Source organism: Sorghum bicolor, chromosome 5 (genome assembly GCF_000003195.3).
Source record: "Sorghum bicolor cultivar BTx623 chromosome 5, Sorghum_bicolor_NCBIv3, whole genome shotgun sequence".
Lineage (NCBI taxonomy): Eukaryota > Viridiplantae > Streptophyta > Magnoliopsida > Poales > Poaceae > Sorghum > Sorghum bicolor.
The window spans coordinates 18,736,716-18,808,804 of NC_012874.2; the positions used below are offsets into that span (position 1 = coordinate 18,736,716).

Consider the following 72,089-nt stretch of genomic DNA (forward strand, 5'->3'; position numbering starts at 1 on the left):
TGTTGGTTGTCCCTACCTTTGAGACATGCTCAATTTGTTAAATACTAATCACACTACTTCATCTCCACTTGAGTAGAACTCTATAAATGCTCTCATGCTACCTTTATTTGCTTTAGTATATGTCTAGGTTTGGAGTAGTTTCATTTATCTCTTAATTAAGCATGGTGCTTAGTTCAGGAATGATGATCTTACTTCCAAAGGATTTTAAATTAAGCATGGTGCTTAGGTTAAAATGCCCTCCTAAATCAAATTAGACATGGTGTCTAGGTTGATTTTTGAGCCGATAGTATGCTATAGTAGATATTGGATATTTTGTTGGACTAACCCCTGCAGGAAAACTTTCAATATCGACCTGGGAGGTCCTGAGATAAACTCACATTGGAGACAAAGAGAGAGACACGTGAAATTTAACAATTTACACAAGGAAGGCATAGCTCACAAGAGATGATCCATGGAGGGTGCCACAAACACGATGCACAACTGCTAAGAAAGGAAAGCTTCCACAAGGTGATACTGTACCATCACTCTTCAAGTAAGGTAACATCTTGAGGTACTTGACTATCACTTTTTATAAGCTTCTCCTTGGTTCTGGCGTTCACATGAATAAAAGAGAGAAACATGTATGATTTACAACTCTAGATTAACCAACCCAATCGATTCAACAAGTTTAGTCCTTCCACCTTTGTGATCCCATACTCCTAATATGAGCTAAAATGTTGCACACGCAATCTTTGGAAGATATATAAAAAAAGATAAGTATAGATAGATTATCTTTCCATTAGGTTGAGCAATCTGATCTGACAAATGTTTTAAATGCTACACTCATGATCTTATTACCCATCAGAACAAATACACTTTTGGTTCTGTTGGTGTTTTCCACCAACAGGTCCCATGCACTTGATCTCTGCCTTGTCTCTATGAGCAGGTACACTTCGAGCAAAATATGAAGGAGTTTTACAACTCCCAGACTCCACCAAATGAAGAACCTAGATCTACGAGCACAAACACACTGGAGATACTGGACACTCAGGCAATCAATGCCCTGAGATGCTTGAGGACGTAACTACTGGAGTAACCCCGTTGTGGAAGTAATTACTGACCTTCTGCCGGTCAAGAGAGACAATCCAGGACGCCCCGTCATCCCGATCTCCATCGGCATGAAGGACTTCCTAGAAGCACTCTGCGACTTTGGCTCCAGCGTCAACATTATGCCCAGGGTACTCTATGAAAAATTCTTTACACATCCTTTACTAGAAACAACCATGTGTTTGTAGCCTGCAGATCAGACACTAAGTTTCCCAAAGGGGATATTGAAGAACCTCTGCGTCCGAGTTGGTACCTTGTTTGCCCCAGTAGACTTCGTGGTGATAGGGACTGGTACTGATGAGAGGGCACCCATCATCCTAGGGAGGCCATTCCTGAACACCTCAGGAGCTGTCATCTACGCTAGTGCTGCCAAGATCAGTTTCTACATCAAGGGGAGGAAGCAGACGTTTTCCTTCAAGAACAAGAATACACAAATCTCAGCGCAATCCCGACATGAACCAAGGAAGATGACCAACAGGAGGAACAGGAACAAGCAAGTGTGGACCGAGTCAGCTAAGATGGTCACTGCAGTTTAAGGAGGTCAAGATCGTCGACTTAAGTCACCATTCCTAACCAAAAAGGACTACCCAGCTCCAGATGGCAGATCAGACACTCCGAAAGGTTAAAGGTTATTGACATGGGAGAAGACGAATACGATCCACCCGTCATCCTTGGAAGACCGTTTCTCAGCACCGTTAAAGCAATCATCTGCATTGAAACCGGAGAAGTCCACATGCACTTCCCCTCTGAGAAGGTACGCTGCTATTTTACTGACCCTAACCATATAGTTGAAGACTCTAAGCAGGTCAGGACAAGAAGAAGACGACGCAACCGCAGTCAGAGAAGGTAAATCATCAAGGATGGATGGGCAGACTACAAAGGAGAAGTGGTAATATCTGAAGGCATACTGCTTGAACAGAACTGTCCTGAGGAGACCGTAGCACCGAGTCAGGTGTGGAGAGAGAAGATAGTTATACACGAAGAAGAAACGCCGCCGGAACCACCGACTACGCCATCCAGCGAATCTCAGGACGACCGAGAAAATGGAAAGTCCCGTTCGGAGGACTTAAAAACACCGAACGCCTTGCCAAGAGGTAAACTTGATAGTTATCCTTTTCCTTTCAATTATTTTAAAATAGTTTGCTTAGTTAATCAGGTTCATATCATCTTGAAAAGAAAATAAAAATGTTAAAAATAGTAAGCCCCATGTAAGTATGCTCATGGCATAAAAACCATAAGTACATTCACTATGGTGGCATAAAAATAAAATTAATATATTTCTGTCCTATAAAAATGAAAATATAAAAATAAATTTATGATCCTACCGAAGAAAGTAATATTTATTAGAGGAAGTTCAACATGATAACGGCTAAGAGATTTTATGCTAACACTTAACTAGTTCCACAAAGCTTTGTTGTCTATTTGAGCTCCACAGAATTCAAGGATCAAAGAAGACTAGCAGACTGAGGACATCCTAATCGCTGTCAGGGTGTTGCCGACATTCAAATACACCTCCACCATCTGCTAGCTACACCGAAAGAAATTACGTCAAAATCCAGCTTGGAGGAGAGCACCCCCATTTATCCAGCTAAGCGTTCCACTTATGTTTATATTTTACTCAAATAATAAAAAGATGCATAATCATAAAAACCCAAATAAAGATTTTGTGCTTATATATATATCTTTGCTTAGTTTGCTAAATAAATAAATAACTAAATAAAGTTTGCTATGAACCCTCATGATAAGCTCTCACATGGAAATGATGAATAGTTACTCTGCCATGACTAGTTCTCAAAATTGAAATCTCTCTCAAGTTTAGGCATGACTGTTATTAATTAAGAATTGCTCTAAATCTGAACTTGTGGGAAGAGTACTTGATCTAAAGTCTAAGTCGTTAACGGATACGATATGTGAAGGTTGAGCTGTTGTTTATCTGTTCTTAGAGATGCTAGAATTCTGGAGAATTTTATCTTTAAAAATCTTTAAAATAACACATGATGAGTTCCTGTATGATGAGAGTTTAAAATCCTACCACAGCCATATATACATACTTGTCAGACTATGAACCATACATATTTACTTTTTACTGCTTATGAGCATTGAGTGTGGTCAAGCTGTGTAGACCCTTAGGAGCTTGTCATGTGGTTAAATCAAGATTCACTTGCACGTTCACTCACACATGCTGCTTCTACTCTGGAAGTACGCATCCACATATATCCACCCATTTCCATCTCCAGAACCATCCAAAAATATTCTACTCCTAATCCGGGACAGAATAGCCAAAAACATTCTCCTATTTCTGTTTTCCCCTATGAAATAAATGCTCAAGTTATTTTGGTTACTACCACTTGCTACATTATTCTAGGAGGGTGAGTGCTCTGAAAAAAAGGAAAAATACGAGGAAATAAAATGGGGCAAGTGCCCGGAACCTCGAAGAAAAGAAAAAGTGAGACGAGAGGTAAAAATAGACAAGTGTCCGATAGTAGAATTAGAGGTACAAGATACCCACCTGAGAGAAAAGAAAAATAAAATATAGAGTATCTCATTCTCCTCAACAAGTTTCAAAAGAGCAAGAAAGGTATGTATCCCCTCAAAAGAGCACAAGTAGAATTAGACTTTCACCATTGTTATCACCATCATCACCATACATCATTCATTCGCCACACATGCACATCTTGATTTGACTTATTGACTTGTTTCTTTGGATTCACGGTTTAACTATGCAATAAATGTCTTGTAAGTATGTATTAGCTGTCTCCCACCTATGAGCTCCAGATATCAAAACCTTATTAGAGTAGGGTGAGAGAGAAGGCAATGCCACTATGCCTCATACCAAAAATACCACATACTTTGAGAGAAGGCAGACACCATTACTGCCTTGGTAAGGATCCAGAAATACCACAAAAGAGAGACTAGAGAGAGTCATACAAGGAATCTCTGAGTTTTATTTGAAAATCTGCAAAAACTCCAGAGCTATAGTTAATCGAAGAACAAGAGACATGGCGCTTGATTAGACCGTTCTATCTTTTAACTGCTCAAGACACAAGTGACGGTTGCAAGCCCCATGGTGGAAGGTAAAATGAGTAAGTTTAAATCTTAACAGTTTACCCTAACCCAAAGATGAGATCTTGTTTGAACGCATATGTACCTTTAAGGCATGAAACCACTGTAGAATTCTTGAGTTCATCTTTGCTCAGGGACGAGCAAAGGTTAAGCTTGGGGGAGCTTGTTGACGGTCCTTAATGCTCACATTTAACCGTCAACTAATCATGGAAAAGGATCCAAATGCAACCAACAACCAGACTTAGGGTTTTATCTGACAGGATTCCACGAGTTTTGGTGTTTGTCTATTTCTGCAGGGGTTATCAGGAAATATGAAAGAAAGGCCCACATGTCAGGTTTACATAGAGATATTAACGTGCCGTGCAATTTTCTATCATCTAGAGGACTCCAGAAGCCATGGGAACGAACGGGAAGCCGAGAGGGCTCAGGGACAGGGCGCCCGCCCTACTCCTTAGGGCGCCTGCCCACCTTTTTCCACTAATCACGATCAACTTTGCGGATCGTGCTCCACCGACCTAAGGGATCAAGGAAAACCGTGCGATTGATGTCGGTTTGATCCGACGGCCCAGATTCATCTGAAAAGACTATATAAGCAAGGCCCCCTGGCCTCTGGAGATCATACCTCTTCTACAGAATCAAAGCTAGGGTTTCAATTATTCATCCAAGTAGAGAGGATCCCTTTAGTTCATCTAGTTCTAGCTCTAGTTCATCTAGTTCTAGTTCTAGTTCATCTAGTTCTAGTTCTAGTTCCTCTAGTTCTAGTTCTAGTTAGTTCTAGTTGTAATCTAGAAAATAGGGAGAGAGAAGAGGAGAGCAGAGGAGGAGCCGGATCTGTTGGATCTTCCTCAACATTATACTTTTGCTGTAACTGGTTCGTTCTTCATCGTTCTCCAAGTTCTTCAATTCATAATTCATGAGTTATTTAATTACTTTTATTTACATTCAAGTTATTTATTGTATTCCCGCTTGCATCAAGTGCTCTAGTCTTTATAACGCTAGAGTAGTAATTAATAGATTAGACGTGGTGTTTAGTCTTGCAGTTACCTGAAATTGCACCCAATCCTGCGGATTGTTGTGGTAGCCCTAGGGTAGTGACAGCCCTAACGGTCGACGTATTCCACCTCGTTCGGATCGGTGTTTGTAGGACCGTAGTTAGAGCTTCCTAGCCCCCTTCTCATCTCTTTCTGTGGTTAGTGTTCTGATGTCCCGAAATAAATAATCTTTGAAGTAATTCTTGATTCTTAGATCAACTAGAGAACTCTTAGGAAACTTCCTCTCTTCCTACCAAAAATAATTATATAGTTATCCTTGGGAGATCTTGAATCTTAATTAGTACACTCACGTTCCCTGTGGAAAATCGATACTCTGGAATACTCCCGGGTGAAAGCTACATCGGTATCCGTGCGCTTGCAGATTTTTCTGTTTGCATTTAAAATACCCAACAGTACGTTATTCAAGGTAAATGGTCAACGCCTTAAATTATTTTTAGAGCCCAACAATGAATTAGAGGAAGTAGACATAATCACTTTCTTTCTCAATTAGAATATTTGGGACCAACCATTTTATTTTTGAATTATCAAGGAAAATCAACTTTTTCTGCATAAAAAATTAATTAATAAAGTATACAAAAAAGTGGAGGCAGAGGAGGCTCAAAGGGCGGGCGGTCGCCCAAAACCCTTGGGGTGCCCGCCCCTCCCCTTAGGGCATTCGCCGCCTCCTTTCTCCATTTACATCCTGAGACCTTCCTTGTTTATAAAAAGTATATCTTTGGAAATTTTTCCCATCTTTTGTCTGGATACCTTCCAAAAATACTTTTCCAGACCCCTATATAAGCAACCCATGCCTATGGTCTAATCTCATCCCATCATAGCTTTTCTCTCCTCTTGCTTAGAAGCTAGCTACGCCTCTCTACTCAATAATGGCTAAAGAAAATTCAGAGAAGAGAATGATTTCCTATGGGATCGATCTCAACACCATCCCCATAGAAGAACCTGAGTGCAAAGCTATCATTCCTATAGATGAACCTATCCCGCTAGCCACCATTCCACCACAACCGCACTGCTATGAACGTCTTATTATGCTCAGCCATTCGCACCAAGCCTCTCCTCTTGGAAGGAGCTCCGCCGAAGGGGCCCGTCGTTGCTTTACTGGTAGAGACTAACATCCTACCACCAAAGCACAATGAAGAGCTATTAGGAGTGAAGACCAACAGGAAGGGGGAGGTTGTCTACGCCAAATACACAATCAGAGATCGTACCTACTTTGAGGGGGTTCGTGCTCATCCGACGAAGGTCAAATTTATCCCCCCAAAGGAAGCCCCAAAGTCCACCATGGTTGCATCCAAGACTCCATGAAAACGCTGCAAGACGATGGCAGACTTGGAAAAGGAGTTAGCTGAACAACGCGAAATAATAGCCTCACTAGAAGCCTAACAGCATGTCCAAAGTAGATGCATCGCCCACAATGATAAGCGGGTGCTAGCACTGGAGCATAACTCCACCGCTATGATTTAGAGAGTGAAAGCTTTAGAACACCCTAAGAAGTAGGGTCGATTCATCTTCGCATCTGATAGAGCAAGTGTGAGTTATATTAAAGTTTGTTTAATTTTAAGTTTGAAGTTGTAATAATAAGCCCTACATGAGGACGATTAAAATGATTATTATTAGATATGGCTTATCTCTCTTTTGTCTCTCTCTTTTGTCTCCACCATGTTGTGAATGAAGAATAACAGGAAACCAGTGGGGGGGAGACACCCGACGATCAAAACGAACGAATTCTCGCGAAACGATAAAAATATTGGAGAAGACATGACACGAAGACCGCACTCGATGAAGCTGACCTTGAAGGGCCACTAGCTAGGGGCGGCCACCCAACCCCCTTTGGGCGCCCGCCCAAGGGGTGGGGCCATCTTGTTCTCGCTTCAAACCATGGTCAGGTATGATTTCTTTATGTTATAAATTGTTATTATCACTGTTATTTTGATTCAGAATAAAATATCTCTAGTTAAACCACCCTATACATAAATATTTAGAAGATATTTTTATTCATGACCACAAGATAGACTTACACCATGATAATTCTTGGAAATTCCAGTTGTTGTTGGGAACTTTAATATAGGGACACCATATCACTTAAGTTGTTGTGGAAAGAGAGATAGTATAAATATGAGAACTTGATTTCTGATGCCTAGTCATTTAGTGAATTTTACTTTCAAAACTCTTAAAACTACTAGCTATACTTCTCCTCTATAGCAAGAATTAATATCCTAATAGAGCCATGCATGATAGATATAAACTAGCTCATAAGTTAATTGCTTTGTATTGAGTTTTGTCAAACCTTGTTGACCTGTGTCGAGAGTATTATCATGCTCCTAAGATCAAGATCACATAAACCCACATATATCTGTTGTTCCTACACTGGGAATGTGCACAAACATGCCTTTCCATCCACAAAAATATTTTACTCCTACACTAGGAGAAAACACAAACAAAATCTTGGTAGGAATAATTGCTCTAAGTTCTTTAAAGTCTTTCTCAATATTTCCTGGTTACAGAAGGGAGGAATGTGGCTATGCAAATTAAAAAGTATTAAAAAAAGAGAGAAAGAGGAAAAAGGACAAGTGTCCTAGAAAGAAAGAGAATAAAAGATAGCCCATACCATCCTGTGCAAAGACCATCAATGCTTTAGAGAAAGAAAGACATTTTGAAAAGAGCAATGTAGAATTAGGATTAGCCATTATATATATTCCACACAAATGCACTTCTTGATCTAAGAGTATGTTATTCCCCTCCATGGATCTGAGTTTTGACTTAGCAATATATGCAAGGTAAGTATGCTATTTCCTTGAATTACCTTCAACTCCATATAAGCCTGTATAGAGTAGGATACATATGAGGCATATATCATACATGCCTTGGTGAGTTCTACAAATACCACCTACAATGAGTGATTCGAGTATGCTACATGATGGATGTTGACGGTCCTTAAGTATCAAATTTAATTATTAAAATAATAAAGAAAAGGATCCAAATGAAATCAAGATCCAGACTTAGGGTTTTATCTGACAGAATTCCACGAGTTTTGGTGTTTGTCTATTTCTGCAGGGGGTTATCAGGAAATATGGAAGAAAGGCCCACATGTCAGGATTACGTAAAGATATTAACGTGCTGCGCAATTATCTTACATCTAGAAGACTCCAGAAGCCACGAGACCGAAGCGGAGGCGAAACGGGGCCTGACCCTGGGCGGCCGCCCAGTTGGTCAGGGCGCCCGCCCTGCCCCTGAGTCCAATTAGGACTCTGCTTTGCGGGAGATCTCCACCGAACTAAAGGATGAATCTAAACCATACAATCTATGTCGGTTTGATCCAAGGGCCCATATTCACTTGGAGGGACTATAAAACCAGACCCCCTGGCCCCTGGAGGAGAGAGCCTCTCAACCCTAATTCATTGTTCCATCAAGGGAGAAGAAGCCTCTGATCAAGATTAGAGCCACCACATCAATTAGATATCTAGATTAGCATAGCTACATAGGATTAGAACTAGAAGGAGTCAATCTTCGATTGGTTTCCGGATCTGTCAGGAGGATTCTTGGTAATTCTCTAATTGTGTTTCTAATTACTTTCTAATTATCTTTGTTCTTCAATATTATGAATATGACTTTGTTCTACTTCAATATATTGCTTATGACTTTGCTCTACTTGCTTATATTCAAGATTATATTGTTCTTAGTTTATCATAGTTATGTACTTGGCTTAGTTAGATTTGATCTATATACATGCTTAGGATCGTATAGTGTTTATCCATCGGATCCATGGGTAAATGACAGATATTGTGTAGGCGTGGTGCTTATACCGTATTTATCTGCGATTGTACCCAATATGCCAGATCGTGGGGTGGTTCGTGATAGTGACAGCTTCATTGATTCTTATATAGTCCCCCTCTCGTGTATTGGGCTGGCAGAGCAACATTATTACAGGGGAGTGATTGCTATGTTTCTCATATTCCTTGCTAATATCACTATGCATGGGCGTAGTCTTGTCTCGCAATGATTGCTAAGTATGCTTGCACTAACTATGATAATGCTAAACTATATAGTTGAGAATAACTTAGGGAATATTCTTGTAGTTCGTTCTAATACCATGCTAATGACTTTCTAGAGTATCTAATTGAGGTGCTTATCATATTTATTATGTGGCTAGATCAGATTAGTTATCCTTGTCACTATTATTATTTCATATATCTTTTATGTGACACTTATCACTGTATGAAGAGTTAGATATAATGTTCTCAATTATACATGCAATGATAGATGCTCAATCTTATATTCTATTCTGTAATCATTAGTGATGATTTCTAATCCCTTCCCAGTGGTAAAAATATAAATAACGATACCTGGAATACTTCCCGGTTAAAATGCTACATCGGTATTAATCTGTGCGCTTGCAGATCCCATTCATTATTTATTTAGAAGAGCAATTGCATATTTCAATACCGCGTCTCTCATGTCATGCTGGGGATGACAACTTGGCTTAAGTGGTGTGAGGGATAGGTTTGGCATTTTTGGCACCGTTACTAGATTTAGAGAACTTAGTCTACTTTTGGTAATGATGTTAAGAATACCCAACAATGGAGAAGGGTAAGCTAAATTTTTCTTTGTAAAAATATTATAAAACTCTATGTGACAGGGCTGAAGGAAAAGAGAATTCTATTTTGTACTGTTCCATCCTCAACTTCTCAAAGTTTTGTGGTAGACACTTTGAATCCCGTAGTATAGGTATGACTTGGAATAAATCTATTGGTGATGTCTTGGTTTGAGGTTATTTTTAAAATGATCTATCCTTTTTCCTTGAGGACGAGTAAAAGACAAGTGTAGGGGAGTTTGTTGATGGTAGATAACTCCTAATTTTAACCGTCAACTAAACATGAAAATGGACCTATTTGCAAGCACTTAGTAGATATAGGGTTATCACTAATAGAATTCCACGAGTTCTGGTGAATGTCTATTTCTGCAGGGGGTTATTGAAATAATAACAAAAGGAGGTCCACATGTCAGATTTACATAGAGAGAAGACTCGAACGTCAACTCTAGAATACTCTAGAAGACTCAGGAAGACACCACCTAAAAGGTAGGGCCCACTTGCCATAGGGCAGGGGCGCTGTAAGGGGTGGCCGCCCGGGGGCAAGAGCCAATCATCTTCCACCTTGCGGATCCTGCCTCCACCACCTTTGAGGAGTAATCTTGAGCGCACATTTAAGTCGGTTTGATCCGAGGGCTGTGGTGCTTCCTAGGGGGCTATAAATATGACCCTGACCCCACCTCTAGAAATCAATTCTGAAACCCTAATTCATATTTTCTAGAGAGAATTAGATAGAGAGGGGTCCTGGAATGGATCTGTCTCTATAGGGTTATAGCAACAAGAGAAATTGAGAGAGTATAGGGTGAAGATAGAAGTTGAGGAAGCTCGGCCTGTCGGTGTCTTCTTCTTTGTATCTTCGGGACCAAGTCTCCTAACCTGAGGCTTGGTTCTAGAATCGTTCAACAATTTGACTTCTAATACTCGTAAGTTATTGTTCTTTGGTTTACGAGTTTACTTTATTCGCTTCGCGTAGGGAATAGAGTAATTATTCGTAGCGTAAGCATGGTGCTTGGGCTAGGAATACTCGTAGATACTCCATGTTTGGCCGGATTTGTGGTAGCATTGGAGGGAAGTGACAATCCTTTTGTGTCTCTGTAATCCACGTCCCGTTAGGAGATATATGGTGCTAGAGTTAAGCACTTTATGAGGTGTCTCTTTTCTCTAGGTACTTCCCTTAGAACAATATTTACACACTTATCATAGGTTAGAGGAACACTGAAGAAAGAGTTCTCTCTATATCACTCATATCTCACTATCTTGTCTTGCAGCCCATGGGTAGTAGGTAAGATAAGGTTAGTCTTTTGCACGCTTTCTCCTAGTGGTAAAAAAAATTAATGTGATACTCTGGACTTATCTCCCGGGTAAAGTACTCACCGATATCCGTACGCTTACGAATTATTTCTGTTTGATTCTTTCGTGTGTGTAACTAATATCAACAGCAAGGTGTCCTAAATTTGTTTTGCCACATCAACATTCATCACTCTATTGTACTCATTTTCATCTAGAGCACTAAGAAAAATACTTGTGGCTTGCCTGTTGAGATGGACAACAGCTAGCTCTTCATTTGTTGGCTCTTCAGGGTTCTCCGGTAGTTGAAATCTACTGCACACAATTTCCCCAAGACCACAGTGAAGACCATTAAGATAAGCCCTCATCAAGTGCTTCCACTTGGCAAAGTTTGTCCCATAGAAATGAGGTAATTTGCCCACGGGCACATTGATAAAAGACTTTTAGTCATGGTTAGTCAAGTAAGAATAATTAAAGGATACGGCTGCATGTTTCTTTTTGGTGCTGCTGCCTTTGTCCTTGCTTCCCTTCTTCTCCTTCTCTTGCTCTTCTCATTTCCCTTGGAAACATAATATGATGCATCATCATCATCATCATCCGAGCTGCTAGATAGCTCACTAGATGAAGCATCATATGCCTTCTTTTCTTCTTGCTTTGTTCTTGCTGCCCTTCTCTTGGCTCTTTCTTCACGTATGTGTCTTCTTTCTTCTTTTCTTTTTAGCTTCTCATCATGCTTTTGTTGTTCTTCTTTTGCTTTTCTTTTTGTCTCTCTTCTCGCTCTTCTTTCCTTCTTTATTTCCACATCGGTGGTCTTGTCATTCTTGAGAGTGGTGTTGCTTGCTGTCGAGAGTGACATATCATTGTTGCTGCTAGCATCTTTGAAAAGCACACCACCATCTTTTGGCTCACGAGTGATTCTTGAATCTCCTTCGACTTTCATACTTCACGCGGTGAAGCGTATCTGAAGTAACCAGGCTTTGATACCACTTCTAGGATCTCCTGGAAGGTAAAGGAGGCCTAGAGGGGAGGGGTGAATAGGAAAAATTTAACTCGAAGCTCTGTTAGAATAGAGGGCGGCACTATCGGCCTTCAACAAAACCGCAGAAAGTAAAGAGACTTTGCGGAAAGTAAGCTGATATTGTAAATTCCACAATCCTGCAAAATGAATCCAAGATCTAGTGTGAAGACTGGATACCACAGAAATGTCTCACAAAACTAGATTGAGCCACCAAACCCTAGAAAGGGTGAAACACAAGAGATAATCTACAATAAGCACACAAGACTCAGTGATTTATATCGTGGTTCAGCTCACCACCAAGGTTTGCCTATGTCCACGTTGTTGAGAAAGCCACCAAAGGCTTAGGCTTGCCACAAAGGCTTACCCTACCCTCGTTCTCAAATCAAGAGAGTCAACTCTTGAGGTGAGGGATAATTTCTTAGCTGCAAGACTAAGGTTACAAACCTCCCAAGGCTGCTACACAAGGGGGCAAGCTCAAGGGCGACGCCTAGCCGGCTAGGAGCAAGCTCCAAGAGTAACAAACCTTAAAACCGTCGGCCAAACGTGAACCAAATACTCTTAGACTTTGGGAATCAATGGATCTACTCTCCAATCAAGTTTTGCTGTTGTTGGGTATTCTTAACATCATTACCAAAAGTAGACTTAGTTTTCTAATTCTGATAACGGTGCCAAAAATGCCAAACCTATCCCTCACACCACTTAAGCCAAGTTGTCATCCCCAGCATGACATGAGAGACGCGATATTGAAATATGCAATTGCCCTTCTAAATAAATAATGAATGGGATCTGCAAGCGTACAGATTAATACCGATGTAGCATTTTAACCAGGAAGTATTCCAGGTATCGTTATTTATATTTTTACCACTGGGAAGGGATTAGCAACCATCAATATTGATTATAGAATGGAATATAAGATTGAGCATCTATCATTGCATGTATAATTGAGAACATTTATCTAACTCTTTCATACAGGGATAAGTGTCACATGAAAGATATATGAAGTAATGAATAGTAACAAAGATAATTAATCTGATCAGCATAACTTAGCCACATATAAATATGATAAGCACCTCAATTAGATATTCTAGAAAGTCATTAGCATGGTATTAGAACGAACTAGAAGAATATTTCCTAAGTTATTCTCAACTATATAGTCTAGCATTATCATAGTTAGTGCAAGCATACTTAGCAATCATTGTGAGACAAGACTACGCCCATGCATAGTGATATTAGCAAGGTAAATGAGAAACATAGCAATCACTCCCCTGTAATAATGTTGCTCTGCCAGCCCAATACACGAGAGGGAGACTATATAAGAATCAATGAAGCTGTCACTATCACGAACTACCCCACGATCTGGCATATTGGGTACAATCGCAGATAAATACGGTATAAGCACCACGCCTACACAATATCTATCATTTACCCATAGATCCGATGGATAAACGCTATATGATCCTAAACATGTATATAGATCCAATCTAACTAAGCCAAGTATATAACTATGATAGACTAAGAACAATATAATCTTGAATATAAACAAGTAGAGCAAAGTCATAAGCAATATATTGAAGTAGAACAAAGTCATATTCATAATATCGAAGAACAAATATGATTAGAAGAACAATTAGAAGAACAATTAGAGAATTACCAAGAATCCTCTTGACAGATTCGGAAACCAATCGAAGATTGACTCCTTCTAGTTCTAATCTATGTAGCTATGCTAATCTAGATGTCTAATTGATGTGGTGGCTCTAATCTTGATCAGAGGCTTCTTCTCCCTTAAGGAATAATGAATTAGGGTTGAGAGGCTCTCTCCTCTAGGGGCCAGGGGGTCTAGTTTTATAGTCCCTTCAAGTGAATATGGGCCATTGGATCAAACCGACATTGATTGAACGGTTATCCTTGATCCTTTAGGTCGGTGGAGATTGATCCCGAAAGAGAGTCCTGATCCAACTCTGCAGGGGGGCGGGCGCCCAGGTCAACTGGGCGGGCGCCCAGTGCTTGGCCCCTTCGGCCTCCGCTTCCTTCCCGTGGCTTCTGGAGTCTTCTAGATGTAAGATAATTGCGCGGCACGTTGATATCTCTATGTAATCCCGACGTGTGGGCCTTTCTTCCGTATTTCCTGATAACCCCCTGCAGAAATAGACAAACACCAAAACTCGTGGAATTCTGTCAGATAAAACCCTAAGTCTGGATGTTGATTTCATTTGGATCCTTTTCTTTGTTTATTTGATAATTAAATTTGATACTTAAGGACTGTCAACAGCTGCCTTTTCTCTCAAGGATTGATGGTGGGAATCCAAGATTTGCTTGAGGGGTGAAGGAGCAACAATGGAGGGAGAGAGAGAGCTCTGGCTATCTGAACTCGATATGTGTCGACTGAGGTAGATGATGACCATTGTGGGATAAGTCTAGAGGTATAGGTACCCCCTGGGTCCCAACGGCCAGAAATGGGCGGCATTGCAGCCCTGGTCAAACCATGTATTATGTCAAACTGTTTTGCAGGCTGCTTTGGGTGTGAAAGGGGATGTTGATCTAGGAAGATGAGCATCTAGTTGCACAGTTGACCAACTATTCTATAATTCTCTTTATAGTACGAATTTTGCTAAACTCAATAATAAAAATTAATATAAACAAATAGCTTCCTTCAGTTTGGATCAACTCACATTCACACTTTTGGATACCTACAACCTGTTCATCATTCTCAATATTGATTCCCTGCTTATTATCTCGATAAATCTCATTAGCCCTCTAATTTGATGGTCATTAACACCAAAACCCACAATAGGGCTTGATTGCACTTACAATAGCAACATTAGTATTCATATAATTCATGTTCTTGATTATAAGATTCAATATCTACTTTACTGATATATATAGTAGAATGATTTTATTATTGTATTTATGCATAAGATTGTAAAACACTTACCTTAAAGTACACGAGGTAAGTGGTATGCATTATGTAAGCGTGGTGCTTAGATATTATGTATCTGCAGATGCACTCTATATATCGGGTTCTGAGGTAGTTTATAGGTGTGACGGACCTATTGAGTCCTCTATAGTCCTTTCCCCTTATATAGAACAAGTAGGGCTCGTGTCGCAATGGTTGTGCGGACTCTATTTCTAAACTTATTGTTGATGTTCCTTATGTGTAGATGGGATAGTAAATCTTAACAATGATTACTATATGTTCTTGCACTAATTGAAGTATGTATTGATAGTAGTTATAGAATGACTTATGAGTTATTCTTTTAATAGTCTAGTTGGACTAAGGCTATTGCTATAGATAGAGTGCTATCCGTTATGATGCTTGATCCGTACTTATTATTTATATATATCTTTTATCATGTGACTTACCACTGTTATGAGTAGTGTATAATATTAATTAAATCTCTCATACATAAAGTACAATTATCAATATTATATATTCATGCATAGTTATAGCTTCAAAGTGGTAAAACTATAAATCAACAACTGGTAATAAACTAAATAAAATTCAATGGTATACTTATCTATACGTATTTATAGTACGGATAGTAATCTTTGTGAGTAGATAGATAATTGCTTTAAAATCCTTTTAGGTGTAGAAATTCTATTAAAAAATTAGGTTTGGAAGTACCAAAGAAAATTACTCTATCAAAAAGTCAGGTTTGGAAGTACCGAAGAATCTACGGTTGAGGAAGATGTGTGCCTATGAGTTCGGCTGCATATGTTGGCTGTCTCGATGACGCAGCACAAATATGACCACAGAGTGGCTGCCACGGTGGATCCCGAGACCCGCGGCCATCACCGCCCCCACCTGCTCCGCGTCCTCCGATTCCCACCCGCACCCCACCACCACCACGCCGGAGAAGAAACCCGTAAGAAACGGGGGAAAAATAATTAGGAAAATAAATTTCAAATCAAAGTCTCCTACACCCAGCGACGAAAACTCTGCGACAATTCAAATCAAATCCATCCGTGTCGAATCGTGCCAGCGCAAACCCCGCGGCCGATCCCCTGTGCTCTCGCCGCCCGCCTCCCCCGATTCTGCAGCCTCTCGCTGCGAATCTGGGCGCGATTTCGAGGCTAGGGTTTGGGAGGCTCCGGATCGCAGGGCCGTGCGGAGGCAAGGGTTTGGATTCGGAGGTTGCTGCTGCGGGTCGGGGGTGCTGGATTGAGCTACTCCGCGCCGGCTTGTGATGGTGGTGAGCGGCGGTGGAAGACGAGTTGACGTCGGCGGCGGTGGCGGCGGTGGTGAGTAGGGTTTGTTGATTGAGTTGGGGCCGAGGGCGCGCCGGCCATGGTGCGGCTTCTCGGGCTGCGGAGCCTGAGCTTCGGGCCGGAGGAGTCGCCGCGGGAGATCCCCTCCACCGCCGACGCGGCCCCGCCTGTTGGCAGCAGTGGCTGGCTCGTGCGCTTCTTCGACTCCGCCTTCTTCTGCGAGTGGATCGCCGTCAGCTACCTCTACAAGCACGACCATGCCGGAGTGCGGGACTACCTCTGCAACCGCATGTACACGCTCCCTCTGCCGGGGCTCGAGGCCTACCTCTTCCAGGTCTGCTACATGCTCGTCCACAAGCCCAGCCCTTCCCTTGACCGCTTCGTCATCGACACCTGCGCCAAGTCGCTCCGCATCGCGCTCAAGGTGCACTGGCTCCTTGCTGCAGAGCTTGAGCTGGAGGATGCTGACGATCTGGATGGGATCGACAAGGTGCAGGAGCAGTGCCAGGTTGCAGCGACCGTGCAGGGCGAGTGGCCACCTCTGGTCCGGCCTGCTCCTCCATCCCCTGCTGCCAGTCCGCGAGGTAACCCCATGCTCAGCAGAATACGATCGTCCAAGCAGCGGCTATTGTCCCTCGCATCATCGCCGTCACTTGGACTGAGCCCCCCTGCTGGTGGTGGGGTCAATGTTGCCGAGGATGCTATGGGTACTGGAGGGAAGCAGCCAGCCACACCCTCATCAGAGGATAACAAGTTGCTTAAGAGACTGAGCATTGGTCCAAAAATGCGCGATGCATTGCTCTTCAGACGATCAGGAGAGAAGGATGAAGAACAAGACCGGGATGGGTTTTTTAAGAGGCTTCTTAGGGACAGCAGAGACAAGGATGATGATGATGGGGACAGAGAAGGATTTTTCAAAAGGTTACTTAAGGATAGCAGGGAGAAGGATAATGAGGAGGAAGAAGGTGATAGAGATGGTTTCTTCCGCAGATTGCTCAGGGATAGCAAGGAGGAGGACATGGAACTGACACCAAGCTCAGATGGTCTGTTGAAGAGACTCTTCCGTGATAAGGAGGACAAGCAAGGTGAGGATGATGAGAAGGAAGGGTTTTTTCGCAGGATGTTCAAGGATAAGAATGAGGAGAGGAGAGATAGCATCCATGCAAGACATGGGGATGAGGAAAGAGTGGGCAAGAGTGTGGAAGATGATGACAAAGAAGGTTTCTTCCGCAAAATTTTCAAAGATAAGAATGAGGAGAGGAAAGATGAAGGGCATCAAAAGCCGGATGAGAGGGAAAAGGTTGGTGCGAATATAGAAGAGGATAAGAGAGATGGGTTTTTCAGGCAACTCTTTAAGGATAAAAATGATGAGAAAAAGGAAGGCAGCACACCAAGCAAGAAAGAGGAAGATGATAGAGGCCATAGAAATGCTGATGATGATAATTTCTTCCGCAGGCTTTTCAAGGATAAGAATGAAGAAAAGAAAGGGATCGCTCATGACAGGAATGAAGATGACAAGTGTGAGGAAGGTGATAAAGAAAACTTCTTCCGCAAATTTTTTAAGGATAAGAATGAGGAGAGGAGAACTGAGGGGCCTGATAAAAATGATGATGATGGTAAGGGTACTAGTGGTATCGAAGAGGAGGATAATCCAGAGTTTTTGTCATTCCGTAGGTTGTTTAGAGTGCACCCAGAAGATTCTAAGAGTGGGGTCATAGAAAGCAGTCAATCTAACAATCTTTCTGAGGGGAGCCCAGGATCAGAAAGCTTTTTTAAGAGGCTATTCCGTGATAGAGACCGCTCACTTGAAGACTCTGAGATTTTCGGCTCAAAAATAGCAAAAGAGGCAAGGATCTGGTCTCATATTATTTTTCAGCTTGATAGCTCCTGTGTTCATGTTATAGTAGTATATTATGCCAGTTTTTATATCTTGTTTTATTTACAGTGGTTTCCTTTTGCATCTGTACTCATCCTCCTAATTGTGGTGATATGCGTTGCAGAAACACCCTGGTAGCACAGGAATCAATGAGAAGCAAAGTGGAAAACCACCATTACCAATTAATGCAGTAGCAGAGCTTCGAAAAGGTTCTTACTATGCTTCGTTGGAACTTGTTCAGGCTTTATGTGATACATCTTATGGCCTGGTAGATATATTTCCTATTGAGGATCGTAAGATTGCCCTCCGGGAGGTAGGTCAAACACATACCATGTAACTACATGGCTATTCATTTCACAACCTTTCAGTGATCCTGTGCCAGTTATTGTAATCTCTTTGGACTTTGCACATTCTAACTTGTACCCTGCAATGATATCTTCTTTTATGTGGCAGTCTCTTACAGAGATCAATAGTCAGATTGCTTCTGCCGAAAAAAATGGAGGTTATTTCTGCTATCTTATTCAGGATATCTCCTGAGTTCTTTGCATTTTGTTCACTGTATACACTTTTGTTAAGCCTTTGGATATTTGAATTTTTTTGGATTGCATTACTGGTAATATTACATTAGCATCTTCCATTGTAAGTTACAGGATGTACATTTATATTTTTTTGCCTTGTCCATTTGTGTCTGAGGTTTGTATAGTTCTGTTTATTATATGTGAAATGTTTTTGATGGGCAGTCTTTAAAAAATAGTTTCAGTAATCTGCATACAGATTACTTGAATAGCCTTTTTGATAGAACTTGGTCTGTTATATTTTTTTTCGTGCATCAGTTGCCATTACCATTTTAAGCACAGTATTTAGTTTTTTTGGGTCTGCTGAACAGTGAGCACCTAGCTAATTTACAGATTGTGGCGGTACTGAATAAAATGCATAAGGCATCAGAGCAATATGCCTAGCCATTGCTTTGTGTTAAAGAACAGCACTCTCTTCTTGTGACTCGAAGCTCTGAGCCAATTTGTTCTTTTTTAGGTTTATTTACATACCATAGCATTGGGCTAATGCTCCATTAATATCTACATATTGCAAAGCACCAGCTAGAATAACCTCATAATATTTTCTTTATTCTTCTGTGTGTAGGAGTATGCTTTCCGATGGGAAAGGGCATATATCGAGTGGTTCATATACCTGAAGATGAGTCTGTTCTTCTGAATTCTAGGGAGAAAGCTCCTTACCTTATATGTGTTGAAGTTTTAAAAGCAGAAGCTCCTAGGTATGCTGGTTTTTTGGATGTTCAATGAAAATGATGAGTCTTTCATAAACCTGGTCAGGCTTGTTGTTATACTAATTTTTATTTGTATATATGAGGCTAAAGATACATAGCTCACAACTGGAGTTTCTGTTGAAAATTTTGTATTTGATAAACAATGAAATGGTGGTCTTTGTCACTTTGTTACTGGAAGGGATCCTCTGATGCATCTGCAACCTGACATGGTCACAGACATGCGGGCCAGCTGGGCGTAGGACCCACCTGCCAGTGACCATGTTATGATGTGGAGTTATGTCAGGGGTACCGTTTCCCCAATCAGATGTCATTCTGGTAACACCTCTCATTTTCTGTCCAGCCACTCTAAAGGATCATCCGATGGGCACAAATTATCAAAAGGTGGGATACCATTGGCTAATGGAGATGTGCAACTACCAAAACCACCACCATGGGCTTATCCTTTGTGGAGCAGGCACGACACACAAAACTATGAAACAGACAGAATGCTGAAGTCTACTTCTCAGGTTATTGACCAAGCAATGGCTCAACTCTGGGAGACAAAAGTAAAATTTGTAAATGTTAGTTTCTCTATTGAGAAACTTGGTCGCTCAAGGAGCATTGCACTTTCTGAAACGGGGCGTAGGCTGCGACATGATGCTATAGATTCTCATGAGCCACCTGGAGATTCGCAAACAGTTGCTGATCAGCCTATTGAATGGGTGAAGGTTACATTGTCTGCAGTTCCAGGAGTTAACATGGAAGATGTAGATGATAATGAACCAACACGAAAGAAGGACCATCGCCGCATTCCTAGTACAATTGCCATTGAGGAAGTAAAGGTGAGACAGACATTTGAATTTCTTTCATTAGTGTTAAGTCTTACACTTCTTGTACTGCTAATTTTGTTTTCCTGTTTCTTCTCTAACAAATACTTCCACGTCCACAACTTGCACTTGTCCTAACATTCTCCTTTGATGAGTTACCTTATTTGCACCCCACTGGTTGTGTTATTGCTTTTAGAAACAAGCAACCTTGGAGCATAATGAGATTGCATGCAGCGATGGCACCCAACTTACTGTTTGGTTACCTTTTATGCTAATATTTGTTTTTGCTGGGTTAGGCTGCAGCATTAAAAGGAGAAGCTCCACCTGGTCTTCCTCTAAAAGGAGTTGGGCAGAGCACCCAAAATTTAGATCCTAAGGTGAATCCCTTGTATTCTACTCCCTCTGTTCCAAATTATAAGTTGCTTTGACTTTTTTGTACATAGATTTTGCTATGTATCTAGATATACGTTATATCTAGATACATAGTGAAATTGATGTACTAAAAAAGTCAAAGTGACATAATTTGGAACAAAGGGAGTAGTTTCTTTTTGACCAAGACAAGAAGTCAATAGCTCACAATTTCCTTTTCCTGAAGGCTACTGATGGTGGGGATCCAAAACCAACCGATGCTTTGGCTGGTGAGCTTTGGGCTGTCAAACGAGAGAGAATTCGACGGTCTTCGGTTCATGGAAAATCACCTGGCTGGGACTTGCGCTCTGTAAGTCAAATTTTGTTTTATTATTAGATTTACTTTATTACTATTCTTATAGACCCTTTACATTCGTGGATAGACCCATGGAGGCTATTTATGTACACGATTATTACTTCGTTTGTTGGGCTTCTAAACAAATGTTTGCCTCCAATATGGCAAATGCTGTTTGCTAATCTTCATTAGATATAGACGCTGTACAAAATTGTATCATATTATAGTTGATTTTGTAAGTTTAACCAAATAAATTTTGCTGTACTTTTATTTTGAGGTGAAATATTGCTGTAACCTCTTAGGTAGAACATATAATTTAGATTGACTGAAATATCGTTTTGTGAGGCAAACTTTAGAAGAGGGACACCTGTGGCATTTAGCGGGGGCTAGAGGTTAGTGCAGTTGGATGTTGGATCTCTTGAGGCTGCTTGGTAGTTTGGTTCAGGTTGTGTTTTTGCCCGGTGTGATTTCTTAAAGGGGATCTTATAATTTTGCTGTAGAGTTATGGGTATGTGTATGTTTTGGGTGTGTCGTGAATATTGTGTTTTGGTGAGTGGGTGTGTGTGTTGTAAGAGCTCTTTCCCATTTTTTTTCCTTCTTGATATAATGATATGCAGCTTTCCTGTTCGAGATTTTTTTTTTGTTTGCAATGCAATGTTCAGTTCTCCTTTGTCTTCAAGGAAAAAAAAGTTTCATATAAACTCAATGAATAATATTGTGTCTTTCTAGGGATGGAAATGATCAGAAATGGTTGGTTATGATAGTTACTATATGGAAACTATTCCTGGTCAGTCAGAAACTCACCATATTTTCATTTTAACTATTTAGTGACAGCATCAATACGGTACATGAAATTAGAAATCAAAAGTTAAAATATGAATATACGATAATGGTCTGAAACGGTCATAAATGATATCATCATTATTACAGAAATGTCCCATGATAAATGGGATATTCCATTCTCGCTTTCATCCCTATGTCCGTCCATCTCTGGAGGACTGGCTAACTCTATCTGACTGTTGAAGAATTTAAATACTGAGAAGTAAAGCGACAGCTAAATCTCAAGTGTTTCACGAATGGTTGATTCTGTGATCCTTTTTATGTACTAAAAACATAGGACCAATTCATGTAAGCTGTTAGCATTGTGGTTTTGTGCCTTTTCATTCCAGACTCCAGAGTTATACAGCCTGTCCATTCCCATTGCTTTTGGTTCTGAAACATCTTCAATTACTGCCATGCTTCTGAAACATTTATTCCAACTGTAGATTATTGTCAAGAGTGGTGATGACTGCCGTCAAGAACACTTGGCCGTACAGCTTGTTGCACATTTCTATGGTGAAAGCTGATTCTCATTCCTATAATGATTTGTCATTTTTGCATTTGCATTCGCATTGTGCCTTTCTCCATCAGATAAATATGCTATTTCCTTCAGAAAATGGCCTTTTGGACTTTCATTTCGTCATGCTCTAGTTTGTTGTTTCTATCGGATATCTGAATCTTAAGCATTTAACTTGCTGTTTTGACATCTCCTATATATGCAAATGTTTCAAAATTCAAACAGATGCAACCATGGATTAAGTATATATATTTTCTTCCTAGGTAAAGCCATGATTACTAAATGACTTGTCTGTAAATGTTTTTGACTTTTGTACTGTTGTACATAGATATAGCACCAGTTTCTTGCACACAGAAATAGCACCACTCCTATTGGTTGTAATATTTGTGTTTGGAACAGAATTAATATATTGCAGTCTCAAATTTTTGAATGCTTGTATGCACTATATTAGACGACAGAGGGTGTATTTTTTTTCATTGGTATGTTAATTTTCTGTTTCTGCTCTTATTTAAACTCCTGATGTCAGACATATATCAAGAAGCTGGTTTACCACTATGGCTGCGGCCTTATGAAGTGATTGTTACTTCTGCTTATACAGCACTAATTGAGACTATCCCTGATACGGTAGGTACCTTACCTTCTTAACTACTACCATCATTATTACTATATGTTTGGTACTACAAGTTTATTTCTTGTTACTGCAGGCATCAATCCATTCCGTCAAAAGTAGGTTTCCCAATATTTCAAGTCTCCGAGACTACTATGTAGCCAAGTATGAAGAGAATTCTCCAAATTTCAAACTTGCACAGGTGAGATGCTACCTTTCGGGGTAGAAGCAAATTATATCCTTGTGACTGGAGTTGGGTCTGTTAGCCTCTCCTTCGTACCTTTACTCGCACAGGTGACATGCAGCGCTCATGCTTGCATTGTCTGAGAAAATCAAGATATGTATATTTATTCATTTGCTTCTTGAATGCAAAGTTTAGGTTTATTTCAGTAATCATTATACCAACTTGTCAATCCCTTATGCTATGCATGTCTATGCAAAAAATGTGTTTAGCTGCATTTGCTTCTTAATTGTCATTTATAAGAATAATTTTCATGCATTATTCTACCATGTTTTTTGTGATACTTGATAAACAACAGCAAGAAAACTGTACAGTGGGATCTTCATGTGGTCAATCTATTGTCAGCCTAGGAGGGTTAATATGAAATCTAGTATTGTTGAAACTCAGAAAGTCAGAACTGTTTTTCTTTTTTACAGAGAAACTTTGTTGAAAGTATGGCTGGATATTCAATTCTGTGCTACCTACTTCAGGTGCTGAAATGCAACATATCTGGTAACTGATTGATGTCATTGTTGATACAAATTCTAAGCCCATAGCTGGTGTTCCTTTTTTTTTGTGAATTTACAGGTGAAAGATCGCCACAATGGGAATCTTCTAATAGATGAGGAAGGACATATTATTCATATTGATTTTGGTTTCATACTATCTAACTCTCCTGGAGGGGTAAACTTCGAGAGTGCACCATTTAAACTAACAAGGGAACTCCTTGAAGTATGATGGAAGCTTGAAATTTGTTTAGATTTTTTTATATTATAAAAATGAGTTTTAAATACTAATATATTTTTGGGTTGAAAATTTGCTAGGTGATGGATTCTGATGCAGAGGGAACTCCCAGCGAGTTCTTTGATTACTTCAAGGTATATTAAATGATAGACTCCCTTGGTTGTTGCTGGGGCTTGTCATTTTTGTATAGGCTATATATTAATTTGTATTTCTTCAGGTCCTATGCATTCAAGGTTTCCTGACTTGTCGGAAGCATGCAGAGCGTATTATACTTCTTGTGGAAATGTTGCAGGTAACATACTTTATCTGTGTTGCCTAATATATGTCATTCAACTAAGTTTTAAAGGCAAATATTTGTTTAATGCAAACACATTTTTAGCTCAACATTTTGTGATGGATATCGGTAAAGAATTAGTTCATTAGATCCTTTGACAGGTTCTCCATATTGGCCAAAAGTTCCACTCTCAATTTTTATCCAATACGAACTTGACTTTTTTTGCTGTGCCATGTAATCTGACCTACTACAGTGAATCTGTTTTCTTGCATTCAAGCATATAAATTGATTTGAGTTAACCTTTTTTGTATGGTGTAATGTTACCCTTGCATGTCTGGTATCTGGCATGCTGTTTACCTATAATTGTGTTCATTAGCTTTTTCTCTGATTTGGCTAGTATGCAACAAATTATCTTACAAGTATTATATTGTGTCCCCTTACCAGGATTCTGGCTTTCCATGTTTCAAAGGTGGCCCTCGCACTATACAGAACTTGAGGAAGAGGTTCCACTTGAGTCTAACTGAAGAGGTTTGCATACTAATCTTTGCTAGTCATCATCATTCCTAGAACTTTTTCTAACTATTACCTTACGATGGGTGCAGCAATGCGTATCCCTGGTGCTCTCACTGATCAGTAGCAGCATGGATGCTTGGCGCACTCGGCAATATGATTACTACCAGAGAGTATTGAATGGAATTTTATGATTTTCCCCACAAGAGTCACGGATTCATTCAGAAACCAAACTTCTTGTATCCTTGGAGCAAACCATGGGATTGCATAGGTCAGTTTGGGGCTGATCTATACTGGGTAATTGAGCACTGTGTTTTCATGTGGCATTGCACATTTTTGGTCAACTAGGGAAACAGATTGGTGCCTGCATTCTACTTTCATGTGATCCCCCCTCTGACAGAGTTAAGTGTACAGTCATCGGCAGTTATCTAGTTAGTGCTTTGTGCTAGGAGGTTGCGACTAGTGGAGCTCTATTTGGCATATTGGAATTTGGAACCCGAGCTGCATTGTTGTACAGACCTTTGGTTGACGTAGCTTGGACAGGATGTAGGAGAGGACTGGGCCATACTTTGAAGCAAACAAGTGTAAATTATAGGCATATGGGAGCTGGGGATAATCCGAGGACAAGAACAGATATGCCGTTCGAAGTGTCACTGTACTGATGTCCTGTGGTATCCCTATAGCGCCAAAGTAGATGGAGATGTGCTTTGCTGCATTTGTAAATTACCAATACTGTACAGGGACCATACTATAGGAGCTTTCCGTTTTTTAGTTGTTAAGATATTAATTCCTTTTGTTGTGGCTGTCTGGCCTACGAAGATCTAGGTGATAGCTTGTTCACTAGCAGTATGATCAGTGTTTGGTATTTTTTGCTATTTTTTCCTGTGGCCCTAGCAAATTGCAATGTGGATACAAAAAATACATTTCCTTGTGTCATGAAGAAAAACACTGCAATATTTTTAGTACATTTTGCTGTACCATGAGAGATCAAATTTCTTTCTTGTGCAAGACTGACGTGCAGTCTGAAGTTTCATAAGAGTGGTTGCTATGTATGGATCAGGTTCAGGTAGAGACTTATAATGCTGTGATAAAATTTAATATGACTAATTATGTTAAATTTATGATATTTTAATTAATATGGTCAATGATGTATAATATAGATTTTAGCTAGCCGAAGCCCGTGCGTTGCTCTGGGTGAAAGAAGTATGTTAATTCAGTTTGTTGCTTCAATAAAAAGGGTTTTTTGAAACGACGTTGATGCCAATAATGAAGTAAAAGCGCTTCAATAAAAAGGTTTTTCGAAATGATGTTGATGCCAATAATGAAGTAGAAGCGACACATGATCTATTAAGTGGAATGAAATATTAGCAAGGGAAAAATCATAAAATTTTAAAAATTAGGGTAAAACCACAATTGGTTTGCTCGATGGGACAAGATCATAATTTTATATTTCTTTACTTTGTGAATTAATCTTTACGTATTCAAAACAAAATATCACTTTGCTCCTATTCTACCATCCTTGCTAACGGTGTTAATTTTTTTTATAAAAGGACAAATATTCCGATTGATTTCACCCCTGATTTTATGGCTATTTATGAGTTTACCTCTGATTTAGAGTAAGACATTTATATTGTATTTTGACAAAAAGGTTAGGTCAGGTCAAATATATTTAACGAATTTTGCAAAGTTTTTTCAAACAGATCTAATATTGAAAAAGAAAATCAAACAAAATCTTCTTTTGTGTACTCTTTTTATACGTGTTTGTACGGTGCATCGTGTATATATTAGTTCAAATCTGAAATCTCTATTTATTGTGCATAAATATGATCAATTAGAGAGCTGCAATTGCTATAATCTTGTCATGTCGAGTTTCTCTAGTTTTGTTCTAAAGAAACATGTTAAAATTCAAGAAGAGGAGCAATGTTGGCTACTAACTATAACCTGCCCTTCAACAAAGCTCAAACCCAAAATGGTTTGTTGTGAAGGAGAGAATGATGAGGACATGACACCTTTGGATATGACCATTGATTATAAGGTGAGCTTATTTATATATTCGCATAATGATTTTTAGTATAATTCACTTGGTTCCATATTACATGTCATTATTTGCTTGTAGGTATGAATGTTCTCAAAGTGCAAGGTCATCGATGCTAAATTTTTAGTTTGCTAGCGGCCCGACAGTACTTTATTGGGAAGACCATAACTCTTTTTTCCAGAGTGATTTTCAAATAGATCTGGTTTGAGACCATAACTCCTTTGTCCAGAGTGATTTTGAGGTTCATGCATACTTGATGGAAAGCTTATTTGATTCTCTTTCAAATGGATCTGGTTTGACCTCAATATCATGTTAGCAAGGCCTCTAAATCATTAAGACATGTTGTCGCTATTTCTACCGAGAGCTACGTCAATATTAGGAGCTTGTTATTTACCCTTGGAATCCTGGGTCAAGTTGGAGCATGCCCCAAGGAGATGGAGAACACCCAAAATAAACTTTTGGACGTCCTCTCCCTTGGCCACCACCTTACCACATCGTTCCTAGAGTAAGGAAAGTAAGAGTCCAAACCCAACACGTTTTGGAAGTTGGATTCAGGCTACAGAACAACCCCAATTGGATCACCACGACTTCATATGGATGCCAATTGGGACGTTCTCATACTTGATGGAAAGCTTATGAAGTCTAATTTTTAATGGGTCGAACCACATGTCCATATCTCTTCTGAGTTAGGTGTAATTATTGTTTTATTATTGAAACCTTTTCTGCTTACGGTGCCATGTTACCCTATTTTGGGTCAATGGTCCATGTATCAAGTTGAGTCCATCACGGACATGTCCTAGGGTTGGAGGACGACTCTAGCACCCTTTTGGTCGTCCTCCTCTCTACTTATTTGCCACTAGAGCCACCATGAACAATTTGGGTTTTATTTATATTAAGTTTAGCTTTTGCTACTTGCCTGTAAGCATGCGTGCTGGATCATCTGTCCGTCTTCTTGTATTTAGAATCCTACTTCATAGGACATTGAGGTTGAAACCTTCATTTATATCTAGTAATTCAGTACTAATTCTACTTGTTCTTGTTGGTTCTTCGATTGTTTGCAGGACAAGTGTCATAGTGGTTGGGTGTCGCGCTCCATAAGATCGGGACAACCATTGGGGTTGGTGTATCGGTTGCTAAGATGCAGTCTTAGAAGACTGTAGTCGGGTTGTGAATGCCATCTTGATTCACCAATCGAGTTGTCCCATGCCTCTCATTGAAAGATCAGGCAAAAACCCTAACGGATTCACATCACTGGGCCGCGAGTGGAGCTGGGCCAGCGCGCGAGAGAATGCATCGGGCCTCAGCCTTAGTTTTGGGCCGAAAACAAGAGAGGAAAAGATCTTCTCTTTATCATTTTTATTTTCTATTTTCAAAACCATTTTCAAAAGAGAATTTTAAATCAGTTTGAATTTGAAACAAAACTGAAAGCCCTAGTTTGATTTTGGATAATTGATGAAACCTATGTGTACTAACCTTTGTCATGAGTGAAATATAAAGATAGGTTGGTACACACCAAGTGATGGAGCTAGATGATGGTCATGGTGATGGAGGTGACCAAAAGAAATTATCAAGTGCTCTAACTTGGAAAAGAAGAAAGAGAAAAATAAAATGGGCTCAAGGCAAAGGTATTTTTAATAGGGCCATTTTGTTTTTCCACTCAAGACACCTAGTGGGTGTGAGTGGATTTAGGATAGATAACCGTACTATAAAGAGGGGAAATCTTTAATTGCAATGGTTATCTAGTGCCACTGAATATGTTTCTCTTTTGCATTTACCTAGCGCTTAGTGACGTTGTGAGCTGCATGAAAAGCCTATAAAAATATTTGTGAAAAGCTAATTTAAATGTCCAATTTATTTTGGAATATTTTGGTAAAATTAGCTACTTGAAAAGGTGCTGAAAATTCACAGAAGGTGAACTGCTGTCCAGCTGCTGAAACAAGCTGAAAGTTTTTGCAAGTAGCTGAAACAAATTGGAAGCAGTCGCAACTAGTTAAAACTAGTGTGCAGTCCAACAGCAAGCAGGAGAAAGAAAGCTGGAAGTAGTTGTGACCAGTTGGAATCAGTTAAAATCAGTGCACAGCTCAACAGCAAGCATATGAAGGAAATTGCAAGAAGCTGGAAGCAGTCGCAACCAGTTAAATCCAGCGTGTAGGCCAACAGCAGGCAGGTGAAAGTCAGTTGGAAGCAGTTGCAGCTAGTTGGAATCAGTTGAAAGAATTCATAGCTGCTAATTGTTGTCTGTCTCGTGCGTAAGAAGGAAATGGCAGAGACCATACTTGCATGCGTGCATGTGGTGGAGCTCTTGCCATAATAAATGAGAGAGAGAATGAGAAAGGTGATTTGCATGGCTGCATGCAAGTGTGAACACACCTTGATAAAAGGAGGCAGCCATTGACTTTGCTATTCATAGAGTGGTCCACTCAAGTACAAGGAGGTACTAATTTGCTCTGTTGTGCACCTCGTCCCATTTGAAGTGGAGAAGTGGCAGGAGTGCATGCGCATGGACTGCAGGGTTGCAGCTCTTTGCCACTTGTTCATTTATTTGATGGGACCCGTTGCTGAGAAAATTCAGAGAGCTACTCAGTGCCTGTGTTGCTGCCCGTTGTGGCAAACGGTACTGTAGTTGCCTGTTGGGAGAGCTGGCTGGCCAAATAATTTAGGCCGAGCGCTCCACTTCCTTTCTCTCGGTCTGGCGAATACAGAACAAAACACTTCACTCCTTTCTTTCCAGAGAACAAAGAACTCGAGCTCCCCTCTCCCATCTCTCCCAAGTGCTAATCCTACGAGAGATTTTTGAGAGGCCTGCGTGATTGATCCAGTGAGCTCGTGAGCATCTCCTCCCTCTCCTCTCCCTCTCATAGCTTGGTGCTCATCTGAGAGAGGATTGAGGGTAATCCTAGGTGCATTTGAAACTGCATATTTTGTGGCACTAGGTGATTATTGTGATTGTGGATCTCTTATTACTCTTGGTGATTGCCGTCACCTAGACGGTTGTGGATTTATTGATTGGTGAGGGGATTTGGTGATTGTGTCCGCCCCCAATCAAGGTGATATTTGTAAGGGGTTCTTGGGCTTATTCCCCGGTGGAGTGCCAAAAGCCACTTTAGTAAATTGCTCGTGTCATTGAGCTACCTCACTTGTGGGTAGGTTCTTGCGGTGCCCATTTGTTGGGCTAGGTTTGTGAAACACCTATTAGCCGCCGAATCACCAAGTGTTGGTCGACACAACGGGGACTAGCGTGTCGGCAAGCACGTGAACCTCGGGAGAAAAATATTGGTGTCATTATTGTGATTGGTATTCTCCCGGTGAATATATTGATATACATTGTGATTGGTTCATCCTCTACACATCGGTATAATTATCTCTCTTCTCTTTACTTTCTTGCAAATTAGTTGTAACTAGTAGATCCTAGTTTTAGCTAGTTGTAACTAGTTGTAAAGAGTAGTGACATCGCCATTGCTTGTGCCTAGAGATCATAGCAACTAGAATTATTGGATAGGTGGCTTGCAACCCTTGTAAAGCTAGAGCAAAATTGCTTTACGCCTTTTGTTATATTAATCCTTTGCTCTAGTGCCTTGTAGATTTTTTAAATAGGCTATTCACCCCCCTCTAGCCATATTAGGACCTTTCAAAAACCCACTCAACACAAAAATAATATGCAACAGCATGTATGCAAAAGACATGTAGCTAGATCTTATAGTTGATTTTATTTTAATAAAAAATATTAATATGCTAATTTTAATGCTCACAAAATACATAAATAAATCAAGTTTAAACCTATTTAAGGAAAAGCAAATTTTGGATGTTACAGCCTGTTGTTGTAACATGGTTCACGGTCGGCTACGAATAAAGGAATAATACAAGATCAAATAAATATGATCACCAACATAGGTTTAGGGTTTCAAGTGACAGAATTCCATGAATTTTGGTGAATTGTGACTTTGCAGGGACTAATCAGCCTAAAACAACAAAGGAATCCTTGCATGGCATGATTCCTTTCGCAAACCGATCGGACACCGACACCATAGGACTCTAGAAGACACAAGGAAACACCGGAAGAAGTGAGGGAGCGTGAGGCTACCAGGTGGGGCCGGTTGGCCCCACACCTAGGCCGATCGGTCTCCTCCCGTGGCAATTTGCTATGAGCTTCTAGAATGTTCCTCCACCGCCTCTAAGGATGTATCTCCACCATACATTAAGGTCGGTTTGATCCAAAGACCATGGTTCATCCCTTCAGGCTATATAACTAGACCCTAGCCCCTTCTAGAAATCATATCTCAATCAATCAAATGATTTGAAGAGGCGAAGGATCATTCAGAAACCCTAATTTTGTGAGAGCTCCACCAATTCTATGGCATAGCTAGATAGAATTAGAATTAGAGGAGGCAAGCATCATTTGGATTCTAGATCTAGTTGTGAGGAGGCTTAGTAAACCCTAGTTTTTCTCTCCTGTATCAACATTGTTCTTATATTGTTCTAGTTCTTGATACATTTGATATGACTTTATTCTTAATCTATATCATGTTCTTTGTTATAATGTTCATTGTCTACTTTGATTATATATTTGGCATAGATAGTTTATCTTTATGCTTATATTCATGTTTGTATAGCGCTCATCCAAGTGATCCATGGGTGAGTGAGCGTGGTGCTTATACGTTGTTTACCTGCGAATGCACCCTATATTCTAGGTCATGTGGTAGATTGTGGGTGTGACATTCCCATTGAGTCCTCTGGGCTCCACTCCCCAAGTGTAGGTTTTATTAGTAAGATGCGGTTTCAAGGCTTGGTTTTACTCTGCTTGTCAACCCTACTTTAGAAATGTCTCTTTGCTATGAATATGAGATAACCTAGACAATGATTACTAAATATTTATTGCACCAATGAATGTATTCTCTAATCTCTATTCTAATCAATGCTAGCTATAGAATAGAATGCTCTTAGGGTTATCATAGACTGCTGTTATCATATATATTTATAGTGTACCTTATCTTTTGATTGATCCCTGTTATAAGTAAAGGATAGTGATCTCTAGTTGCGTCAAGGAAGGATGCATATATATACATATAGGTCTTGTACTGAGTTGGTATAGAGCTAGGATTTATTATTTTTGAAATACTTAATTTCATGTGTAAAAATAATTCCAAATAAGTCTAGAATTATTATTTGTGCCACGAAAAATACTCTAAAAATCCTTAAAATTCATGGAAAATCCCAAAAATATTTTGGAACATGAGAAACCCAAAAAAAGTATGTGGAGCTCAAGAAAAGATATTTGGAGCATCTAAAATTATATTATGATCATAGAAAAGTGGGGAACAAGTTCAAGAAAAAGCCACAAAAATTCCCAAGAAGTTTGTAGAGATAGTTGATGAATGATAAACTCAAAGGAATAATTTAGAGCAGATTTCAGAGATCTTGTAAAACTCTAAACAAAAATATTAAGATAAAAAAGGTCATGGCTTGATTATAGAAAAGACAAAGACGCCCCAAAGACATATCAATGACCTACTGAACGCATTTTGAAAGTTTTACTCACTCATGACACAAAGTCATGCAACAAGCAAACATCACATCAATATAAGACAATCAAATTAATATGAAAAAGTTTGAAACCGCAATTTTCTATATTTAACTTAGCAGAGGCTTAATTAATCTTGAAACATTTTATGCAAATGTTGAAATTATTTGTTTTATTTAGTGTTTTCTATGCACAACCCAAAATTAGAAATTTTGAGGTGTGACATTTAATGTTACTCAGAGAAATAAGATTCTTGCTCAGGTATGGAATATGCCTCATGTCACTCAAAGTTCTGACAATGCCACCATGCATCTTAATTTGAATAGATCCATTGCCAACAATATCAAGAGGACTGTCATCACCTAATCTAACAGAATCTCCACCTTAGATAGAATCATAGGTGAGAAACCAATCTCTATTAATGCATATATGAAGTGAAGAAGTGGAATCAAGAATTCATTCATCAGCACTATTTGCACATCTAGCGAAAACAACAAAGAAATCACCATTCCAATTATCTGCCTTAGAAGCAGAAACGAAAGCATTACCTTCATCATTAGGTTTACCTTTCTCTCTATATGAGTCAGTTATCTTCTCTTTACTGTTTAATTTACAATACTCAGTTATAAAATGATTATTCTTCTTGTAATACTTGCAGAATTTATCTCCCTTAAAAATGAGACTTTGATCGACCTTTATAGCCATTAGGACTTTTGCCTTTATTGCCATTAAATTTATTTTCTGTTCTCCCAAGAACAGACAATGTTTTTCCATTCGGAGCAGAACCTTTAGAAGACACCATTTGTTTCATCTTTTCCTTGGTATGCGACGCCTCAGAAACCTCATCAAAAGTTAGAGTATCATGACCATATAATAATTTATCTCTGAAATTTGCAAAAAAAACTAGACAAAGAGTACAAAAGAATAGGACCCAAATCTTTATCATCGTAATCTACCTCCATAACCTGTAGATCTGTAACGATCTCCTTGAAGACCGAAAGATGGTTAAGCACAAAACCATCTTCTTGCAACTTATGTGTATATAACTTCATCTTTAAATGCATCTTGCTTGTTAAATTTTTAGACATGCAAAATGACTCTAACTTGAGCCATAAAACAGCTACAGTATTCTCCTGCAAACAATCTTGCAAAATGTTATTTAAAAGATAAAGCTGAATTTGAGTCAAGGCCTTACAATTTCTTCTCTTCTCATCATCGCTCTAAGATTTTGAATCCTTGTTACTGAATTTATCAAGAGCATCATCCACTTCAGCCTGCTTAAGATGAGTCCTCATCATGACTAGCCATAGAGCGAACCTTGTGTCTGCGATCCAGTTAAGGAATATCATATTTCATGAAGACATAGTGAAAACATAATAGCACTAATCAGAAGAATAATAATCTATAGAAAAACTGGTACACCCTATGTGCACAAAATAATAAATCTGCAGCTTGGTATACTTGTTGTGTATAATTGGCAAAGATCTGCCGACGAACAAATCTCTTGGTACGAATCCTTATTTATACTTTGCGAAAATTGGTGAGTTCAACATCCACCACCAACAGGATGTGCGTGTAGCACTTGCCCTCGATGTGCGTGCACAAGGGCCAAAAGCACTGCGTCAACAGCTGACAACAGGGGACAACATAGTAGACCAATCTGATGACATCGTCTCGTTCACGGCATGAAATCAAACTCACGGACGGCAAGGAATGAAGGAACAGTGCCAATTGAACTGTGCCTGTTCAGTTCACAATCTCCGACAGGTGTAGATTTGAGACTCCGCCTTGGACTCGTTTGCGGAAACACTACAAGTTGCCGATACACGACACCGATGGAGAGCACGATGAACACAGCGAGATCCAAATGGACGATGACCACTCGACGAGCACCGGCGGCGGGCAAACAGGGTGTAAAACCTTAATATTTTTTTAACAGAAAAAGTTTAAATTTCTCCTCTAAGTTTAGTATATGTCCAGATTACCCTTAAACTTACAATTGATTCAATTTACTTCCTCCAACTATTTCAGTTGGTCTAGTTTACCCCTTAACATGATTTGTTATTTTAGTTTTTTCACGTATTAGTTGAGTTTTAATATCAACTTTTGTGATATAATAGAGAATAATATCATAAGTTATGTTAAAACTTTTTACGAAAATTTTGATAGCTTAGAAAATTTAACAATAAATTAACAATAGGGATACAATATCATATAAAATATAATGAGGAAAAATTTATAATGTATTTTTCTAACACAAAATACAATGTCCTCTATCACCTCGCAAAATTTCAAGCTAAAATTTAATTTGTACATAGAGAAACAAAATAGAAAAATCTCTTTAAGGTGTTAGTTGGACCAACTTAAATAGGTGGAGGGAGAAAATTGAACCAAATATTAGTTTGGGGGTTATTTGAACATAGACCAAACTTGAAGGGAGTAATATGGACTTTTTCCTTTTTTAATCTCGTGTCTGGCTCTAGATACCACTTAATAGAAAAAAATACGAATATAGATCGAACACGAGACACATTTACATAGAAAACTCTTGTGGGGAAAACCACGAGTGTCAACCAGTTTATGGAACACAGACAATATGATGAGTTGTTTCTCTCAACTCTTCTCATATAGCTTACAAAATGTATTTATAGGACGCACTGACTGCAGTAAAATATACAAAGAAATTCGCTAATAAACATAACCCCAACTGTGAGCCCTTGAGACGTCCCTATAAGACTCACGTTAAGTCAGTGGCACAAGCTTTGCCGACTTATATTATGAGCGTTATTAATATCCCTTTGCTCTTATGTGATAGTCTCACCTCCATCATTAGAGACTTCTGGTGGGTAGTGGTGAAAGGAAATAGGAAGACAGCATGGGTGGCCTGGCGTGACCTAACAGAAGAAAATTTCACGGTGGACATGGTTTTAGAGATATGCGGATTTTTAACCAAGCTTTGTTGGCATGTCGATCAGGCGTGGAGGCTTATCGATCATCCGGATAGATAGTATGTGTGTGCACGTTTACTGAAAGTCTGAAAGCAAAGTATTTTCCTAGAGGCTCCTTGATTGATACAGTGTCTCAGGCGAGCGCTTCACAGGCAGGTGATCATGTATGGTTTTTCTGCCCTTAAGGGCATATGCTCCTACTCCCTTTACCATTGGATTCGTATTGAGAAGTTTGCAAATACACATCTCAATGCAGATTCACTTTGAGATGTGTGTTTGCGCACTTCTCAATACGAATCCAGTAGTGGAGGGAGTGGGAGCACATGTCTTTAAGGACAAAAATAACTTTACCATCATGTATCGGCTTGAGCTATTCAATGGAGGGACGCATGTGGCGAATTAGCAATAGCTTCAGTGTCAGAATTTGGAGAGACCCGTGAAACGCCTGAGATTTCTCTTGTAAAGTCACAAGTCACAACTCGAAGGGGACCATGCCGCTTCCACTGGGTTTTAGACTTACTGGACTCGGCTAGACACAATTGGAACTTCGACGGATTGGTAGTGATTTTCAATCTGGCGGACTCTGTAGAAATCACCAAGATAAAATTATGAGAAAGGAGAATTAAAGATGTGCTAGCGTGGCATCTAGAAAAATCTAGCTGTTTCACGCTATGGAGTGCCTACAGGTCGTGCAGCAGTAGAAACAGCTTCAAGCACGCCACCAAAGGTGTGCATGTGTAACACGCTCTAGAGTCCAAACGGCTCAAATTAACTTTGCATGCTGAGCAAATCACACCTACCACTATCTCATTTGTGCTTTTGTCTTTGGTTTATGTAAAAGGATTAACTCAAGGATGGTGGCATGGACTCTAGAGGCCTTATATGTTGATCTAACCCACCTTTAACAACCATGGGTCACCACGGGCCAAGTTCTAAACTAGACCAGTGTAACATACACCCACCCCCTCAAAGGACCTGACATCCTCGTCGGCCCAACATACCCAGAACTGGGCAAACGATGACCAGAAACATTGTCTCTTAGCACACGTGACCGTACGTCTAGTGCCGACACATGTGCCACACCGTGCACCCCGCAGGGCTTACACGCACAATGAACCCTATGTACGCAACCCCTAACCCACACGTGCCCATGGCCGCGAAGGTCAGCTCTGATACCATTTGTAATGCCTCAAACTCCAAATAGTTCAAATCCACATTGCACAATGTGAGAACCACTTCTATCACAACTCCACTTATGCTTTCGTCCTTGCTTCGCGTAAAAGGATTAACGCAAGGATGATGATGATGGACTTTAGAGGCCTTATATATTGGTCTAACCCACCCTTAACAACCAAGGTAGGACTAAATCCTTCATAATTATCCCATAATATGCACATGGGCCACCATGGACTAAACTCCAAATTTAACCGGATGTGATAGCATGTCTGCTTGGAAATTAGCAAGAGATGTGCTTCCTACAAAGAAGAATAAGGGATCGAAGAAAGCTTCCACGCCAATTTAGAATGTGTCCAAGCCAAGAACTTGCGGTACGCTATGAGAGACCATTGGCTACTGCTTCTCTTTGATGGATGCACGCCGGATCAAGGGGGGTTGGTCTTGCTCATGTTGTGGAGAGCATGGATAGTTCAAAATTACATCACGTGTAACTTAGGTTCGGCTAACTTAATTGAATCTATCCATTTCCTTTTGAGCTATAGGAATATTGTGTTGCAGGTCCGCCAAAATGACATGCCAACGGATACCAATGGTAAAGGGCTAAAGGGTCGTAATGGATGCCCACTCGTGTTCTTGCACCTGACAACGGGAGGACGGAGAAGTGGACTCCCCCGCTAGCAGGCTAGATGAAGATGAACATGGATGGTTCTTTCGTCATGTAAACTAGGAAGGCGTGCATTGGTGTTGTTATCAGGAATAGCAGAGGTGAAGTTGTTCTGACAGCTTGGAGGGTCTAGTGCATCAGCAATTGAGGCAAGAGCTCAAGCATGCGCGGAAGGGCTCCCGTTGGACTTAGAATAGTGTCCAAGACCAATTATTATGGAATTGGATAGTGCCACAGTATTTGCTGCGATGGTGTCCGGCAGCATGGATAGATTCAAAATCAAATATATTATCTTGGGAGTCAAGGAATATCTGCAAACACTGGTGGAGTGGAAATTCTAGAAGGTAAAGAGAGAGTGGAACAAGGTCGCTCATGAGCTAGGTTATTTAGCTAGGTGAAATACTCATACGTCTACTTGGTGGAGACAGGAACTTGCGTGTGTCTTAGTCATCCTAAACGATGATTGTAATGTTTTGCCAAGTTAAATAAAGCTCTTTTTACGCCACAAAAAAATTAGCACTTGATTCATCACTTTGGGACTCGCCACAACAAGGCTATCGTAGGTTGTCGGCAAGCAACTGAACCTTGGGGATAAATTCTTGTGTCAATCACTTGCCCATGTTGGTTTGCCTTCTACACACTTGTTCTTCACAATGCAATTACTTACTTGTGTGTAGCTGTTTGCCTTTCTAGCTATTGTAGCATGGTTGTAGTTATGGAAATTAGGTTCAAGGTTCCTGCTTTGTTGATAATTGCTTTACAAGCTCACCTGCTAACACAAAGAGCAAAGGGGTGGGCAGGTCAACTTGTTTGAGCCGTCTTTTGCATTTGGATTTTTGGTCAGGAGCCCCATTCAGAATTAGCGAAGGCATTGCTGAGGAGGGGAACATGTGGATCCACTGTAGCCATTTATCTAGAAAACCCATATGTTCCATTACGTAGATGATAGTGTCATGTTCCACTGTAGGCTTTTTTAAAGTATAGTTTCAAGATGACAACTCCTCGCTTGGATTGGTGGCATTGATGGATGTATTTGGAAACTCCAAGCAAGGTAGTTCTAGATGGACTCGACTTGTTGGAACCATATTTGTTTTGTTGTATTAGATTCAGGATGACCCTCCAGATACGATAACTGAGGAATTTTCATCAGAAGCTTAAGGATGCTCTTCAAGAGAGAAATTGAGTGGTAGCTATTGGCTCTCTTAGGGTTTGTTTACCTTGGGAACAAGAGAGATCATGGAGCTGTTGGTGCTTACCATGTTGATGTTACCTTGGTGAAAAGCTTGGCATAGCCAGTAAAAGTCATGTTTGATTATATTTGAGCATTTCTTTATGAAGTTGCCATTGAAACCATCTAGGAAAGTGATTTGTCAAGAGGCATGTGTTTCACCCCCATAACAATTTCCTGTTCAAGGGAAGGTGCCATTAGGGCTTGGAGATCATCATTTTCACTGAACAGGCTGGGAAGATTGAAGTGCATCACAAGATTCATGGAGACGTCCACTCTATTTTTGAAGGAGTTCCTAATGAGGACAGCTTTCCCCTCAAGGTCTTGTATCTAAACCGCTTCATTATTGATGAGTTGCGTGATGCATCTCTTTCTATAAGAGGCAGTAGCCATTGCTCTATGTACCACTTTTTCTAGAGCATTTCAAGCTCCTTCTACTCTAGGACTTGAGGTCATATCTTAGATTCCACTCTTGAGTTATGCAAACCTCTCTTATCATCTATAGAGTTGAGGAAAAGGAGGACTGAGTTGCAGTTGGCTATGAGCACTTTGAGATTTGATAGACCTCTACTCCAGGAGTTGAGGTCATAACTTAGATTCTTGAATTTCATCGGTAGAACCGTAGTTGCATCTCGCTCATTTAGCAGCTGATTCCAGGATATTTGGACTAGTTTCATGTTCTGACCAGAAATTTTCAAACCAAATGATGTTGAATGAGAAATTTTTGTACCATCACCACTTTACATGGGATTATAGTAATATGATGGGTTGCTTTAGTATAGACTTAGTTGTATATTATTTTGTGTAACTTGAGTAGTGTTCACACCTTTGCATGGGTTCACCACTCTTAATTGAGTGCTCTAGTTTGAACTTTTATGGGAACTAGAGTAGTACTCGATCGTGTAAGTGTGATGCTTATACTAGAGTTTACCTATGTTTGTGACTTGCCCCTTTTTTGGATATGTGGTAGCTAGTGGTCGGTGATAGCCCCATTTACTCTCTATAGTCCAATCCACCATGTGTTTGGACAAGTTCGTAAAGCGTGTAGGGTCCAAAGCTGTAATAGCACGAGTTATCTTTTACGTTGCTTGACAAAACAGAGCTGTGAAGTGCCTTTTTTTAGATAAGAGAGCTGTAAAGTGCATGGTGTGTGATCATTAATCTTGTTATATTTATTGTATTGCTAATCTATAGCTAACATAGAAACGTTTGTGATAAAAAAGAATTTAGGAAACACTCGCACTCGCTCTCCTCTCACTTAATTGCATTTTCACTTTACCCATCGTTACCCCCAGCTAGACTTTGGCTTGCTAGTTGATATATAATCAAGTAAACATATTTTTACTAATACTCTTAGTCATCCTTTCCTTAAGGATAAAATAGAATACTTTCGGATACTCCTAAATGATGTGCTACGATAATAGTCTATGCACTTGTACAACTTGCAACTAGAGAATAAGAAATACCAACAAAGCACAATGCTAGAATCCTTCCCACTGTAACTATAATTGTATATATGAATGTAATTATGTAAAACAATGGTGATTAAAATGATACCCCATATTACTACAATACTGCCGGTTCAAAATCACCTTTTACTGCCAGATTTGAAGCGATAGAACCATACTAGCAATGTTGTGGAGTTGACATCACTGCTAGTTTTGATGAACCGACACTGATGTTAAACCGGTAGTGATGTGGTTTCTAAAAATGGAGCCCAAAAATACAGCGAAACAATAGGAATTTTTTTAATCTCGGGAGAGGCCGGACAATTGAAAGGTCCAAATGGCTAGAGGGGGGGGGGTGAATAGCCTATTTAAAATTTTCTACAAACTTCAACTAGACAAGTTGATTAGTAAAACAAAAGGCGAAGCTATTCTAGAACTAGCACAACTAAGCTATGCAAGCCACCTACACAAGTCTAGCAAGAAAGCTAAACACTAGTTACAACAAGAAAGCACAACTAGAAGCTTGCTACACTCCTAAACAAGAAGACTAAACTAAACAAGCTAAACAACTAGCAAGGTAAACAAGTAAGTAAAGGAGTGAAGAGTGATTGTTACACTAACGTTGTAGTGTAGAGATATATCCAACCAATCACTCACAATCACAAGAGAATCCTCGGCAAGAGATGACACAAGATTTTTTACCGAGGTTCACTTGCTTCCCGGCAAGCTAGTCCTCGTTGTGGCGATACACCCACTTGATGGATCACGAGCTAATTGGCAATCCAAAGCCAAACCCTCAGCGGGTGCCGCACATCCACTCACAAGATGGGGATCCTCCAAGCCACGAGCAATCCACTAGAGTAGCCAATTGCGATCTCCCGCGGGGAAGGCTCAAGAACCCCTCACAAATCACTTGGTGAGGCTCAAAACAATCTCCAATCACGAGCTCAACACCACCGCTGCTCCAAGCCATCTAGGGCGTCGGGAAACACCCAAGAGTAACAAGAAATCCGCAGCAAACTCAAGAATCAAGTGCCACTAAATGCAACTCTCAAAGCAAAGCACTTGAATCTCACTCAATCTCACTAGGATGAACAATCAATCAAGGAGATGAGTGGAGGGAGTGTTCTCTAGCTCAAAGTATGCCTCAAGTAATCAAATGTGCAAGAGTTGGCCTCCCAAAGCTGGCCACCTTCTATTTATAAGTCCCCTCAAAGAACTAGCCGTTGGCCACTTTAACTGGGCTGGAATCGGGGGCACCGGACGCTACCAAGTGAGCACCGGATGCTCGACCCCCTGCGTCCGGTGCACTAGGGTTGGCCACGTGTCCTTCTTGAATCTCGCGTGTCAGACCCTAACGGTCACCTGCAACACACCGGACGCTCTGTAGGTCCACACCGGACTCATGCGCAGAGAGTTTCGCAAACCAGCAGGGTCACCGGACGTGAGCCACCAGACACACCCTGAGCGTCCGGTGCTCACCGGACTTAAACACAGGGAGGGTTGCAAAACGCCCTCACACCGGACGCTTACCACCGACGCTCTCAGAGCGCGTCCGGTGCTCAACCCTAGCAGGGTCAAGCACACCGGACTCTGAGGCCAGCGTCCGGTGCCTCCGCACTCAGCGTCCGGTGAGTGTTTCTTAGTGAGAAAACACTCCGGCGACTTCACCAAATTTCCCACCAGCGCAATAGAAAATATGCACTTAATTTTCTCAAAAGCGCCGAGGAACTCCTCCTCCTTTGCAAATGTGCTAACACCAACAAGTGTCCACCACCAAAGTGCGTGTGTGTTAGCTTTTCATAAACATTTTTATCCAAAGGAGTTAAGTTAGTACTTTACTAGATCCTAATGCATATGCTCAAGATGTAGACCTAGAAGCACTTGATTGGAGAGATGACCGTGATTTCCCCTGTTGATAGTCGGCTATCTATCCTAAACCCTGTCAAACACTTCTCTACTCAACTTAGACCAGCAAAAGCAAAACCCTATGTTTATACCTTTGCCTTGATAACTTTGCTCCTCGTCTATCACCATGATCTTCACTTCATACTTCATCTCTTTGTAGTCATGTGGCCACCTCTCCATGCCACCATGCACCTTCATCACATGTGTTGCTATGCCTAACTCACATCACTTAAACACAAGGCATTAGCAACTTGGTGTCATTAATTACCAAAACCAAATTTGGGCTTTCAACAACCACACAGTTGTTGATATTTGGTAACGCAATTAGAAAATGATCCGCAAGCGCACGGATATCGGTGAGCATTTCACCCGGGAGGTTTTCCAGAGTATCGTATTTATATTTTTACCACTGGGAGAAAGGGTGCATCTGACTAACCAAATCTATTGCTACTATCCCTTTAGGCTACAAAGAATGTCTCTCGATGTGAGTGATGTATAGAGAAGACTGCAACCGTAGTCTCGTTCTAACCTTGGTAAGGATGATCTACTGTTCTATTGGGGAGGCTCACGGAATCTAGACAACACAAAGGATGTTCGACCCGCACCTATAAACCTACCCGTCCGGCTAACGAGATGTGATCTACAAAGGTAACTCGGAAATGTCACGTTCCTCGCTACTACCACGGTCCAGCTAGTCAGGGGATATCTATGAGTACCCTAGCCTAAACACCACGTTTACGCTAACAAGTGATTACTCTAATACTCAACCGAAAGAGGATTAAAGTAAACTCATAAACCAAAGAACAATAAAACAAGAACTTACTAGTATTAGAAGTCGAATTACTGAAGAATCTTAGAAGCAAGCCTCGGGTTAGGAGACTTGATCCCGTAGGTACAACTCGGAGTAGACACCGACAGGCCGGCCTTCCTCCGATCCACACCTCCACTCTATCTCTCTTAATCTAGTAGAAACTAGAAGATCTATTTCTACTTTACATTGGTTGCTAAGCCTAAAAAGAAATATTATTTAGAGAAGAGGTTTTCCTTCGAGGGCACCCCTCAATCTCTATGATAATTTCTTGTCTCCTCTAGGGGCCAGAGGGGGTCTCCTTATATAGTCCTCCCCTTCTATGCGTTTTTGGGTCGATAGGCGAGGTGGTACTATGTTATTCTGGATCCAATAGGTCGGTGGAACGTCGTGTGCGAAGAGAGTCCGGAACGGGGTCCAGAGGTGGGCGGGCGCCCAGGTCCTCAGGGCGGGCGCCCTGGGCCTGGCCCCTTTCGGGCTCCGCTTCCTTCCCGTGGCTTCTGGAGTCTCCTAGATGGTAGAAAATTGCGCGGTGGGTTGATATCTCTATGTAATCCCAACATGTGGGCCTTTCTTCCTTATTTTCTGATAACCCCCTGCAGAAATAGACAAACACCAAAACTCGTGGAATTCTGTCAGATAAAACCCTAAGTCTAGATGTTGATTTCATTTGGATCCTTTTCTTTGTTTATTTGATAATTAAATTTGATACGTAAGGACCGTCAACAAACTCCACCAAGCTTACCTCTTGCTCGTCCCTGAGCAAGGATGAACTCAATAGTTTCTGCAGTGATTTCATTTCTTAGAAGTACACACGCATTTAAGCAAGATCTCATCTCTGAGTTAGAATAAACTGTTAAGACTTAAAACTTACTTACTTTACCTACACCATAGGACTTGTAACCGTCACTTCTGTCTTGAGTGGTTAAAAGATAGAACAGTCTAGCCAAGTGCCATGTCTCTTATTCTTGATCAGCTATAGCTCTGGGGTTTTTGCAGATTTTCAAATAAAACTCAAAAATTCCTTGTATGATTCTCTCAGGTCTCTCTTTTGTGGTATTTTTGGATCCTTACCAAGGCAGTGATGGTATATGCCTTCTCTCAAGATATGTAGTATTTGTGGTATGAAGCATAGTGACATTGTCTTCTCTCTCATCCTACTTTAATAAGGCTTTAATATCTGGAGCTCATAGGTGGGAGATAAAGTATACATACTTACAAGACATTTATTGCATAGTCAAACCATGGATCCAAAGAAACAAATCAATAAGCCAAATCAAGATGTGCATGTGTGGCGAATGAATGGTGTATGGTGATGATGGTGATAACAATGGTGGTGGAAGTCTAATTCTACTTTGTTCTTTGAGGGGATACATACCTTCCTTGCTTTTGAAACTTTATGAGGAGAATGAGATGCTCTTCTTTTTCTTTTCTCTCGAGGTTCCGAGCACTTGCTCCTTTTTATTTCCTCGTATCTTTTATTTTCTTTTTCTCTCTCTCTTTTTTTTAACAGAGCATTCATCTCTTGAGATAATATAGCAAGTGGTAGTAACAAGATAACTTGAGCATTTATTTCACAAGGGGAAACAGAAATATTTTTGGTTATTCTCTCCCGGATTAGGAGTAGAATATTTTTAGATGATTCTGGAGATGTAAATGAGTGGATATATGTGGATGGTACTTCCGGAGTAGAAGTAGCATATATGAGTGGACGTGCAAGTGAAATCTTGATTTAACCACATGACAAGCTCCTAAGGGTCTACACAGCTTGACCACACTCAATGCTCATAAGCAGTAAATAATAAATGTGTGGCTCAAGGTCTAGCAAGCATGTATATATGGCTGTGGTAGGAATTTAAACTCTCATCATACAGGAACTCATCATGCAGTATTTTAAAGATTTTCAAAGATAAAATTCTCCAGAATTCTAGCATCTCTAGGAACAGATAAACAGCAGCTTAACCTTCCCATATCGTATCCGTTAACAACTTAGACTTCAGATCAAGTTTTCATCCCACAAGTTTAGGTCTAGAGCAAGCCTTAAATTATAACAGTTATATCTAAACTTGAGAGAGAACTTCAAATTTGCAAATTAGGCAGAGCAACTATTCATCATATCCATGCTTAAGTTTTATTAGATACAGATTAGCATAGCCACTTTATTTATTTATTAAACACACTAAGCAAAATATAAGCATAAAATCTTTATTTGGTTTTTCATAGTTATGTGTATTTATATTCTAATATAGTATAAGTATAAAGATAGATGGAAATACTTATCGAGATAAATGGGGGTGCTCTCCCCCAATCTGAATTTTGACGTAATTTCTCTTGATGTAACTAGCAGGTGGCAGAGGTGTGTTTGAATGTCGGCAGTATTTTGACAGCGATTAGAATGCCTTCCGTCTGCTAGTCTTCTTGATTCTTAAATTCTGTGGAGCTCAAATAGATAACAAAGCTTGTGGAACTGATTAAGTGTTAGCATAAATATCTAGCCTTTATCATGTTGAGACTCCTTAATAAATATTACTCCCTTTTTTATATTTTTGTTTTTATAAAGCAGAAAAATATTTATTTTATTTTTATGCCACCAGTGAATGTACTTATGGGTTTTATGCCACTCGTCTACTCACATGGGGCTTATAGTTTTTTTTCACATTTTTATTTTCTTTCTAGGATAATACGAACATGATGAACTAAGTAAACTATTTGAAATAATTAAAAGGGAAAGGATAACTACCAAGTTTACCTCTTGGCAAGGCGTTCGGTGTTTTTAAGTCCTCCGAATGGGACTCTCCATTTTCTTAATCGTTCTGAGGTTCGTTGGGTGGCGTAGTCGCTACTTCCGGCAGCGCCTCCTCTTCATTTATAGTTATCTCATTTTCCACACCTGACTTGGTGCTTCAATCTCCTCTGCATAATTCTGTTTAAACTCAACGTCTTCTGATCTTACAACTTCTCCTTCATAGTCTGCCCATCCGTCCTTGATGATCTGCCTCCTCTGGTTGCGGTTGCGTCGTCCTGCTTAGATTCTTCAATGATATAGTTAGGGTCAGTAAAATAACGGCGTACCCTCTCTGAGGGGAAGTGCATATGGACTTCTCCGGTTCCAATGTAGATAATTGCTTTAACGGTGCTGAGGAACGGTCTTCCAAGGATGATGGGTGGATCATACTCGTCTTCTCCCATGTCAATAACTTGAAAGTATGTGTAGACAAAGTGATCGTCTATTTTGACTGGGACATCAGTTACTGTTCCTTTGACTTCTTGAAATGTCTGATCTGCCATCTGGAGTTGAATGTATGTTGGTCTTAGTGGCATGGTCCCGAACAAGAGCCGATAGGTGACTGCGGCCATTATGTTGACGCCCGATCCGGTGTCGCAAATCGTCTTGTAGAAGCTATATCCATTTATGGAGCAGTAGATGCTTGGCATTCTTGGGTCATCCTTCTTGGTCAAAAACGGTGACTTAAGTTGATGATCTTGGCCTCCATGAACTACAGTGACCATCTTAGCTGACTCGGTCTACATTTGCTTGTTCCTGTTCCTCCTGTTGGTCGTCTTCCTTGATTTACGTCTGGATTGATCTTGAATTTGTGTAGTCTTGTTCTTGAAGAAAAATGTCTCCTTCTTCCCTTTGACGTAGAAACTGATCTTGGCAGTACTAGCGTAGATGATAGCTCCCGTGGTGTTCAAGAATGGCCTCCCTAGGATGATAGGTGCTCTCTCATCATTTCCGGTCTCTACCACTATGAAGTCTGCTGGGGTGTACAAGGTACCAACTCGGACACAGAGGTTCTTCAATATTTCCTTTGGGAAACTAAGTGTCTGATCTCCATTATGTTTGTGCTCGTAGATCCTGGTTCTTCACTTGGTTCAATCTGGGAGTTGTAAAACGACTTCACGTTTCTCAAAATGTGTCCTACTCATAGAGACAAGGCAGAGATCAAGTGTATGGGCCCTGTTGGTGGAAAACACCAACAGAACCAAAAGTGTATTTGTTCTTCTCTAACCTTAAGCATAGTGAGCAAGACAAAGTTGATGGATCATGAGTGTAGCATTTAAAACATTTGTTAGATCAGATGGCTCAACCTAATGGAAAGATAATCTATCTATATTTATGTTTTGTTTATATCTTCCAAAGATTGAATGTGCAATACTTTAGCTTATATGATTAGGAGTGTGGGATCACGAAGGTAGTACTAAAAACAAAGATTAAAGGACTAATCATGTTGAATTAATTGGGTTGATTAATTTGGAGCTACAAATCATACATGTTTGTCTCTTTATTTTATGTGAACGCTAGAACCAAGGAGAAGCTTATAAAAGTGATAGTCAAGTACCTTAAAATGTTACCTTACTTGAAGAGTGACGGTACAGTATCACCTTGTGGAAGCTTTCCTTTCTTAGCGGTTGTGCATCGTGTTTGTGGTACCCTCCATGGATCATCTCTTTATGATGAATGAGCTATGTCCTTCTTGTGCAAATTGTTAAACTTCATGTGTCTCCTTTATCTCCAATGAGTTTGTATCTCAGGACTTCCCAGGTTGATATTGAAAGTTTTCCTGCAGGGGTTAGTCCAACAAAATATCCCAAATCTACTATAGCATACTATCGGCTCAAAAATCAACCTAGACACCATGTCTAATTTGATTTAGGAGGGCATTTTAACCTAAGCACCATGCTTAATTTAAAAATCCTTTGGAACTAAGATCATCATTCCTAAACTAAGCACCATGCTTGATTTAAGAGATAAATGAAAGTACTCCAAACCTAGACATATACTAAAGCAAATAAAGGTAGAATGAGAGCATTTATAGCGATCTACTCAAGTGGAGGTGAAGTAGTGTAATTAGTACTTAACAAATTGAGCATCTCTCAACGGTAGGGACAACCAACGTAGCAACATGGCAAAGGATGTTTTTATGTAAAGTACTCCCCCAAGCTTGAATTTTGCAAAATTCAAGTTTGGATGAATTTAATTCAATGTTGTGTGATGGTTGGTTGGACATACCTTGTGCTTGTCATTCATCCGATCTTCTTGCTCCAATCCTGGAAAGGTTAGTGACAAGAATACCCGAAGGAATATTTCTACAATTATCTTTATATGCTCAATACACAAGGCAATGTTGGAAATAATTAGAAGTTCATGTTACGATCTGATAAGTGCTTGTTTAAGGACGCTAAGCTTATCCTTGGGAAACCATCAAGTTATGTTGGTGAAGTGGTTTCCCCTCCAACACCAACCTATATCAAGATCGACTCCACGAGATCTGCAATATTTATTATAGACATATGCATCGACAACCGCTCTTTCAAAGTTGTTATAAATAGAAAGGAAGAGAGGGTTGGAGATCTCAAATGTGGTAATGTTGGAGAGACCAATTGATTGGGGAGATGTTGCATATGAGCATGGACTTGGTGAGGTATTTATGAAATAACTTCCATGCTCACTGTTGTTTCTCTCATTCTCAAACTCCAAGGATGATTCTTCATGAATGCTTAAAATTCCTCTAGGATTGTCTCTCAAGTTTGTTTTATCTATCCATTCAATGGTGATAGCACATGGATTTTTAATGCCCTCTAGCCATCGATGTTGCTCTTCTCGATCCTCCTTCTTATGCATGGGATGTCTAGAGAGATCCATAGGATTATCGGGAGGTTCAAGAGAAAAGGCATAGTAGAAATTATTAAGCTCAAGGATGGGTTGGATAGCCGAATCATGGGATTGGAATGTTTGGAAAACGGCTATTGAAACTTCCTTTCCTCGTCTGGGAGATGATTCCTTCTCTATCTCTAAGATTTTTCTATGAAGACTAGTATAAGAAGGATGTCCACAAATGAAGACATACCTTCCTTTACTAATAGATAAAGAAAGAAGGACTCTTCCAAAGGTTATATGATTAAGACCAATATGAAAATATCTAGGAAAAACATGGTCTTGTAGGGCTAGGTCTAAACCAGAATTTATAGAAAGATTAATAGATTCCCTAGGTGTAGCTAAAAGTGCATTATCTTCTTGATTAAAAGATAGGACCTCAGCTATAGAAAAGGGTTGGTTTTGACCTATTGCAATCAACTCCGGACACAGATCATAATTAGGGGCAGGACGTGTTGACTCCCATGGTCTATGGCTGGTCTCCGAAGGTGCAAAGAATTTAATAATAGGTATGGAATTTGAGTTATCCATAAAGATAAAAAAAAAGATAAAAGAATAAAAGTATAAAAGTATAATACAAGATAATAGCAAGACTCAAAGTTATGTCAGCAAACCGTCTTTCTCCCCGGCAACGGCGCCAGAAATGCTTGTTGATATTTGGTAACGCAATTAGAAAATAATCCACAAACGCACGGATATCGGTGAGCATTTCACCCGGGAGGTTTTCCAGAGTATCGTATTTTTACCACTTGGAGAAAGGGTGCATCTGACTAACCAAATCTATTGCTACTATCCCTTTAGGCTACAAAGAATGTCTCTCGATGTGAGTGATGTATAGAGAAGACTGCAACCGTAGTCTCGTTCTAACCTTGGTAAGGATGATCTACTGTTCTATTGGGGAGGCTCACGGAATCTAGACAACACAAAGGATGTTCGACCCGCACCTATAAACCTACCCGTCCTGCTAACAAGATGTGATCTGCAAAGGTAACTCGGAAATGTCACGTTCCTCGCTACTACCACGGTCCAGCTAGTTAGGGGATATCTATGAGTACCCTAGCCTAAACACCACGTTTACGCTAACAAGTGATTACTCTAATACTCAACCGGAAGAGGATTAAAGTAAACTCATAAACCAAAGAACAATAAAACAAGAACTTACTAGTATTAGAAGTCGAATTACTGAAGAATCTTAGAAGCAAGCCTCGGGTTAGGAGACTTCCCGTAGGTACAACTCGGAGGAGACACCGACAGGCCGGCCTTCCTTCGATCCACACCTCCACTCTATCTCTCTCAATCTAGTAGAAACTAGAAGATCTATTTCTACTTTATATTGGTTGCTAAGCCTAAAAAGAAATATTATTTAGAGAAGAGGTTTTCCTTCGAGGGCACCCCTCAATCTCTATGATAATTTCTTGTCTCCTCCAGGGGCCAGAGGGGGTCTCCTTATATAGTCCTCCCCTTCTATGCGTTTTTGGGTCGATAGGCGAGGTGGTACTATGTTATTCTGGATCCAATAGGTCGGTGGAACGTCGTGTGCGAAGAGAGTCCGGAACGGGGTCCAGAGGTGGGCGGGAGCCCAGGTCCTCAGGGCGGGCGCCCTGGGCCTGGCCCCTTTCGGGCTCCGCTTCCTTCCCGTGGCTTCTGGAGTCTTCTAGATGGTAGAAAATTGCGCGGTGGGTTGATATCTCTATGTAATCCCAACATGTGGGCCTTTCTTCCTTATTTCCTGATAACCCCCTGCAGAAATAGACAAACACCAAAACTCGTGGAATTCTGTCAGATAAAACCCTAAGTCTAGATGTTAATTTCATTTGGATCTTTTTCTTTGTTTATTTGATAATTAAATTTGATACTTAAAGACCGTCAACAACAGTCATATGATTTTTTGCAGCCGTCAATGCTCAAACCTGATTTTTCACGGCCACCGGTGCTGAAACCCCAAACCCCTGGCATCTTCTGCTCCATGCGTTCGTCTCCTAAGCACTCCACCTACAAACCGTCTGTGTCTAGTTAGGATAATCACGCTAGCCATTTTCTGTTCATCTAATTTTAAAATGAGTATTTAGAATCCTAAACGAATTCAAATGACAAAAGTTTTCAACTTCAAAGTTTTATAACTTTTTGAGATCTACAACTTTGATTTTGGTAGTTTCTCCATCTGAAGTCGTTTACAAAATTTGAATTTTAAATTTAAGAAATTCAAACGTGATTTTTCATGACAAGATGATTTTAAATTGAAACATTGCCAACTACAAAGTTTTATAACTTTTTGAGATCTACAACTTTTATTTTTGCTATTTGTCCATCCGAGGTCATTTAAAAAATTCAAATTTCAATTTTTTAGAAATTTAAACATAGTTTTTTGATAAGATGATTTTAAATTGAAAAGTTATCAACTATAAATTTTTATAACATTCCGAGACCTACAACTTTCATTCTGGAGTCACATCGTTCCTACATTTTGGATATTCAGTCTCATTCGAAGCTTTAGACAAGGGTCTATTGAGGTATTGAGCCCTTATGGTATCTCGTACATATTCTGACGATTGGCCGAGAGAATAAGTCAACATCATAGTGGATCTATTGTGCGAAGGGTGCCTTATGAACCATGGCCGCCTACCTGCTTTGGTTGGTGGGGGTGGCTCCTCCGTTGTCGGTAAACGGGAAACCCGATTCTACGAACCCGAGGATAGGCTACACAGATTCCGTAGGGTCGTTAAGGCCGAAGATTTTTGTAGCGCTAGCATGAATGCAAGTGAATGAATCCAATCCCATCCCTTTTCAAATCGGCGAGGTAATACCTTATTGAAGTAGGGCACGCTACGACAACACAGGACTGACGGGGTGGGGGCTTGCTGTCTACTTTGTGAGCTTCACTGCCCCCTTCTGTAACTTCCCTTCTTTCGTCCGTCCACGAGGTAGTCAAAAGAAAGAGAGAAAGGGGCGGCTATAAGGCAGGAGTCATGGCGGTTGTATGCCACAAGGTCCCTATAGACAAGGGGACAACTGAATCATCGCTTTTGGGCACAGGCAGCCCATCCGAGGTGGTTTATAAAATTTGAATTTTAAATTTGAGAAATTCAAATATTGTTTATATTGATAAGTCGATTTCAAATAAAAAAGTTGTCAACTACAATATTTCATAACTTTTTGAGATCTACAACTTTTATTTTAGAAGTTTCTTCATCCAAGACTGTTTTAGAAACATTGTTCATAAATCTTACATCTTATATATCTCTCTCCTATAGTTTATAGAATTACAAGAGAGATATGCAAAATTTATGAACAATGTTACTACCACAATCCTGGATGAACAAATGACTAAAATAAAAAGTTATAGATTACAGTGAGTTCTATAACTTTTATGTTCATGATTTTTTCATCAAAAGTCATTTAATATTTTGAAATCACGATTGAAGTTGTCCTTTTATGAATTTGAAAATTCAAATAGACAAACATGGTCACATGAAAATATAGACATAATAATAGCTTTAAAAATACAATAAATTGATAGAGCATGATTTTAGAAAATTTTAGAAAAAAATGATCAAATTTGAAGTTAGTATGAGGGAGAAAAACTTGGTACAAGTTTTAATGGAAGGTTAAAAAGAGAAATGAGTGTTCTTTAATAACATCAAAAAATAATTTTAAATAACATTTTCAAGCAGTAAATAATTTCAAATAAAAAGTTATCAAGTATAAAGTTGTATAACGTTTTTGAGATCTATAACTTTTATTTTGGTAGTTTCTTCATCTAAGGTCATTTAAAAAATTTAAAATTTAAATTTTAAATATTTGGACATCTAAACAATCTCAAATTAAAAGTTTGAACTACAAAGTTGTAGATCTTGTCGAGTACTATAAATTTGATATAAAGTTCATCTTCATCGTATATGAGAAAGTTATGAAGTTTTCTTGTATATCACTATTTGTGCAATCCACAAACTGATAATGATAACATCACTATTGATTCTTGACTAAAACCGGCAATGATGACTGTTGGGCATTCTTAAAGTCATTACCAAAAGTAGACTTAGTTTTCTAATTCTGATAACGGCGCCAAAAATGCCGAACCTATCCCTCATGCCACTTAAGCCAAGTTGTCATCCCCAGCATGACATGAGAGACGCGGTATTGAAATATGCAATTGCTCTTCTGAATGAATAATAAATGAGATCTGCAAGCGCACAGATTAATACCGATGTAGCATTTTAACCGGGAAGTATACCAGGTATCGTTATTTATATTTTTACCACTGGGAAGGGATTGCTAATCATCAATGTTGATTATGGAATGAAATATGGAAATGAGTATCTATCATTGCATGTGCAATAGAGATCATTTATCTATCTCTTTCATACAAGGATAAATGTCACATAAAATATAGATAAAGTATGAATGGTGACAAAGATAATTAATCTGATCAGCATAACTAGCCACATATAATAATGATAAGCACCTCAACAGATATTCTAGCAAGTCATTAGCATGAAATTAGGATGAACTATAAGAATATTTCCTAAGTTATTCTTATCTATAAAGTCTAGCATATCATAGTTAGTGCAATTATACTTGGCAATCATTGCGAGACAGGACTACGCCCATGCATAGTGATATTATCAAGGAAGATGAGAAACATAGCAATCACTCCCCTGTAATAATGTTGCTCTGCCTGCCCTATACACGGGAGTGGGACAATATAAGAATCAATGGAGCTGTCACCAGCACGAACTACCCCGCGATCCAGCATATAGGGTACAATCGCAGATAAATACGGTATAGGCACCACGCCTACACAATACTTATCATTTACCCACTGTACACATGGATAAACGTTATACGATCCTAAACATATATATAATTCCAATCTAACTAAGCCAAGCATATAACTATGATAAACTAAGAACGATATAATTGCAAATATAAACAAGTAGAGCAAAGTCATAATCAATATATTGAAGTAGAACAAAGTCATATTCATAATATTGAAGAACAATGATGAACAAATGAAGAACAGTAGAGGAATTACCAAGAATCCTCTTGATAGATCCAGAAACCAATCGAAGATTGACTCCTTCTAGTTATAATCCTATGTAGCTATGCTAAACTAGAGATCTAGTTGATGTGGTGGCTCTAGGGCTTGATCAGAGACTTCTTCTCCCGAGATGAATGAATGAATTAGGGTTTCAGAGGTCCTCCTCTCCAGGGGCCAAGGGGCCTGCTTATATAGTCCTTCCAAATGAATATGGGCCGTCGGATCAAACCGACCTTAATCGCACTGTTTTCCTTAATCCCTTAGGTCGGTGGAGCATGATCCACTAGACTCAGCCTGATTGGCTGCGGAGCCAGGGCGGGCGCCCTGTCCCCGGGCCCGCTCGGCCTCTCGCTCGTTCCCGTAGCTTCTGGACTCTTCTAGGTTAGGGAAAATTGTGCGGCACATTAATATCTCTATGTATACCTGACGTGTGGGCCTTTCCTCCATAATTCCTGATAACCCCCTGTAGAAATAAAAAAACACCAAAACTCATGGAATTCTGTCAGACAAAACCCTAAGTCTGGGTGTCATCAAAAATACCACATACTTTGAGAGAAGGCATACACAATTACTGCCTTGGTAAGGATCCAGAAATACCACAAAAGAGAGACTAGAGAGAGTCATACAAGGAATCTCTGAGTTTTATTTGAAAATCTGCAAAAACTCCAGAGCTATAGTTAATCAAAGAACAAGAGACATGGCGCTTGACTAGACCGTTCTATCTTTTAACTGCTCAAGACACAGGTGACGGTTGCAAGCCCCATGGTGGAAGGTAAAATGAGTAAGTTTAAATCTTAACAGTTTACCCTAACCCAGAGATGAGATCTTGTTTGAATGCATGTGTACATTTAAGGCATGAAACCACTGCAGAAACTCTTGAGTTCATCTTTGCTCAGGGACGAGCAAAGGTTAAGCTTGGGGGAGCTTGTTGACGGTCCTTAATGCTCACATTTAACCGTCAATTAATTATGGAAAAGGATCCAAATGCAACCAACACCCAGACTTAGGGTTTTATCTGACAGAATTCCATGAGTTTTGGTGTTTGTCTATTTCTACAGGGGGTTATCAGGAAATACGGAAGAAAGGCCCACACGTCAGGTTTACATAGAGATATTAACGTGCCGCGCAATTTTCTATCATCTAGAAGACTCCAGAAGCTACGAGAATGAACGGGAAGCCGAGAGGGCTCAGGGACAGGGCGCCCGCCCTACTCCCTAGGGCGCCCGCCCAGCTACAGTGTCCAATTCGGACCCGTTTCGCGGATTATGCTCCACCGACTTAAGGGATCAAGGAAAACCGTGCTATTAATGTCGGTTTGATCCGACGGCCTAGATTCATCTGAAAAGACTATATAAGCAAGGCCCCCTGGCCCCGTGGAGATCATACCTCTTCTACAGAATCAAAGCTAGGGTTTCAATTCTTCATCCAAGTAGAGAGGATCCCTCTAGTTCATCTAGTTCTAGTTCTAGTTCATCTAGTTCTAGTTCATCTAGTTCTAGTTCCTCTAGTTCTAGTTCTAGTTCTAGTTCTAGTTAGTTCTAGTTGTAATATAGAAAATAGGAAGAGAGAAGAGGAGAGCGGAGAAGGAGCCGGATCTATCGGATCTTCCTCAACATTATTCCTTTGCAGCAACTGGTTCGTTCTTCATCGTTCTCCAAGTTCTTCAATTCATAATTCCTGAGTTCTTTAATTACTTTTATTTACATTCAAGTTATTTATTGGATTCTCGCTTGCATCAAGTGCTCTAGTCTTTATAACACTAGAGTAGTAATTAACAGATTAGACGTGGTGTTTAGTCTTGCAATTACCTGGAATTGCACCCAATCCTACGAATTGTTGTGGTAGCCCTTGGGTAGTGACAGCCCTAACGGTCGACATATTCCACCTCGTTCGGATCGGTGTTTGTCGGACCGTAGTCAGAGCTTCCTAGCCCCCTTCTCATCTCTTTCTGTGGTTAGTGTTCTGATGTCCCGAAATAAATAATCTTTGAAGTAATTCTTGATTCTTAGATCAACTAGAGAACTCTGAGGAAACTTCCTCTCTTCCCACCAAAAATAGTTATATAGTTATCCTTGGGCGATCTTGGATCTTAATTAGTACACTCACGTTCCCTGTGGAAAATTGATACTCTGGAATACTCCCGGATGAAGGCTACATCGGTATCCGTGCACTTGCGAATTTTTCTGTTTGCGTTTAAAATACCAAACAAGCTTTCTGGCACCGTTGTCGGGGAACGGTAGCTGTGCTAGTTTTGAACCAAGTCGTCTGTGTATCCTTTTTCTTTTCCTTTTTTACCACACTCACCTTACCATTTTCACCACACCAAATGGATTTCACTCTAAGCATTAATGAGCATGGAATTTATTTCATAGCCACTTCGTTTACTCCATGCTCATATGCAACATCTTTCCAATCTTTTGGTCTCTCCAACATCACCACATTCAAGATCTCCAACCCCCTCTTCCTTTCTATTTATAAAAACTTTAAAAGGGCGGTTGTCGATGCATATGTCTATAATAAATTTTGCAGATCTTGTTGAGTTGATCTTGATATAGGTTAGCGTTGGAGGGGAAACCACTTCGCCGACATAAATTGATGGTTTCCCAAGGACAAGCTTAGTGTCCTAAAATAAGCACTCATCAGATCGTAAAATGAACTTTTAATTATTTACAACATCAACTTGTGTATTGGACATATAAGGATAATTGTAAAAATATTCCTTCGGGTATTCTTGTCATTAACCTTTCTAGGATTGGAGCAAGAAGATCGGATGAATGACAAGCACAAGGTATGTCCAACCAATCATCATACAACATTGAATTAAATTCATCCAAACTTGAATTTTGCAAAATTCAAGCTTGGGGGAGTACTTTACATAAAACATCCTTTGCCATGTTGCTATGTTGGTTGTCCCTACCTTTGAGACATGCTCAATTTGTTAAATACTAATCACACTACTTCATCTCCACTTGAGTAGATCTCTATAAATGCTCTCATGCTACCTTTATTTGCGTTAGTATATGTCTAGGTTTGGAGTAGTTTCATTTATCTCTTAATTAAGCATGGTGCCTAGTTTAGGAATGATGATCTTACTTCCAAAGGATTTTAAATTAAGCATGGTGCTTAGGTTAAAATGCGCTCCTAAATCAAATTAGACAAGGTGTTTAGGTTGATTTTTGAGCCGATAGTATGCTATAGTAGATATTGGATATTTTGTTGGACTAACCCCTGCAGGAAAACTTTCAATATCGACCTGGGAAGTCCTGAGATAAACTCACATTGGAGACAAAGAGAGAGACACATGAAGGTTAACAATTTACACAAGGAAGGCATAGCTCACAAGATATGATCCATGGAGGGTGCCACAAACACGATGCACAACCGCTAAGAAAGGAAAGCTTCCACAAGGTGATACTGTACCATCACTCTTCAAGTAAGGTAACATCTTAAGGTACTTGACTATCACTTTTATAAGCTTCTCCTTGGTTCTGGCGTTCATATGAATAAAAGAGACAAACATGTATGGTTTACAACTCTAGATAATCAACCCAGTCGATTCAATATGTTTAGTCCTTCCACCTTTGTGATCCCACACTCCTAATCATATGAACTAAAATGTTGCACACGCAATCTTTGGAAAATATATATATAAAAAAAACATAAGTATAGATAGATTATCTTTCTATTAGGTTGAGCGATCTGATTTGACAAATGTTTTAAATGTTACACTCATGATCTTATTATCCATCAACTTTGTCTTGATCACTATGCTTAAGGTTAGAGAGAACAAATACACTTTTGGTTCTGTTGGTGTTTTCCACCAACAGGGCCCATGCACTTGATCTCTACCTTGTCTCTATGAGCAGGTACACTTCGAGCAAAAGATGAAGGAGTTTTACAAGTCCTAGACTCCACCAAGTGAAGAATCTAGATCTACGAGCACAAACACACTGGAGATACTGGACACTCAGGCAATCACTGCCCTGAGATGCTTGAGAACGTAACTACTGGTGTAACCCCGTTGTGGAAGTAATTACTGACCTTCTGCCGGTCAAGAGAGACAATCCAGGACGCCCCGTCATCCCGATCTCCATCGGCATGGTGGAGTTCCCAGAAGCACTCTGCGACTTTGGCTCCAGCGTCAACATTATGCCCAGGGTACTCTATGAAAAATTCTTTACACATCCTTTACTAGAAACAACATGTGTTTGCAGCCTGCAGATCGGACACTAAGTTCCCCAAAGGGAATATTGAAGAACCTCTGCGTCCGAGTTGGTACATTGTACGCCCCATCAGACTTCGTGGTGATAGAGACTGGTACTGATGAGAGGGCACCCATCATTCTAGGGAGGCCATTCCTAAACACCTCGGGAGGTGTCATCTACGTTAGTGCTGCCAAGATCAGTTTCTACATTAAGGGGAGGAAGGAGACATTTTCCTTCAAGAACAGGACTAGACAAGTCTTAGAGCAATCCCGACATGAATCAAGGAAGAGGACCAACAGGAACAGGAACAAGCAAATGTGGACCAAGTCAGCTAAGATGTTCACTCCAGTTCAAGGAGGTCAAGATAGTCGACTTAAGTCACCGTTCCTGACCAAAAAGGACGACCCAGTCTCCTATCAGCTCCTATTCGGAACCATGCCCCTAAAACCGAAATACATTCAGCTCCAGATGGCAGATCAAACGTTCCAAAAGGTTGAAGACAAGTACGATCCTCCCATCATCCTTAGGATACCGTTCCTCAGCACCGTGAAAGCAATCATCTACATTGGAACTAGAGAAGTCCACATGCACTTCACCTCTGAGAAGGTACGCTGCTATTTACTGACCCTAACCATATAGTTGAAACTCTAAGCAGGTCAGGACAAGAAGAAGACGACGCAACCGCAATCAGAGAAGGCAAATCATCAAGGACGGATGGGCAGACTACGAAGGAGAAGTGGTAATGTTTGAAGGCATACAGCTTGAACAGAACTGTCCTGAGGAGACCGTAGCACCGAGTTACGTGTGGAGAGAGAAGATAGTTATACACGAAGAGAAGGCGCCGCCAGAACCACCGACTACGCCATCCAGCGAATCCCAGGACGACGGAGAAAATGGAGAGTCCCGTTCGGAGGACTTAAAAACACCGAAAGCCTTGCCAAGAGGTAAACTTGGTAGTTATCTTTTTCCTTTCAATTATTTAAAATAGTTTGCTTAGTTAATCAGGTTCATATCATCTCGAAAAGAAAATAAAAATCTTAAAAATAGTAAGCCCCATGTGAGTATGCTCATGGTATAAAACCCATAAGTACATTCACTGTGGTGGCGTAAAAATAAAATAAATATATTCCTATCCTATAAAAATGAAAATATAAAAATAAGATTGTGATCCTACTAAAGAGAGTAACATTTATTGAGGAGGCTCAACATGATAAATGCTAGATACTTATGCTAACACTTAAACTAGTTCCACAAAGCTTTGTTGTCTATTTGAGGTCCACAAAATTCAAGGATCAAAGAAGACTAGCAGACAGAGGACATCCTAATAGCTGTCAGGGTGCTGCCAACAATCAAATGCAACTCCGCCACCTGCTAGCTACATGAGAAGAAATTACGTCAAAATCCAGCTTGGGGGAGAGCACCCCCATTTATCCAGCTAAGTGTTCTACTCACGTTTATACTTTACTCAAATAATAAAAATATGCATAATCATAAAAACCCAAATAAAGATTTTGTGCTTATATATATATATCTTTGCTTAGTTTGCCAAATAAATAAATAAATAAAGTTTGCTATGAACCCTCATGATAAGTTCTCACATGGAAATGATGAATAGTTGCTCTGTCATGACTAGTTCTCAAAATTGAAATCTCTCTCATGTCTAGGCATGACTGTTATTAATTAAGATTTGCTCTAAACCTGAACTTGTGGGAAGAGTACTTGATCTAAAGTCTAAGTCGTTAACGGACATGATATGGGAAGGTTGAGCTGCTGTTTATCTGTTCCTAGAGATGCTAGAATTCTGGAGAATTTTATCTTTGAAAATCTTTAAAATGTTGCATGATGAGAGTTTAAATTCCTACCACAGCCATATATACATGCTTGCTAGACTTTGAGCCACACATTTACTTTTTACTGCTTATGAGCATTGAGTGTGGTCAAGCTGTGTAGACCCTTAGAAGCTTGTCATGTGGTTAAAATCAAGATTTACTTGCACGTTCACTCACACATGCTGCTTCTACTCCGGAAGTACGCATCCACATATATCCACCCATTTCCATCTCTAGAACCACCCAAAAATATTCTACTCCTAATCCGGGAGAGAATAGCAAAAAACATTTCCGTTTTCCCCTGTGAAATAAATGGTCAAGTTATCTTGGTTACTACCACTTGCTATATTATTTTAGGAGATGGGTGCTCTAATAAAAAAAAGGGAGAAAAAAGAAGATACGAGGAAATAAAAAGAGGCAAGTGCCTGGAACCTCGAAAGAAAAGAAAAAGTGAGACGAGAGGTAAAAATGGACAAGTGTCCGACAGTAGAATTAGGGGTACAATATACCCACCTAAGAGAAAAGAAAAAGAAAATATAGAGCATCTCATTCTCCTCAAAAAGTTTCAAAAGAGCAAGAAAGGTATGTATCCCCTCAAAAGAGCACAAGTAGAATTAGATTTTCACCATTGTTATCACCATTCATTCGCCACACATGCACATCTTGATTTGACTTATTGACTTGGTCTTCTGGATCCATGGTTTGACTATGCAATAAATGTCTTGTAAGTATGTATTAGCTGTCTTCCACCTATGAGCTCCAGAAATAAAAACCTTATTAGAGTAGGGTGAGAGAGAAGGCAATGCCACTATGCCTCATACCAAAAATACCACATACTTTGAGAGAAGGCATACACCATTACTGCCTTGGTAAGGATCCAGAAATACCACAAAAGAGAGACTAGAGAGAGTCATACAAGGAATCTCTGAGTTTTATTTGAAAATCGGCAAAAACTCCAGAGCTATAGTTAATCAAAGAACAATAGACATGGCGCTTGACTAGACCGTTCTATCTTTTAACTGCTCAACTGCTCAAGACACAAGTGATGGTTGCAAGCCCCACGGTGGAAGGTAAAATGAGTAAGTTTAAATCTTAACAGTTTACCCTAACCCAGAGATGAGATCTTGTTTGAATACATGTGTACCTTTAAGGCATGAAACCACTGCAGAAACTCTTGAGTTCACCTTTGCTCAGGGACGAGCAAAGGTTAAGCTTGGGGGAGCTTGTTGACGGTCCTTAATGCTCACATTTAACCGTCAATTAATCATGGAAAAGGATCCAAATGCAACCAACACCCAGACTTAGGGTTTTATCTGACAGAATTCCACGAGTTTTGGTGTTTGTCTATTTCTACAGGGGGTTATCAGGAAATACGGAAGAAAGGCCCACACGTCGGGTTTACATAGAGATATTAACGTGCCACGTAATTTTCTATCATCTAGAAGACTCCAGAAGCCACGGGAACGAACTGGAAGCCGAGAGGGCTCAGGGACAGGGCACCCGCCCTACTCCCTAGGGCGCCCGCCCAGCTACAGTGTCCAATTCGGACCCGTTTCGCGGATTATGCTCCACCGACTTAAGGGATTAAGGAAAACCGTGCTATTAATGTCGGTTTGATCCGACGGCCCAGATTCATCTGAAAAGACTATATAGGCAAGGCCCCCTGGCCTGTGGAGATCATACCTCTTCTACAGAATCAAAGCTAGGGTTTCAATTCTTCATCCAAGTAGAGAGGATCCCTCTAGTTCATCTAGTTCTAGTTCTAGTTCATCTAGTTCTAGTTCATCTAGTTCTAGTTCCTCTAGTTCTAGTTCTAGTTCTAGTTCTAGTTAGTTCTAGTTGTAATATAGAAAATAGGGAGAGAGAAGAGGAGAGCGGAGAAGGAGCCGGATCTGTCGAATCTTCCTCAACATTATTCCTTTGCAGCAACTGGTTCGTTCTTCATCGTTCTCCAAGTTCTTCAATTCATAATTCCTGAGTTCTTTAATTACTTTTATTTACATTCAAGTTATTTATTGGATTCCCGCTTGCATCAAGTGCTATAGTATTTATAACACTAGAGTAGTAATTAATAGATTAGACGTGGTGTTTAGTCTTGCAATTACCTGGAATTGCACCCAATCCTACGAATTGTTGTGGCAGCCCTAGGGTAGTGACAGCCCTAACGGTCGACGTATTCCACCTCATTTGGATCGGTGTTTGTAGGACCGTAGTTAGAGCTTCCTAGCCCCCTTCTCATCTCTTTCTGTGGTTAGTGTTCTGATGTCCCGAAATAAATAATCTTTAAAGTAATTCTTGATTCTTAGATCAACTAGAGAACTCTCAGGAAACTTCCTCTCTGCCCACCAAAAATAGTTATATAGTTATCCTTGGGCGATCTTGGATCTTAATTAGTACACTCATGCTTCCTGTGGAAAATTGATACTCTAGAATACTCCCGGGTGAAGGCTACATCGGTATCCGTGCGCTTGCGGATTTTTCTGTTTGCGTTTAAAATACCCAACATGCATTTGGATCCTTTTCTTTGTTTATTTGTTGATTATATTTGATACTTAAGGACCGTTGTTGACGGTCCTTAAGTATCAAATTTAATTATCAAATAAACAAAGAAAAGGATCCAAATGAAATCAACATCTAGACTTAGGGTTTTATCTGACAGAATTCCATGAGTTTTGGTGTTTGTCTATTTCTGCAGGGGGTTATCAGGAAATACGGAAGAAAGGCCCACACGTCGGGATTACATAGAGATTTTAACGTGCCGCGCAATTATCTTACATCTAGAAGACTCCAGAAGCCACGAGACCGAAGCGGAGGCGAAACGGGGCTAGAGGCAGGGCGCCCGTCCTCCTGCCCTGGGCGCCTGCCCCCTCTCTGAGTCCAATCAGGACTCTGTTTGGTGGGAGATCTCCATCGACCTAAAGGATCAAGGATAACCATTCAATCTAAGTCAGTTTGATCCAACGACCCATATTCACTTAAAGGGACTATAAAACCAGACCCCCTGGCCCCTGGAGGAGAGAGCCTCTCAACCCTAATTCATTGTTCTTCAAGGGAGAAGAAGCCTCTAATCAAGATTAGAGTCATCACATCAATTAGACATCTAGATTAGCATAGCTACATAGGATTAGAACTAGAAGGAGTCAATCTTCGATTGGTTTCCGGATCTGTCAAGAGGATTCTTGGTAATTCTCTAATTGTTCTTCTAATTGTTCTTCTAATTATCTTTGTTCTTCAGTATTATGAATATGACTTTGTTCTATTTCAATATATTGCTTATGACTTTGCTCTACTTGCTTATATTCAAGATTATATTGTTCTTAGTTTATCATAGTTATGTACTTGGCTTAGTTAGATTGGATCTATATACATGCTTAGGATCGTATAGCATTTATCCATCGGATCCATGGGTAAATGATAGATATTGTGTAGGCGTGGTGCTTATACCGTATTTATCTGCGATTGTACCCAATATGCCAGATCGTGGGGTAGTTCGTGATAGTGACAACTTCATTGATTCTTATATAGTTCCCCTCTCGTGTATTGGGCTGGCAGAGCAATATTATTACAGGGGAGTGATTGCTATGTTTCTCATTTACCTTGCTAATATCACTATGCATGGGCGTAGTCTTGTCTCACAATGATTGCTAAGTATGCTTGCACTAACTATGATAATACTAGACTATATAGTTGAGAATAACTTAGGGAATATTCTTGTAGTTCGTTCTAATACCATGCTAATGACTTTCTAGAGTATCTAATTGAGGTGCTTATCATATTTATTATGTGGCTAGATCAGACTAATTATCTTTGTCACTATTATTATTTCATATATCTTTTATGTGACACTTATCCCTGTATGAAGAGTTAGATAAATGTTCTCAATTATACATGCAATGATAGATACTCAATCTCATATTCTATTCTGTAATCAATATTGATGATTGTTAATCCCTTCCCAGTGGTAAAAATATAAATAATGATACCTGGAATACTTTCCGGTTAAAATGCTACATCGGTATTAATCTGTGCGCTTGCAGATCCCATTCATTATTTATTTAGAAGAGCAATTGCATATTTCAATACCGCGTCTATTATATCATGCTGGGGATGACAACTTGGCTTAAGTGGTGTAAGGGATAGGTTTGGCATTTTTGGCACCGTTACTAGATTTAGAGAACTTAGTCTACTTTTGGTAATGATGTTAAGAATAGCCACTTTATTTAGTCTACTAGAGAGAGAACTTCAAATTTGAAAATTAGGCAGAGCAACTATTCATCATATCCATGCTAGAGTTTTATTATTAAGATTCAGTTTAGCATAGCCACTTTATTTATTTATTAAGCACACTAAGCAAAAGATATATATATATATATATATATATATATATATATATATATATATATATAAGCACAGAATCTTTATTTGGTTTTTCATGGATATGTATATTTTTTTATTTTAATATAGTATAAGTATAAATGTAGATAGAAATACTTAGCGGGATAAATGGGGGTGCTCTCCCCCAAGCTGGATTTTGACGTAATTTCTTCTGATGTAGCTAGCAGGTGGTGGAGGTGTATTTGAAAGTCGGCAGCACCCTGACAGCGATTAAAATGTCCTCCGTCTGCTAGTCTTCTTGATCCTTAAATTCTGCAGAGCTCAAATAGACAACAAAGCTTTGTGGAACTGATTAGGTGTTAGCATAAATATCTAGCCTTTATCATGTTGAGCCTCCTCAATAAATGCTACTTTCTTTGGTAGGATCACAATTTTATTTTTATATTTTAATTTTTATAGAGCAGAAGAATATTTTTATTTTATTATTATTTTTTATGCCACCACAGTGAATGTACTTATGGGTTTTATGCCACTTGTATACTCACATGGGGCTTACTGGTTTTAACATTTTTATTTTCTTTTTAGGATGATATGAACCTGATTAACTGAACTAGCTATTTTTAAGAAATAGTAAATGATTTGAATAGAAAGGGATAACTACCAAGTTTACCTCTTAGCAAGGCGTTCGGTGTTTTTAAGTCCTCCGAACGGGACTCTCTATTTTCTCAGTCATCTTGGGATTCGCTGGATGGCGTAGTTGGTGGTTCCGGCGGCGCCTCCTCTTCGTGTATAACTATCTTCTCTCTGCGCACCTGACTCGGTGCTACAGTCTCCTCAGGATAGTTCTGTTTAAGCTATATGTCTTCAGACCTTACCACTTCTCCTTCGTAGTCTGCCCATCTGTCCTTGATGATTTGCCTCCTCTGGTTGCGGTTGCGTCGTCTTCTTCTTGTCCTGACCTGCTTAGAGTCTTCAACTATAGAGTTAGGGTTAGTAAAATAGTGGCGTACCTTCTCAGAGGGGAAGTGCATGTGGACTTCTCCGGTTCCAATGTAGATGATTGCTTTAACGGTGCTGAGAAACGGTCTCCCAAGGATGATGGGTGGATCGTACTCGTCTTCTCCCATGTCAATAACCTGAAAATCTGTATGGACAAAATGATCGTCTATTTTGATAGGGACATCAGTTACTATACCTTCAACCTTTCGGAATGTCTGATCTGCTATCTAGAGCTGAATGTATGTTGGTTTTAGGGGCATGGTTCTGAACAGGAGCTGATAGGTGACTGCGGCCATTATGTTGACGCCCGACCCGGTGTCGCAAAGCGTCTTGTAAAAGTTGTATCCATTGATGGAGCACTGGATGCTTGGTATACCTGGGTCGTCCTTCTTGGTCAGGAACAGTGACTTGAGTCGATGATCTTGACCTCCATAAACTGCAGTGACCATCTTAGTTGACTCGGTCCACACTTGCTTGTTCCTGTTCCTCCTGTTGGTCCTCTTCCTTGGTTCATGTTGGGATTGCTCTGGGATTTGTGCAGTCTTGTTCTTGAAGGAAAACGTCTCCTTCCTCCCCTTGATGTAGAAACTGATCTTGGCAGCACTAGCGTAGATGACAGCTCCTGAGGTGTTCAGGAATGGCCTCCCTAAGATGACAGGTGCCCTCTCATCAGAACCGGTCTCTATCACCACGACGTCTGCTGGGGCGTACAAGGTACCAACTCGGACGCAGAGGTTTTTCAATATTCCCTTTGGGAAACTTAGCGTACGATCTACAAGCTGCAAACACATGGTTATTTCTAATAAAGGATGTGTAAAGAATTTTTCATAGAGTGCCCTAGGCATAATGTTGACGCTGGAGCCAAAGTCGCAGAGTGCTTCTGGGAAGTCCACCATGCCGATGGAGATCGGGATGACGGGGCGTCCTGGATCGCCTCTCTTGACCGGCAGAAGGTCAGTAGTTACTTCCACAACGGGATTACTCCAGTAGTTACCTGCATCAAACATGTCTACAAGATTTGCAGATTCTAATCCTTCCGGTTGTGATGGTATACCGGGGTTAGTAGCAGGAATAGCAGCAGCTATTTGATTTAACTGAGATTCTATTATTTTATTAAAGCTAATTTGATTCTTGATGGTAGTAGAGAAATTATCCATTCTATTATTTATATTTTCTAACATTTTATCATTAGATGCCAATTTCTTAGATAGGTTATCCATTAGCTTTCCTTGATTAGACACTAACTCTCTCAGAGGTGGAAAATTATTATTATTATTGCAAGAGTTATTACCTTGATAATTACCTGAATAGTTAGGCTTCTGTTGATTCCAACCTTGATTTTGCTGAGGACAGCTGTAGTAGTAGTAGTTGTTGTTGTTGATGTAGCTCACGTCCTCAAGCATCTCAGGACAGTGATTGCCTGAGTGTCCAGTGTCTCCACATTCCTCACAAGTCATGTGAGAGTCATAGACGTGCATGACTTCTTTCTTATCTCTAGCTCTATCATTGAGCTTCTTCATGAGCAGGTCTAGCTTGGCAGACAGCATATCTACCTCCTTGAGCTGGTGCATACCGCCACCTCTCTTGCGTGTCTTGGTCATTTCTTCATTCCAACCTTGGTTGGACGCCATCTTCTCCACAAGAGCTGTGGCTTGTGGTATGGTGAGTGATAGGAATGCTCCTCCAGCTGCAGCATCCATGGTCTCACGGGCACTATTGCCGAGCCCATGATAAAACGTCTGCATCAGCATCCAGCTCTCCATTCCATGATGGAGACATTCTAGTATGTAGTCTTGAAAGCGCTCCCATGCTTCTGGAACGGATTCATCATGTTGTTGCTGAAAACTTGTAATTTTCCCACGGAGAGCATTGGTCTTGCCCATGGGAAAGAACTTAGCCAGAAAGTTCGTGGAGCAGTGCCCACGTAGTATTCTTCTCCTTTGTAGCGTAGAACCACTGCTTCGCTCTCCCCAACAGTGAGAATGGGAAGAGGGGAAGTAGTATAGCATCTCTGGGGACTTCTGACATGGTGAATGTGCTCCAAATCTCCAGGAAGTGTTGAAGATGAGCACTAGCATCTTCGTGCGCCTTTCCACAGAACTGGTTGGCTTGCACCATGTTGATGAGCCCAGGCTTGAGCTCAAAGTTGCGGTCGATCTCCACAGCAGGTCCAGTGCGGATGTTGTCCGTAGTGGGAGCTGAGAACTCGCGGATCGACTTGTTCGCCATGGCTTTGAACTCGGTCGACAAGTTCCGGATGAAACTTCGGCAGTCTTCTGGTTTGGACGAAGCTTTGCGTTGAAGTGTTGACGATCTGAGCTTGGCTTTGGTTTTTCTGAATAACGCTTCGGGGTCGTCCTGGAAGATGTCTTCTATTCATACATTACCCTGCATAAAATAATCAAAATAGAAAAATACAGGTGTAAAGCTGTATGAGAGAATTGATAATCTCAATCATATTAGTGATGCGAAAGATGACTCAAAATTCCATATTCATTCCTTATTAGTAATCAACCTTCCCGGCAATGGCGCCAAAAATGCTTGTTGGACATTCTTAACGTCATTACCAAAAGTAGACTTAGTTTTTCTAATTCTGATAACGGCGCCAAAAATGCCGAACCTATCCCTCATACCACTTAAGCCAAGTTGTCATCCCTAGCATGACATGAGAGACGCGGTATTGAAATATGCAATTGCTCTTCTGAATGAATAATAAATGAGATCTACAAGCGCACAGATTAATACCGATGTAGCATTTTAACCGGGAAGTATTCCAGGTATCGTTATTTATATTTTTACCACTGGGAAGGGATTGCTAATCATCAATGTTGATTATGAAATGAAATATGGAATTGAGTATCTATCATTGCATGTGTAATAGAGAGCATTTATGTAACTAAGCCAAGCATATAACTATGATAAACTAAGAACGATATAATTGCAAATATAAACAAGTAGAGCAAAGTCATAATCATTATATTGAAGTATAACAAAGTCATATTCACAATATTGAAGAACAATGATGAACAAATGAAGAACAGTAGAGGAATTACCATGAATCCTCTTGACAGATCCGGAAACCAACCGAAGATTGACTCCTTCTAGTTCTAATCCAATGTAGTTATGCTAAACTAGAGATCTAGTTGATGTGGTGGCTCTAGGGCTTGATCAGAGACTTCTTCTCCTGAGATGAATGAATGAATTAGGGTTTCAAAGGTCCTCCTCTCCAGGGGCCAGGGGGCCTGCTTATATAGTTCTTCCAAATGAATATGCGCCGTCGGATCAAAACGACCTTAATCGCACGGTTTTCCTTAATCCCTTAGGTCGGTGGAGCATGATCCACGAGACTCAGCCTGATTGGCTACTGAGCTAGGGCGGGCGCCCTGTCCCCGGGCCCGCTCTGCCTCCCGCTCGTTCCCATGGCTTCTGGACTCTTCTAGGTTAGGGAAAATTGCGCGGCACGTTAATATCTCTATGGAAACCCGACGTGTGGGCCTTTCCTCCATAATTCCTGATAACCCCTGCAGAAATAGACAAAGACCAAAACTCGTGGAATTCTGTCAGATAAAACCCTAAGTCTAGGTGTCGGTTGCATTTGGATCCTTTTCTTTGTTTATTTGTTGATTATATTTGATACTTAAGAACCGTCAATAATGACCCCATATCACTGCCGGTTCATGGCTTAAACCGACAGTGATATGAATCGACTGCTCGATCTGATTTTTATTGTTGGTTGGCCTTATCACTGACGGTTTAAACCAAAAACCGACACGGATGCGCCAACTGTCAGTTTTTTAAAATTTGGCAGTTGTGCAGCCGGCAGTAAAGACCAAATCTATAGTAGTGAAAGTAAGCACAGCTCCCTAGATAGATATGATGACATTTGGTAACCCCTAAGGTACATAAAGAACCACCTATGAATATATATACTATTTACCTATATGGTACCTTATGTGTTGGGATATGGTAATTAGGAAGGAATAGATGAGAGTATGGTGGTGGATTTCGAACACGAAAAGATGACGTGACTTGTGGCTTCAAGAACATGAAAGTTGGCTAGAGATAAAATATTTTCTAATGCTGCATTTTGGAATTGGTTGCAAACTGTCTATATACATGTTTACTTAGTAGTGTTTCTAACTTCTAAACAGTATTGCATTAGTCCTTAATTCTTGTAAGAGATCAGATTATTATTTGATCTAGAGTGTGATAGTCCGGGTAGTATTCTTGTAGATGAAAATTTTATTGTAGTCTCGGTTTCCACCAAACCAAGTTTAGATTACGTTGTTCACAGTCATCTTGCTCAGACATATCCTCATGCCGCAATTTGCAATGAAAAATAGCACATCCTAAGAAAAGGATAAAGAAAAGGAAAGTTTCTGTGTAAAACCAAATTTCTTCACGAAAACGGGCCCTGCTGTTTATCTTTAATTTGGCAAGTAATTCCGCATCACAGGATAATGCATCACACCAGGGAATATTCCACATAAATTCAAAATTGGCAACATGAAATGTTCGCTTCCACTCCAAATTTAATTTTGAGCCATTTTGGCTTTTGTAGATACAATTTTTTTTACTATGAATCTAGACATAGTGTATATCTAGATGCATAGCAAGAAATTATGTACCTAGAAAAGCATTTAGCTATATTCATTCTTCCCGTTGGACACCCATTTCCAAACTTTGAGCCAACTAGATAAGCATGGATCTTGCCAAAAAAGGGAGGTAATTAATAAGTAGAATGAAAAAAGATTCTTCCAGGTTACCATGAAATTGGCTGTCAGATGGATCTGGCACACTAGAGATGCCTCTTTATAAATGGAACACGCCTCCTGACTCCTGGTCAAGTAGAGAGCGGTAGAGACCACATATCTAGCTCATCGGAACAGAGCTTAGTGCATCCAGCGCGCACAAAAATGGAGTTGGCTGTGCTGATCATCGGTGCCGGACCAGCTGGACTGGCGACGGCGGCATGCCTCAGCCAGCGTTCCATCCCCTACCTCATCGTTGAGCGTGAGGACTGCAGCGCGTCGCTGTGGCGCTACCGCACCTACAACCGCGTCAAGCTTCACCTGTCCAAGGAGTTCAGCTCCCTGCCGTACATGCCGCATCCGGATGGCACCCCAACCTACATTCCCAAGGAGGAGTTTCTGAAGTACCTGGACTGCTACGCCCAACATTTTGACATCAAGCCCAGGTATTGCACTTGCGTTGTGTCAGCAGCATACGATGAGGGAACCAGACGCTGGATTGTCGCTGCACGTGACACGGCAGCGGGCACAGAAATCCTGTATGCAGCGAAGTTCCTGGTCGTGGCCACCGGTGAGAATGGAGAGGGGAGGATTCCGGAGATCTTGGGTCTAGAGAGCTTCCACGGGGAGGCTATCCACTCTTCAACCTACAAGTCAGGAAGCAGCTATGCTGGGAAAAGGGTTCTCGTGGTTGGTGCTGGAAATTCTGGGATGGAGATTGCCTATGATCTCGCAAGCCATGGCGCCGACACCTCAATTGTTGCTCGCAGTCCGGTATGTATATTTTGTATAGTAATGTATAAATTCATATATGTGCATTCTCCTATCAGTTAAAGTAGTTTATTGTGTCATGTATAAAACATTTGTATGTATATTATAGATTTGTCTATACATAATAAATGTATACTTAATCCAATACCATGTATGTTCTGGTATTGGCCCTTTGTGGATCAGTTCCTATTCTTTGATTTATTGGGCGATGAATATTCTTTTATTCTTTATTGTTAATATACATACTTGGAAGGGATGCTTTTTTAGTGTTCCTTGAACCTTCAATTTTTTATTTGAGTGTAGGTACACATAATGACCAAGGAACTGATCCGTCTGGGAATGACATTTATCCAATATATACCAATTACAATAGTGGATCTTTTTATAATGAACATAGCCGATGTCATATTTGGTGATCTATCAAAGTATGGCATCGTGCGGCCTAGAATTGGCCCCCTCCTACTCAAATCCAAAACGGGACGATCTTGTGTAATTGATGTTGGGACAGCCGGGTTGATTAAGAATGGCATCGTCAAGGTAAGGGCACTATTCGTTTTAAATAAGTCCTCCCGGTAAGCGTAGTCGAATTTACAATAAATTTCTTACCGAAGGTGTGGTGCAAAATACCATGTCGTCTCTCTGCTAGGTGTTCAAGGGGATATCGAAGATCACTGGAAACAAAGTTCAATTCGAATGTGGGAATGGTTCCGAATTTGATGCCATCGTGTTTGCAACAGGTTACAAAAGCACTGCGAATTTGTGGCTCAAGGTACGAACAAGAGACTGTCTGAACTGTTTCAAGTTTCGTAGTAATACACAGCTGCCTTGGCATGGCTTTTGTCCTTATGATTAGATGTTCATTTTCTTTTATATGGCACAGGACGACAAGTGCATGCTGAACAGTGACGGACATCCAAACAAAGGTTATCCCAATATTTGGAAAGGTGAAAATGGCCTCTATTTCTCTGGTTTTGCGAGGATGGGATTGGCTGGTATTTCCAAGGATGCTTACAACATTGCCAATGACGTGGCGTCTGTCTATTGAAGATATCGTGTCTGGTCTGCTTATTAGGTCAGGTTAAATCTGTGTTAGCTCTTGGTTATGCTGTTCTTTGCACCATACTAGCTAGCTAGTGTAAGAAATCCGTAGTAGTGCATTGGCTTGTATATGTGTCAGTCAATTGAACTTCTTATGAGATTGCTTGGATGTAAACGGTGCCTTATGCATCACTAATAGTTCTCGGTTGTTTCCCGTATTCCTTGATGCATGCAAATAGTTGATGCTGAGCATGTAAACCTCTCGCAATATCGTTTAATCATCCTAAAGGAATGCAATTTTTATTTTTGAAGGAGTCAAATAATTTGAAGTTTGGCTTTACTAACTATTATGATACCAAATAAGTAAATTATGAAATATACTCTTCATACTCAATCTACTTGAAGACATAATGTTGATATTTATGTTTTTTTTCTATAAATATGGTCAAACAATGGAATGTTTAACTTTTACGAAACCGAGAACGATATTCTTTTTTAGATTGAGTAGTTTACTAATCCCTTGGTCCTGAAATATATTGAAGCATTCAAAATTTAACCCAAATTATAAGGTGTTCTAGGTGAATTAACTCCCAAAAACTACCAATGATATGTAAATAGTGTTTACCGCAAGACTCAAAGTATGGTAAACGCACAAGATCTCTTTGTAGTTAAATTAATGGAGTGTTACATACATCATTTATTTGTTTTGCTTTAGAATCTAACCCAAAATTGCTAGGGTACCTTATATATAGGATGGATGGAGTATATATTTGTATTATAGTGGAACCATTTGAATAAGCGATTCGCATAAGGAAATGTTGCATTTGCTTCAGTCAATACATATGCATATATCTTTAACATCGTGAGGCGCTTGAGAACAAGAATGATGAAATTTGGAAACTTGAAAAGTCTGCTGGTCTCATAAAATAAAGACAAACAGAAGAGAATTTGTGGGTCAAAATGGGCAACATCATTGACAAGTTTTCATTTTTAGGTTGGCCTCAAAAGAGAATTATCTGATTTGGAGGGACTACTAATCTTGCTCAGCTTTAGAAGGAAAGTTAGTCAAGCAA

The 72,089-nt window shown here is 40.1% G+C and overlaps 2 protein-coding genes across 3 annotated transcripts; both read left to right on the forward strand.

Moving 5' to 3' along the window:
• LOC8064376 (phosphatidylinositol 4-kinase beta 1) lies at nt 15,599-25,635 on the forward strand. Of its 2 annotated transcripts, XM_002449353.2 has the most exons (16): nt 15,604-18,143; nt 18,298-18,486; nt 18,627-18,675; nt 19,314-19,446; nt 19,799-20,279; nt 20,561-20,641; nt 20,860-20,982; nt 22,233-22,302; nt 22,830-22,927; nt 23,008-23,112; nt 23,568-23,621; nt 23,719-23,862; nt 23,955-24,008; nt 24,092-24,166; nt 24,593-24,676; nt 24,751-25,635. In XM_002449353.2, the coding sequence occupies exons 1-16, from the start codon at nt 16,377-16,379 to the stop codon at nt 24,850-24,852; spliced, it is 3,609 nt and encodes a 1,202-aa protein (XP_002449398.1). In that variant the 5' UTR covers nt 15,604-16,376; the 3' UTR covers nt 24,853-25,635. The 2 variants fall into 2 exon arrangements, with proteins under 2 accessions (XP_021316314.1, XP_002449398.1); XM_021460639.1 differs by lacking the exon at nt 23,568-23,621 and having other exon boundaries at nt 15,599-18,143.
• On the forward strand, nt 69,373-71,023 carry LOC8071723 (probable indole-3-pyruvate monooxygenase YUCCA10). Its single transcript, XM_002449354.1, has 4 exons — nt 69,373-69,981; nt 70,282-70,515; nt 70,625-70,747; nt 70,859-71,023. Exons 1-4 carry the CDS (start codon nt 69,373-69,375, stop codon nt 71,021-71,023), a joined length of 1,131 nt encoding a protein of 376 aa, XP_002449399.1.

Bases quoted from the DNA above. Each gene is read 5' to 3' on its own strand.
- LOC8064376 (XM_002449353.2), top strand. From the start codon at position 16,377: ATGGTGCGGCTTCTCGGGCTGCGGAGCCTGAGCTTCGGGCCGGAGGAG. The intron at 19,447-19,798 runs GTATGCTGGTTT...TTTTCTGTCCAG, and splicing joins TTAAAAGCAGAAGCTCCTAG to CCACTCTAAAGGATCATCCG. The intron at 24,009-24,091 runs GTATATTAAATG...GTATTTCTTCAG, and splicing joins AGTTCTTTGATTACTTCAAG to GTCCTATGCATTCAAGGTTT.
- LOC8071723 (XM_002449354.1), top strand. From the start codon at position 69,373: ATGGAGTTGGCTGTGCTGATCATCGGTGCCGGACCAGCTGGACTGGCG. The intron at 69,982-70,281 runs GTATGTATATTT...ATTTGAGTGTAG, and splicing joins CAATTGTTGCTCGCAGTCCG to GTACACATAATGACCAAGGA. The intron at 70,748-70,858 runs GTACGAACAAGA...TATATGGCACAG, and splicing joins CTGCGAATTTGTGGCTCAAG to GACGACAAGTGCATGCTGAA.